General features: G+C 36.5%; 2 protein-coding genes and 1 long non-coding RNA gene across 3 annotated transcripts; 2 read left to right on the plus strand and 1 right to left on the minus strand.

Moving 5' to 3' along the window:
- Positions 1–17,457: 17,457 nt before the first annotated feature.
- On the plus strand, positions 17,458–21,716 carry LOC130934641 (glycerol-3-phosphate dehydrogenase [NAD(+)]-like). The gene is made up of 12 exons (XM_057864191.1): positions 17,458–17,554; positions 17,996–18,072; positions 18,166–18,238; positions 19,553–19,770; positions 19,854–19,961; positions 20,566–20,629; positions 20,706–20,743; positions 20,821–20,941; positions 21,064–21,118; positions 21,222–21,270; positions 21,401–21,540; positions 21,680–21,716. Exons 1-12 carry the CDS (start codon positions 17,458–17,460, stop codon positions 21,714–21,716), a joined length of 1,077 nt encoding a protein of 358 aa, XP_057720174.1.
- Positions 21,717–22,122: 406 nt separating this feature from the next.
- On the minus strand, positions 22,123–26,027 carry LOC130933107 (uncharacterized). The gene is made up of 5 exons (XM_057862616.1): positions 25,506–26,027; positions 24,366–24,402; positions 24,006–24,242; positions 23,875–23,922; positions 22,123–22,833 (listed from the first exon to the last, which is right to left on the minus strand). The coding sequence occupies exons 1-5, from the start codon at positions 25,805–25,807 to the stop codon at positions 22,351–22,353; spliced, it is 1,107 nt and encodes a 368-aa protein (XP_057718599.1). The 5' UTR covers positions 25,808–26,027; the 3' UTR covers positions 22,123–22,350.
- An 11,435-nt stretch (positions 26,028–37,462) lies between these two features.
- Positions 37,463–48,390, plus strand: LOC130935523 (uncharacterized). Its single transcript, XR_009067907.1, has 2 exons — positions 37,463–37,960; positions 38,070–48,390. It is a non-coding gene; the product is annotated as an uncharacterized LOC130935523 (long non-coding RNA).
- The last annotated feature ends 14,627 nt before the right edge of the window (positions 48,391–63,017 follow it).

Raw genomic sequence — 63,017 nt, forward strand, 5'->3', positions numbered from 1 at the left:
ATAATAATAATAATAATAATAATAATAATAATAATAATAATAATAATAATAATAATAATAATAATATCATCATCATCATCATCATCATCATCATCATCATCATCAACAACAACAAAATTATTAGAGATTATTCTACAAAAAATTCAAGGTTAAAACTATTTGATATTTTTGTATTTAATACAATCAAAAGATGTCCTACTTTAAAAAATACGTTTGTATTAAAAGAAAATGTTTTAATTTGGATTTCAAAGCATCATTATTCACCTTACTTGTTTCTAACGAAAAAAGTGTATTAATATGCTAGTATCGTCGTCCACATGTACAAAGCTAAGTTTATAACGATGCTTTGAAATCCAAATTAAAACATTTTCTTTTAATACAAATATGTTTTTTAAAATAGGACATCTTTTGATTATATTAAATACAAAAATATCAAATAGTTTCAACTTTAAATTTTTTGTAGAATAATCTCTAAATTTTATTATTATTATTATTATTATTATTATTATTATTATTATTATTATTATTATTATTATTATTATTATTATTGAGTGACTATGTATGTGTGGATGTATATTATATATATTTTTTATATTAAAAATATATACATAAGAATTTAATAAATAAATTTATCATTATTTTTATCCAAAAAATATAAAAAATCATGATATAGTATTATTGTGTAATTAATAATAATAATAATAATAATAATAATAATAATAATAATAATAATAATAATAATTTTATTTTTTGGATGGAAGACTATTACGTCTAATGGAGAAAAATGTTGGGAATTGATCTGTATATTAATTTTCTTTAGCGACTAAAATGTCTATTTTTAAAATTTTTGGGAAGTGATCTAGGTAATTACTCTGACGGAAAATGAACTGGAGACTAATTCGTCTGCCAGAGTAAAACTTTGAGGATTGATATGTGTATTAATTTTTCTTGAAAACTAAAATATTTGCTTTTAAAATCCTTAAAAATTGATATGAGTAATTATTCAAAAAATATTATCTTAATTTTAATAATATTTTTTAAATATTCTTAAGATTGTATAACCATCATAATCATCATATTGGCAGCTATCCTAACACACACAAAATTTATTAACTATGATAATTTGTTATCAAATATACTATTTACATATCAAAATTAGCTATTAAATTTAGTTATTTTATATATATATATATATAATTTATATTTTTATATGTATTTTATATTAACAACTAATTTTAATGATTAATTTTAATATACACTTGTTCCGAGGGTTGCCTGAAACTGTAGGTCGATCTCGGTCGAGATCTTCTGTGTTGTTCGGAGTCGACGTGTCCGGCAGGTGTATAGCGGCCGGAGCTGGTGTGTCCGACTTGTGGAACTAAGAGTGCTGCTGATCCTTTATCACCGAAGGGTGGGGGGTATCTGCAAGGGACTCTGATGCTTAAGTTAGCAAGGGTATTAAGTAGGTATTGAGTAGAATCAGAATATGAGTTATACCTGGGTACTCCAGTGTATTTATAATGGTGAGATGTGGCCTTCTGTGGATAAGATGAATTAGTTATCTTATCTTATCTTTATCTTATCTTTGAGTGAGGTCATCTTTATCTTTAAGGGAACCGCCCTTCTTTCTGTAGGCTTGGGCCGCCTTAGGATTTGGGACGTGTTCCTCTATTTGGGCCCTTCTTTGGCCTTTCTGGGGACTTGACCGAGCTCTTTGGGAAGAGGTCGGGTTGCCCTGACCTGAACAGGTCGGTCGCTTTGTCTGTCGAACATCCGGGTCGGACAGCTCGACCAAGGGTATGAACAATGCCCCTGCTTGAGCTCGGTCTTCTTTTTGAGGTCGAGTCCTTAACTTCAGTCCTTCTTTAGTGAAGTCGAACTCAAGTATTTTGTCGATTCCTTTGTAGAAGCTTTTGAATGTAGAACGTTTTTCTTCTTAAAACTGCGCGCTTTTATATCGGCGCTTTGGAAACGTGCGAGGGTTTAATGCCTATATTAATTTTAATATTAATTGTCCCGTTTCCCTTTGGCTCTTTTATCTTGATTTTGATAAACCCAGAAACGGTTTCTCTCCTTCGCCCTTTTCGTAACTTCTTCGCATTTCTCTCGCTTTCACCTTTTCTTTGTGTTGCGGCGTTGTTTGATTTTTCTGAAGCCTCTGCCTGGAGTTTTGCAGTTCCGCGTTTCAGCCCAGCGACGTTGCTTTTGCTCGTGTCTTCTCTTTTACTTTTGAGAGAGCAATTCCAGATTTTCGTCTTCCCTCTTCAACTTTCCTCGAAGCCTGCTGCTTTTTTCAGGTTGGTACTAACTTTCTTGCTTCTTTCGCGGCTTCACTTTTAGTTTTTTGGTGAAGCTTTGATTTTGCATGTTTGAAAGTTTGAACCTTTTTCGTAATCTTGCGTTTGTTTGTCGCTGTAAATGTGTTTTCCTTGGCTTTCTTTCGTGCGCTCTTTTGGCATTTCCGTCGAGGCTTTCTAGGGTTTTGTTGTTGCTTTTGATAGAGAATCTGCATCTGTTCCTCGCTTTGCTTGACTGCTTTTGTTTCTGATTTTGAGAAAGTTCGTACCTTTAGCGACTTCTACTTGGCACGTTTTGACGTTTTGGGGATGCTTTTTTGCTAGGTAAACTGTGATGACTTATGCTTCTGAAAATGTTTGCTTTGTTTGAAGTCTTTTTCTTGTTTGAAAAATGCTGGGGTGGGAGCTGTAGATTTTCCTAGAAACCTTGCTTGATTACTGCCTCCAAAGGATGCCCCAGGGATTTTGGTTTGAGTCTTGGGGTTTTTCTTTTCTGTTTGTTTCACCTGTATTGTATTGAGTTGTTTTCTCCCTTGTCCGAGATGTTTTTAGTAACCCCATCTTCTTTTTTTACTTGTAGGATTAGTTGGCCTCATGTCTTCTCGCAATAACATTGTAGAGATGTCTTCCAGAGTTCCCGAGGGGATGTCCGATTGGCTGGACTCCCTTGTTTTGTTGTGTGTTTCTGTTGTGGATGCTGAGTTTTGCACAGAGCCGAGGAAGCGCCATAGGATTTGTGGTAACAGTGCCCGTGAGGAGGATTACGAGCTTGTTGCTCCTGATTCTGATGATAGAGTTTGTTTTCCGACTTCTGTTGAGAGGGAGCGTCCCTTCTTCTATGCCTATGAATACTTCTTCAGCCAGTTGAATATTACCTTTCCTTTTACTGCTTTTGAGACCGACCTGTTGTGGTCGTGTAATATTGCTCCATCCCAGCTTCACCCCAATTCCTGGGGTTTTATTAAAATTTTTCAACTTCTCTGCCGTGAACTAGATGTAACACCTTCCCAAACTCTTTTTCTTTACTTGTTTGTTTCTGCCAAGCCTGGCGATTCTTCAAAAAAGAAAGCTTCTTGGGTTTCTTTCTGATCCACCCAGGGCCATAAAGTGTTTGCGATGTATGATGAGTCCTTTAAGGACTTCAAGAACTACTTCTTTAAAGTTTGAGCTGTTAAGGGGGCCCGCCCCTTTTTTCTTGATGAAAATGATGAGCCCTCCTTCCCTCTAGAGTGGCAGAAGGATGTAAGAGTGTCTCGCTACACTTGGGAGATGCTTGATGATGTCGAACGCGCTTTTGTAGTTGTTCTTGAGGATCTCTGGGGAAACCACCCCATCTTGATACAAAAAGATTTTTGAATGATCCGTCCTTGGTTCGGGCTGCTTTGGGTATTTGTTTGTCTATTTGTCTGACTTGTTTCTATACTTGTTTGTTTTTTTCTTCCTCTTTTGTAACTCTTTGTTGTGGCTGATTTCGTATTTGCAGAGATGTCAAAGAACAACGACTCCATGAAGGCCTTCAAAAGGGCAAAGAAAGCAACTGCTGCTCTGAACATCTCGGCCACCTTGGCCGGCGAGGGATCTTCACAGGTCCCCGTAAAGCCTCCTATGCCGAGTTCCCTTGGGCCAAGGAAAGTAATTCCTACTCCTCGGTTTCATCAGGTCGATCCTCCTCAGACTTCTGCCACTGCTTCTGGTGTCCCTCCCTTAAAGAAGCAAAAAACATCCGAGCCTTTTAATCTGGACACCCCGGACTTTGATGCTATCGAGTTTGTTGACCAGCAAATTGCCCCCTATGGTGGGCTTTCCATGGACGACGTGTCTCTTCTTCAACATTTGGATTTTATCACAAAAAATAGTGTGAAGATGGCTCATATGGGTGTAGCTATTTTCCGAACAGTTCAAGGGATTCCGATTCATGCTACAAAATCCTTTATGGAGGAGGCCAAGTCCGAATTTGATCGAATCAAGGGTCTGAAGGAGGAGTTGGAGGTGAAGTTGGCGAAGGTGGAGAAGGAGCTGGAGGGTGAGAAGGCCAGCTCTATTACCCTGGCTGCTTCTTTGAAGCTGGCTGAGGACATGGCTCTGAAGCATAAGGATAGCTATGTCTCAGCCTATAGGGAATTAATGCGCCTCCGGGATGAGTTGGAAACTGCTCGGGCTAATTATGGCGAGCTTCAGGGTCACCTTGTGGGCAGCGTAACTGCTGCCTCCGAGAACCTAATGGAGCAGTTCCGAATTGTTGCCCCTGATGCCGACTTGACTCTTGTCAGCCTGGACAATGTTGTGAGGGATGGTAAAATTGTCCCTGATGACCAGGATGATGATGATGCTAACCCTCCCCCAGTGCCTTCTCTTAAGGTGTCGACCTCCTCGGTTCCTCCCGTTACGTCTGATCCGGATTGCCAGATTCTGAACCGGGATGATGGAACTGTAGATGCTGTGCCCCTTCAGACTCGCCCTCCTTCTCCCCGTACTGATGCTGCCGGGAAGGCTCCCGATCCTAGCTGATCTTTTTTCTGAATATTTATGTAAATGGCCCGGTTTGTGGGCTTTTGAACTTGTTTTTGTGAATGATGTTTTATTGACTATCGATACTCTAGTTGCTATTTTTAGCAACTTTATTTTGAAAACAAAATGGTTTCTCTGAGGTTGATTTCAGTGGCCTCTTTGAAGCTTTATCATACTATGCTTTCATCGTGCTTTAGCAGGGTGTTTGTTGGAATCTTGCTGCTTGGCCTATTTAGATTGCTTTCGTACTTTTGTTTGTTGCTTGGCTCCTTTTGAGGTCGTGACTTGTGGGGGGTCCAACTTGTTTTTCGATTTCCTCGCTTTTATTTTGTATTTGTAGCGCCTTATAACCGATTTCTTTATGTTGGTCCCTTTCTAAGTTATTTTTGTAATCCTCTTTTCTGGGCCTTTGCCAGGTCTCTTTAAGGGATTACTTTTATAACTTATCTTTGTAGGAGACAGACTTCGTTAGATCGATCTTTTCCTAGTTGTTTTTGTAATCCTCTTTCTTGGACCTTTGTTAGGTCTCTTTCAGGGATTACTTTTACAACTTGTTTTGTAGAAAACTGACTTCGTTAGGTCGATCTCTTCTAAGTTGTTTTTGTAATCCTCTTTCTTGGACCTTTGTTAGGTCTCTTTCAGGGATTACTTTTACAACTTGTTTTGTAGGAAACCGACTTCGTTAGGTCGATCTCTTCTAAGTTGTTTTTGTAATCCTCTTTCTTGGACCTTTGTTAGGTCTCTTTCAGGGATTACTTTTACAACTTGTTTTGTAGGAAACCGACTTCGTTAGGTCGATCTCTTCTAAGTTGTTTTTGTAATCCTCTTTCTTGGACCTTTGTTAGGTCTCTTTCAGGGATCACTTTTACAACTTGTTTTATAGGAAACTGACTTTGTTAGGTCGATCTCTTCTAAGTTGTTTTTGTAATCCTCTTTCTTGGACCTCTGTTAGGTATCTTTCAGGGATTACTTTTACAAGTTGTTTTGTAGGAAACCGACTTCGTTAGGTCGATCTCTTCTAAGTTATAGCAATTCCTCTTTAATAGGGTTGGCCAGACCTCTTTCCAGGGAGTTGCTGATAACTTGGACTGGCTTGGTCCGACTTTTTAATGTCGGCCAGTCTTTTTTAAGTTATTATATAGCAATCCATAAGACCTCATCAGGTTCTTTTTTGGGATCACTTTCGATAACTTCTTGCATTATTCTGTGTTCATCTTTTGTCGATTTGTAGATTGTGGTTTCTGTCCTGGTTTAATCGACCTTTAGATGAATCGCGTTTTCACCTTTGTCGGCCGATTATTCCTATCCAGATCGTATAGTGAATCTGTTCTTCACTTTCTGTTCGATCCGTTGCTTTATAATCGGACGATGAATGCTTCACATTAATGCGTCTTGAGAACTTTGTAGAATATCTTAAATGTATTTTATTTAAAGAAAGTGCAAATATATACAGGCGGGAGTTTTTCATACCCTTAAGTCAGATTAAATCTCAATCTTGACGCCTCATTAAAAAACTTTTTCAGGAAAAAGAGTGCATCTTGTGATGAGACCTTTATCTAACTATAGTACCTTCTTAGGTTACAGGCGTGCCATGATCTGGGGAGTTCTCGTCCCTCGAGTTCGGACAGTCTGTAGTAGCCCTTCCCAAGTACCTCTGTGACTCGGTAGGGTCCTTTCCAGTTGGCTGCCAGCTTTCCTTTCCCAGGTCGAGTTGTTCCAATATCATTTCGGATTAAGATGATATCATTCTCAGCGAAACCTCTTAGCACTACCCGTTGATTATATCTGGAAGCCATTCGCCGCTTTAGTGCTTCTTCTCTGATCCGAGCTCTTTCTTGGATTTTCGGGAGTAGGTCGAGCTCTTCTCTTTGAAGTTAAGAGTTGGTTTGTTCATTGTAGTGGACTACTCGGGGAGATCCTTCTTCAACTTCTATTGGAATCATTGCCTCCACTCCGTATGCTAGTCAGAATGGGAATTCGTTTGTAGTGGAACGTGGAGTTGTTCGATACGTCCATAGGACTTGTGGGAGTTCCTCGGCCCAAGCTCCCTTTGCTTCTTGTAATCTTCGTTTCATCCCGGCCAATATGACTTTGTTGGCTGCCTCGGCCTGTCCATTGGCTTGGGGGTGTTCGACGGAAGTGAACTGGTGTTTTATATTCAAGTTGGCCACTAACTTTCTAAAGCCTGCATCTGTGAATTGGGTGCCATTGTCTGTGGTGATGGAGTATGGGACCCCAAATCTTGTAACGATGTTCCTATATAGGAATTTCTGGCTTCTTTGAGCAGTGGCATTGGCTAGGGATTCTACTTCGATCCATTTCGTGAAATAGTCTACTCCTACTATGAGGAATTTTACTTGTCCCGATCCCTGTGGGAAGGGTCCGAGAAGATCGAGTCCCCATTTTGTAAATGGCCAGGGTGAGGTTACACTAATGAGTTTTTCTGGCGGGGCGATGTGAAAGTTGGCATGCTTCTGACACGGTGGACATGTCTTTACAAATTCTGTAGCTTCCTTTCGTAGAGTTGGCCAATAGAATCCTACTCGGAATACCTTTTTGGTGAGAGCTTGCGCTCCGAGATGATTACCACAAATGCCGCCGTGCACTTCCTCCAAGACTTCTTTTGTGTTGGAGGTCGGTACGCATTTTAACAATGGTGTTGAGATCCCTCTTTTGCATAGGATGTTATTTATGATAGTGTAGTACTGTGCCTCCCTTTTTAACCTCTTTGCCTCCTTTTCATCTGTGGGGAGCGCTTCTGTTTTGAGGTAGTTAATTATGGGGGTCATCCATCCTTGATCCCGACCTGTTATGGCTAGGATTTTTTCTTCTTCTGATATTGATGGGTTCTGCAGTATTTCTTGGATGAGGCTTCTATTGTTACCCCTTGGTTTGGTGCTGACTAGCTTTGAGAGTGCGTCAGCTCGGACATTTTGCTCGCGGGGTATGTGGTAAATCCTATATTCTCCGAGTTGTCCGAGCTGTTCCCTGGTTTTATCCAAATATTTTTTCATGGTAGGATCTTTGGCTTGGTAGCTTCCCGCTATTTGCGAGGTGATGACTTGTGAGTCACTGTAGATGTTGAGTTTCTGAGCTCCAACTTTCCTAGCCAGCTTCAAACTAGCTAATAATGCTTCATATTCCGCCTGGTTGTTTGAGGCCGGGAATCCGAATTTCAGGGAAAGTTCAAGTTGGGTTCCTTGGTTGCTTTCGATTATCACACCTGCACCGTTTCCAGCTTTATTTAAGGAACCGTCCACGTATATGTTCCACTCTATGGGGATTTCCGTGGTATCTGTGAATTCTGCAATGAAGTCGGCTAGGTATTGTGATTTGATGGCTGTTCGTGCCTCGTACTAGAGGTCGAACTCGGACAACTCGATTGCCCACTGTAGGATTCTTCCTGCTAGATCTGTTTTCTGTAATATTCCTTTTATGGGCTGGTTGGTCCGAACTTTAATGGTGTGCGCTTGAAAGTACGGGCAAAGTCGTCGAGATGCCAGTATCAGAGCGTAGGCGAACTTCTCTATTTTCTGGTAGTTCAACTCTGACCCCTGTAGTGCTTTACTAATGAAGTAGACGGGTTGTTGTCCCCCTTCGTCTTCTCTAATTAATGCTGAGGCTATTGCCCGACTTCCTACTGCGAGGTACAATATGAGTGGTTCTCCCTCTCGTGGTTGAGATAGGATGGGGGGCTGTCCCAAGAATTCTTTAAAGTCTCGAAAGGCTTTCTCACATTCTGTTGTCCACTCGAAGTTCTTTCCCTTCCTTAAGGTAGCGTAGAAGGGGAGGGACTTTATTGCTGACCCTGCTAGGAATCTGGACAAGGCTGCCAATCTCCCATTGAGTTGTTGTACCTTTTTGACGCAGGTTGGGCTTTTCATGTTGAGTATGGCCTGGCATTTATCTGGATTTGCCTCGATTCCTCTTTGTGTGAGCATAAAGCCCAAAAATTTACCTGCTTCTACTGCGAAGGTGCATTTAGCCGGGTTGAGTCGCATGTTGTGCTTCCGTATGGTGTCGAACACTTGAACCAAGTCGGTTAGTAATGTTTCCTCGCTTGGTGTCTTTATCAACATGTCGTCCACATAGACCTCAATGATTTTTCCGATGTGGTTTGAGAAGACTTTATTCATTAGCCTTTGATAAGTGGCTCTCGCGTTTTTAAGGCCGAAAGGCATTACGATGTAGCAATAATTCGCTTTTGGTGTGAGAAACGAGGTTTTTTCTTGATCCGGTGGATACATTGGGATTTGGTTGTACCCGGAGTATGCGTCCATGAATGAGAGATACTTATATCCTAATGAGGCATCTACTAGAGTGTCGATGCTTGGGAGTGGATAAGGGTCTTTTGGGCAGGCTTTGTTAAGGTCGGTGTAGTCAGTGCACATTCGCCACTTCCCATTTGACTTTTTCACCAAGACGACATTTGCTAGCCATAGTGGGTATTTAACTTCTCTTATGAATCCTGCCTCTAGTAGTGCTTGTACTTGTTCTTCTACAGCCTGAGACCATTCTGGCCCGAGTTTTCTTCGTCTTTGTTGTACCGGCCGGGATCCCGGGTAGACTGCCAGCTTGTGGCTCATTAGTTCGGGATCTATGCCTGGCATGTCGGCAGCTTTCCATGCGAAGAGATCAACATTATCTCGTAGAAACCGTATTAGTGATTCTTTTGCGTCTCCTTTCAGGATCGTGCCAATATTAGTTGTTTTGTCCGAGGTATATTCGATCTGAACTCTTTCTATTTCTCCTTCGGGTCGTGGGCGGAGTTCTTCTCGTCTCTAATCTCCGCCGAGTTCGATTGTGTGGAACTCTCCTCCGCCTCGGAGATTTAGACTTTCGTTATAACAGTGACGCGCCATTTTTTGATCTGCTTTTATTGTAGCTATCCCTTCTGTAGTTGGAAATTTCATACATAGATGTAGAGTTGAAACTATTGCTCCGAGTTGATTTAACGTCGTCCGACCTATTAAGGCATTGTAGGCTGAGCTTACGTTGACCACGATATAGTCTATCTTAAGTGTTCTGGATTGGTTCCCCTTTCCAAAGGTTGTGTGTAACGATACGTATCCTACTGGCTGTACTGGGGTGTCCCCAAGTCCGAACAGGCTGTTCGGGTATGCTTTTAGCTCTTTTTCTTCTAGGTCGAGCTTGTCGAAGGCAGTTTTGAATAGAATGTTGGCGGAGCTTCCTTGATCAATTAATGTACGGTGGAGGTTGGCGTTTTCCAATATAATTATGATGACCATGGGGTCGTCGTGTCCTGAGATGATTTCGGATGCATCTTCTTTGGTAAACGTGATTGCTGGGATGTCTGGCACTTCTTTCTTGCCTTCGACGTGGTATACTTCTTTGAGGTGTCGTTTGCGGGATGACTTGGAGATTCCTCCTCCAGCAAATCCACTGTGTATCACGTGGACATGTCTTTCCGGTGTGCGGGGTGATCGTTCAGCTCGTCCGACATCTTCATCCCTTCTTCTTTTTCTTGGTTCTTCGTCCCGATTGGCCAGGAACCGATCTAGTTTTCCTTCCCTAACTAATTTTTCTATGACATTTTTCAAGTCAAAGCATTCGTTGGTGGAATGTCCTCGGACTCGATGATACTCGCAGTATTCGTTCCGATTTCCTCCTCCCCTTTTGCCTTTAAGTGGCCGAGCTGGGGGTATTTTTTCCGTATGGCAGACTTCTTTATAAATATCTACCAAGGATACCCTAAGAGGGGTGTAGTTATGATATTTTTTATTTTCTCTCTGGAGCGATCTTTTTTCTTGGTTTCTTTATCTCGGTAGGCAGAACCGAACCTCGAGGCTTCGCCAAGTCAAGAATTTTCCTCCATGTTGATGTACTTCTGCGCCCTTTCTTGTACTTCGTCTAGGGATGTCGGGTACCTCTTTGATATAGATTGGCTAAATGGTCCTTCTCGTAGGCCATTTATGAGGCCCATGATGGCAGCTTCTGTTGGTAGGCTTTGTATGTCCATGCATGTTTTGTTGAATCTTTCCATGTAGTTGCGAAAACTCTCCCGATCTCCTTGCTTGATCCCTAGTAGGCTGGGTGCGTGTTTGGCTTTGTCCTTTTGTATGGAAAATCGGGCCAAGAACTTTTTGGCCAGGTCGTTGAAACTCGAGATGGATTTTGGAGGTAGGTTGTCAAACCATCTAATGGCTGTTTTGGTAAGAGTTGTTGGAAAGGCTTTGCAGCGAACTGCATCTGAGGCATCAGTGAGGTACATTCTACTTCTGAAGTTGCTGAGATGGTGGTTGGGTTCCGAGGTGCCGTCATATAGAGTCATATCTGGAAGTTTGAAACTTTTTGGGATTTTGGTCTTCATAATTTCCCTGGTGAATGGATCTCGATCTTTCTGAGAGCTATCCTCTGGGGAGGGTCGAGTAGCTTTAGTTTTGAGATCAGCTTCGAGTTTCATAAGCTTATCTTCTAATTCTCGGCGCCGCCTTATCTCCCGACGTAGATCCTCTTCGTTTTCGCGTTGATGTTGGGCTTCTTCCTCAAGTTGCTTCAATCGATTTTGAAGTGCTTCTATCGCCCCTGGATTTGTTGAAATTTTGTCCCCGTTGGATTCCGGAGTATTTTTAAGTATAGCATCCGTGTTCTTGTGTGGCGTTCTATCTTCCAAACCTGAGTCGTGGTCGTTGTCATGGTTGTCCGCCATGGTGTTGGGATGACTTCCAGGTTCCCCGGCAACGGCGCCAATGTTCCGAGGGTTGCCTGAAACTGTAGGTCGATCTCGGTCGAGATCTTCTGTGTTGGTCAGAGCCGACGTGTCCGGCAGGTGTATAGCGGCCGGAGCTGGTGTGTCCGACTTGTGGAACTGAGAATGCTGCTGATCCTTTATCACCGAAGGGTGGAGGGTACCTGCAAGGGACTCCGATGCTTAAGTTAGCAAGGGTATTAAGCAGATATTGAGTAGAATCAGAATATGAGTTATACCTGGGTGCTCCAGTGTATTTATAATGGTGAGATGTGGCCTTCTGTGGATAAGATAAGTTAGTTATCTTATCTTATCTTTATCTTATCTTTGAGTGAGGTCATCTTTATCTTTAAGGGAACCGCCCTTCTTTCTGTAGGCTTGGGCCGCCTTAGGATTTGGGGCGTGTTCCTCTATTTGGGCCCTTCTTTGGGCTTTCTGGGGACTTGACCGAGCTCTTTGGGAAGAGGTCGAGTTGCCCTGACCTGAAGAGGTCGGTCGCTTTGTCTGTCGAACATCTCGGGTCGGACAGCTCGACCCAGGGTATAAACAACACTTAACATGATAGTTTATTATTTTATTGCTAATAATTTTTGTAAAAATAAGTATATAAGATACTCGTTATGTATCTTATTTTCAAGAATTAAGAATATGAATGATGAAATAATCTAGTTTAAGACCTTAGATTTGAAATGGGTCACAATTAACGAAATATTAATTGCCGTTACTTTTTTAAAAAAACTTGCCTCGTACCTCTATTTATTTCTATAATTAATTAAGTATTATCACAACAAGAATTTTGATAGATAGCGGCAGCTTTTTACCGTTGTCAAACGGATAATGTCAGTTCGATCACTGTTTTCAAATAAAACGCTATTAAATTTTTAGCGGCAGATTTTTAAAATTGTTGGAATAACTACTGCAAATTAAAATTTTACTACGAATTAATTTTGCAGTGAAAATGAAACTGATTATTCTTTAGCAATGGTTTACAAACCGCCACTATTATTTGGACAAACAAATTTAGTGTTTATTTTGAGATGGGTTGAAAACTGCTGCCAAATCTTTTTTTAATTATTTTTTTAGTTCACTTGCTTTTTATTGTATGTTAGAATCAATATTTTGTGTAATTTTTTATGTTAGTTAAATTTATTGAAAGTTAATTAAAATAAGTGACATTCAATCAAATGTTAAAATAATATAAATATATAATAACAATTTGTCAAAATTGCATAATTGCTTATTAACTAGAAACAATTAATGTTAGATAAATAAATAGTAAACACTAAAACAAATAAAATTCTATAGTATCTATTTCAATTATTCAAACTCTTGATTTTTTTTGTAGGTCATAATTGCTAAAAAAGATGGCCTTGCACGCGATAAAGTCAGTGTACTTTCCAAAGAAACCATTTCTGCAGCAACGTCAGGTGGCAAAGTATCTCTTTAACTTTTGATTAGATATCTCAAAAGATTTTCCATTATTGTCTATCTCTTCGCCTTCTCTTTTGTTGTGTCTGCCTTTAATTCTGTAATCATCTTCTAATACTCCTCAATTTACACACCAGAGTCTAACTATTGTGTAGTATTATCAAAAAGGTAGGTGAGACATGGTCTAATACCTACACCACAAACTCGTCCTGGATGCTCCTTTCCAAGAACTTGTGCAAGTGAATTATTTTGTGAAAAATCTTGGAGGATTCACCCACCACAAGAAAAATGCTGAGTATCATCAGATTTACTGTCGTCCTAGAGATGAAGATATAAACTGCGCCAGAAATTATTTACTGACAGATTTTTTCATTCGACGCTAATTACCGGCGAATTTTCTGTTGGTATTTTCAATGAATTTATCGAGACAGAGTTGATGATTACCGTCGGATTAATCCGATGGTAACTTTGGCGGCATTTCACGTGTTTAGGTATCAAGTTACCATCGAATTAATCGGACGGTAAATTTGACGGTATTATTTTTATATTTTTTATTTTTTTGGCATAGTTAAGCCACAAGTAGTAGACGAATTAGAACTCTTGTTAACAAAATTTTTAGCAAAAATTAATAAATTATTTTATTAAAAAGAAATAGCTTGAAAACAATAAAATATTACAGAAGTAGAATACAATGAAGTAGACAAAAAAAAATAAAACCCTAACCCCTACAGATCCTGATAATCGTCGTTGTTGTGGTCCCCTGCTGAGGCGACGGTGTAGGTGCTAACGTCGGAGCTCCACTAGCATCGTTGCCATTGCCTCCAATGCCACTGGCTCCAGCACGCATCTACTGGTTGTACTGCTCCATCTGCTCTCGCAACCGATCGGGCTGCTCTAGCTTCTCTGTCAAGTCCAAGCTGATGATAACAGCTCCTCCCACACGTGCAAGAAGCTCATTGTACTTTTACTCAGACTGCTCTGCTTGCTGGTGAAGCTCCTGCGTCAGCTTCTGCACTTTCTCCCTCAAGTCGACAACTTCCTAGGGATCGTTGGGGCTGGTGGCAGAGGCAGAGAAAGGCGCCAATGCGGAGGCTCGGAGGCCATTAGCGAAGAACGACCCCAACCCGAAGTGGCGATTCTTGTGGGGTTTAGAAGCAGTCTCGCATCAAACCTATTATGATCTACCACTGAGGTCTCAAAGCCGACTTCGTCGTCCCCACTAGGCGGCTGAGATTGCTAGGTCATGGCTTCCAACGTCTGTGTGTACTCCTCCTGTGTCCCACACGTCATGCTTAGGATAACAGTTAAATAAATGACTTAAAACCAAATAAATTTGAAATAATGGATTAATTTAAACTCACATAATGGATCGCTGACCGCTCATCATCAAATCTTTTTTTATTGGCCTTCAAAATATGGGTATACTTAAAGGTCTCAAGTCACAATTGTTTCGTACAGATATACCAAAATTATTTTTTAATAATTCTAAATTTAGCACCATAAATACAAAAAGAGAAGTAGAAAAGTTTTAAACAATACTTACAGCAACAACACGCACATCGTCGTATATATATGAGCCATCCTTCTTATTATTAACCACGTTCCATATCTCTCTTCTACTAAAACGTTTCTCTATAATTGATCTTATAACACATTGATATTGACACAAATATATAACTAGCAAATAAATATTAAAAAATGAAACAAAATATATGAAACAAAATATAAATCGATTACGTCTTCATCTCTTCGTCTTGCCAATGTTTTGGAACCCTCAGTATATGTGTAAGCTTGCTTCGAACGATTTAAAGTATTTTGTCTACACTTCTCCTATAACAAAAAGAGACAAATACAAATTATCGTAGTTTGAATCAAGAAAACTTTAGGAGCTTTTTATGTAGGCATATTTGATTTAGGGAAAAGAAATATAAAGTAAATATATTTTGGAATTTTGCTACTGTTAGAGTCAATTAAGAATCTTAAGAAGTAATTCAAAGGATATAAAAATGGATAAAATGAAATATCAATTCATTATTTGTTATTTTTATGTCGTCCTTCAACCAATATTAAAAAAATTATTTTCAGTAATTTGTATCTATTTCTGATGGGTGACGCTTAGCATTTTTCTTAAAAGTTTTTGTCTAATCATAAAATTTATAAAACAACTTGGATCTTGTAACCTTCTCGTTTTTTTCTATCTTCTACATAATTCTGTATTTTAATGTGATTTTAAAAATAAGAAAAATAAAAAATTAATCACAATAAAATGTTAATCAAACTTAAATATGTGAAATAGAAAATACAAAAATTCAAGAAGCTAATCAAATTGCCTTAAACTAAAAAAAAATTAAAAACTTATACCTTAACCATGTTATATGCATCATCTTTGATAGCCATATTCATTATCCTCCAACTCTCTTTACAAATGAAAATTTATTGAAAGTCAACATTTAAACTCTCCAAAAACCCAGTTAATAAGCTAACCGCCTGATTAATTGGTTGAAACTCTGTTAAATCGAAGTATGATCTTTTTACCAAACAAAAGTGTTACTCGTTGAAGACTCATCTCTCTTGTCACGCCATCCTCTAAGGAAGAAAAAATAAAATTTTGTGTGATTATAATTATACAAAAGGAAAATAGAATACACGGACATAACAATTTAAAGTATCTAAGATAGGAGGAAAAAATTATACAAATGATATTAACAGTAAGATAGGAGGAAAAAATTATACATCTGATAATTAGTATCTTTGCGATGTTGGCATTATTACGACCGTCGGATTCTTGGGCGGCAAATAAGTTGTGACATGATCATCGAACCATTCAACCTCATTCGTCTCTGGGTTATAATTAATCTTCATCTTCCGAATATATATCGTCAACTTTATCGCCATGCTGAAGTTCTATATGTGTTGTGGGAGCTTGAGAGTCACCACTGTGATTTGATGGAGCCAATGTTTCATTGCGCGGTGGACGAAATGATCCGGTTAATACGAGATGTTTGAGCATTATTAATACGAAAATGAATGAGTTTTAACACGTGATTGCTCACTTGATATATTAGTTTCCTTAGACATTGTTTCATCCTGCAGGTAAAATAAAATCATTTAAAAAAAATATTAAAATTAGAATTGAGTACAGAAATTAATAATTTATACGTAGTTTTAATACAGATTTATGTAATTAATGTGAATGAAAATCATTCACCAAACTAGCTTGAATTTGGAGATTATTAGTTCTGGCTACACTTATGTTGTACCCAAGTCTTTTAGGAATTTTTGTTAAACTTTGACATGAAATAAAGTTATTAAACAAATATTAGTAACTCGAAATTGTCAAGGAATAATGCAATAAAATCAGTCAGTATTCATAAAACTATAAGGATAAAATTCATCTCAAGTACAAAAAGAATGGCATTAAAATAAACATGTAAGAAAACATGAAAAATATGAAACAATGTGATTTAGAGCTCCGACTTGAAACTCCGAGAGTTCCTTCCAATCAGCACATACATATCCAACTTATATGTTAGAAAACTAAATAAAAGTGGTACATATATATCACAAGAAATTAATTACCATAGCCACCAGGAAGTTTTTAATTCCTAATGGATGCATTATCCACATTGGGACCAACTTAAAGGTGCTTCCAATAGTAATCTAAATTAAATATCATGAACAACTAATAAGGATAAAAAAAATTCAGAGTTTAACAAGCTCTATTACATTGTGTGAAATATTTTACAAAGATCATCAGATTATTACACAAACATCTATGAATACACAAATCTAATAAAAATTGTGAGGAGCACTTCTTGTAAGTTATATGTGATAAAATACAAAGATTACAACTACAAAACCGGTTAAGCATACCTGTTATATATTGATTAATAATTTTATAAATATTAATATAATAAATTAAACCCACCGTTCAAATAAAGTTATATGGGTAAGTATAAATTGATTGAGTAGTTATAATTTTTTAAAAACTAAACTAAATAAAATTTGACTAGTTTTGTTATCCAAAATTAACGTATATAAAGTTTTTAATAAAAAATATCCTGAATTGCTGCATTTAAATATAGAATTAATGAATGTGTAAAAATACAAAGGATCTTTCTTAAAAGCAATTTACTAAATGTTTTTTAAATTTTTAATACAAGAAAAATTGGACTATTTTTTGCCACTCTATTAACAACAAGCTATCAATGGAATAAAAGCACAATATTATTATTTTTATTATGAAGGTAATAATTAAATTATAAGCAGGTAATAATTATAAACGACGTAGTACTAATCTTGTCCAAGGTGTACCGTAGGAAAGTTTTATGGAATCCCCGCATTTAACTGCATGAACTTAGTTTCTTTGGAAACGTGTATGGCCTCTTAATCACTTCACTTATATTCACTATTTTCTTCTTCTTCCCTCTGCTTAAATTCTTCCCTTTCATTATCTCTCATTTTTTTATCCTTTTTGTTTAGTTCTCTTCTTCTCTCATAACCCAAATAGATCCAATGAAGAACAAAGTGACAGTTGTTGGAAGTGGCAATTGGGGCAGTGTTGCGGCAAAGCTCATTGCTTCTAACACCGTTCGACTCAGCTCCTTCGATGGTACACATTTCTTCTTCTACTTTATATTCCTGCATGCATGTATACATAGCAATAGTACCATGCATACATTCTCATGTTTGTTATCTTTCAAACACAAACCAATTTTAATGGTTAATAATGTTGTGTTAGGATAGCTAGCTAAAATTAATTCTTTTAGGAGTGTATATATATATTTGACATTATTAATTAAATGTCAATATTTTTTTATGGTAAATTATTGTACCATAGAACCTTTTCTTGGATACTTCTTATATATATAAAGAATTTAAGTATTTTCTGTGCAATCATTGACTATTATATTTATTCAACAATCATTTAACTATCAAAATGTAAACTTCTTTACCATTAATAACGTGACCAATTTTCATATAATTAGAGAAAACAAGTCTCACTGTTTGTTCATAACTTCATGTAACACACTTCATCCATTGAAATGTTTAGATGAGGTAAGAATGTGGGTGTTCGAAGAGAAATTGCCAAGTGGGGAGAAGCTTACCGATGTAATCAATAGAACCAATGTGAGTACTAAGCACACATCCATTCTCCAATGAGCATATAATAATAATAATAATAATATTTTCTCGTTGAATGACTAAGTATTGTTTTTCCAGGAAAATGTCAAATATCTCCCTGGAATCAAGCTTGGAAAAAATGTAGTTGCAGACCCTGACGTTGAAAGTGCAGGTTTAATATTTTTTCCATTATTTTTTTTCCTCCCTAAATTTCAGTGTCCTATACATACATTGTGACTCTTTTTGGCATGCATACACATCTTTGTAACTTAGATACATAAAAGCAAAGATATACTATAATCCTATTTTAACTTATTGTTTCTGAAAGCTAGAGGTTAGATTTGAAAATAAAAGATACAATAAAGTACACTTAGTCCCTTTGATGAGGTATATTGAATAATGACTATCTAACTCATTAATTTTACAAAAATACTACTTGTATATTAAAATTAGTCATTAAAATCAGCCACCAATATATTTATGTATAAATAATACATGTTTGATTAAATTTTTTTAATATGTATTTATATTTCAACATACATTTTATACTGATAACTGACTTCGATAACTGATTTTGGTATGCATATAACATTACTCTTAGTTTTATTTAAAAACCTAAACTCTACCAGTCTACCGGTCGGGTTACTTGTGTATGTATTCCATAGTGTGATAAAATATTATGAAACGACTAATAATTTTATTCTCTCTCCTTTTTTTTTCCCTTTTTTTTTTACAAATCATAGTATAAAATAGAATATATTGATAAACTTTCCACCTTATATTACAATATTTTGAATTTCAGTTGATATATAATGTAAAACTAAAATACTAGTTGCTTGTACCCAAACGAATTAATGATAAGTATTTTGAATTACTATCGAATAATATCAAAATGTACAAGTAAATACGAATTCTTTGTTAGTAATACATGAAAATGATAAAATAAGTTTGCATTTAAAAATAATATATATTTTATTTTTAATTTAAGATGAATTAAGTCATAAAAGATGCCAATTTAGGTATAGATATGCCAAAGGAGTAGGTCTGAATCGGTTCTTCTTGAGCAACAAGCTAGAATTGAAAAAAACATGTTGATATGCTATTTTGGTGAACCATAAAAATACTAGTTCAACATAACTCGTCTGAGCTGATGAGTTAAATAGATTGCTTATTTGAATCATTTTTAGTTTGTTTTGAAATAACACAATAAAAAAATAATTTTTTTAAACTAATATACAAATAAAAAAAATTATATATTTATATATTTTTATATTAAACTAACTAAAATTTAAAAATCTAATTAATATTACAAATTTACAATAATAAGAGAGTCTATATATATATATATATAGAAACAAATTTAGAATTTTGCAAACATAAACTAAAAAAAAAATGGGGAATGGAAAATCTACCGATTTATATTAACATGGGTTGTTTTTGTAAATCAAGTTTTGTTCCATTAATTATTGTTTTGCGAAATTTGCAGTAAAGGGTGCGAATATGTTGGTATTCGTAAGTCCACATCAATTCATGGAAGGAATATGCAAAAAACTTGTTGGGAAAATAGGGAAAGACACAGAAGGTATTTCCCTTGTGAAAGGAATGGAGGTGAAGAAGGAAGGGCCATGCATGATTTCCACCCTCATTTCCAAAACATTAGGAATCAATTGTTCTGTTTTGATGGGGGCTAACATAGCAAACGAGGTAGTCTAATTAACCATGCTTAATTAAGCTTATATATTATTATATATGGTATAATTTTCTAATAATGTGTGATGTTTTACTAGATAGCCTTGGAGAAATTTAGTGAAGCAACGGTTGGATACAGCAAAAATAAAGAAGCTGCTGAGAAATGGGTTCAGTTGTTTGGAACTCCCTATTTCATTGTGTCAGCCGTGAGTTCTTTTCTTCCATTTGTAGAATTCAACTAAAAAAATTACTAACATTCAAAAATTGAAAAAAAAAAAACAATGTTTGGTACATCTTTAATATAAAGTTGATATAGGAATACTTACTTAGTTTAGCACATCTTTGCTTGATAAGCAACAACTTAAAATAAATAAATAAATAAATAACTGATATAGAATTATAGATACCTAAAAAAAAATCAATCATCTGGAAATAATAAATATATTAAAATTGTATGAAATAACACATATATTTGAACACAAATAACTTATTACAAACATATTCTAAACAATTTAAACATGAAGACCGAGAAAATTGTAAGTTATTCATTAAAAGATTTTATTACAAGTGTTTTTCAAAAGAGTAATGAAAATTGAATTTTTAAAAGGTGTCAAACAAACAACATATTCAATAATTAATCACCAAGCTTCCATTCATTGAATTTTAATAAAGAAATAAGTGCACAAAATGAAGAGAGATCTTTGGTTAATTGATGATGTAGTTTGAAATCTTGAAAAATTGTTTATACATCATTTTTCTCAACCTAAAATATTTTATGTTTTGTTGGCTTGTTACATTATAATTTATTAGGTCCAAGATGTGGAAGGTGTCGAAATGTGTGGAACTCTGAAAAACATTGTGGCCATAGCCGCAGGTTTGTTGCACAATATTCACAATTTAATTTGTGGTTTCCTCCTTCACATTTTATAAAATAACACAAATTTTGGTAGGTTTTGTTGATGGCATGGAGATGGGAAACAACACTAAAGTAAGACAACATTTTTTATTTCATATTATTTTTCTTTGTTCATTTTGTTTCTTAATTTGGGTTCTCCATATGTGTAGGCTGCAATCATGCGAATTGGTCTGAAAGAGATGATAAAGTTTTCAAAGATGTTGTTTCCATCGGTTAAGGATAGCACATTTTTTGAAAGTTGTGGTGTAGCTGACCTTATAACCACATGCTGTAAGAAAATGGATTTAATTATTATTTGTTTCGTTTCAAATCATTATTTCATACTTTAAAAATTCATATAATATTGATAGTTCAATTTTAAAGGAGGATTTTGTTTTTCTTTATTATGGCAGTGGGTGGAAGAAACAGGAAAGTTGCTGATGCTTATGCAAAAAATCAAGGGAAGCGGTTTGTTTTTCACCTCTGAACCTGAGTATCTTTACGAGTAAATTAAGAAAAATAATAAAAATTTAGTTCTATCTGACATATTTGTTTAATTTCTACTTTGTAGGTCTTTTGATCAGCTTGAGGCAGAGTTGCTTAATGGCCAGAAATTGCAGGTACAATCCTTGGTCCCAATTAGTTAATGTAAGGCAAAAACAAAGAAAAATATTGGTCAGCTAATATTTTTCTAATTATATATGCATGATTTTTTAAAACCGGTAATGTTAATATATTTGTGATAATTAGGGTGTATTAACTGCAAAAGAGGTTTATGAGGTTCTAAGTGATCGAGGATGGGTAGAGCAGTTTCCACTCTTCTCAACAGTTCATGCAATCAGCATCGGTCGCCTTCCACCTTCTGCCATAGTCGAACTTGGCGATTCCAGGTACTCTTAACGACCATGTTAGATGTACATTAAAATCAGCGGCTAGGATAAAATACATGTTAAAATACAAAATACATGTTGTAAATGAGTTAAACAACACGTGTATTTATATATAACTAGTTCATCTTGGTGATTGTAGGTCGGCAAATAAACAGGTTGGTAACAGTACTCTTTGAAGGAAAAGAAGGAAAGCCAAACTACTCTTACCTGACGTTATGACCATTAGTTAAATTTTTTGCAGTGCAAGTAATTAATGCAATAGATTTACATACAATAAACAGATTTAAAAGCCCATCAAAATGATATTATCCAAATTTCAAACTTGGAGTCCACTGAAGATGATGAAGCCGATGATGTGATGAAGATGTCATCAACGGGAGCGATTAGAGTTCCAAAACCTTCATCTATTTATACAGCTTATTTATATTTTAGGTTCATATTTTGTATGATTTTCCTTTTTTTCCATGTTTTCTTTTTGTCATCATCTTTGTGTATATATAAGCCTATATGCAATGAATGAAAGGATCAAGTTATTTCAAAATCTTAATTAGACAAAAATGAAGCTTTATTTCAAATATGGACAAGAAATGCGAAACAAAAGGGGGTATTACCATCTGAACAAAAAGTGATTCCCACTGTAAAACCAGAAACTTTCTTGAGTAGCAATATTTACCAATCTCTGTCAATAAGTCCGTACACAACAAGAATAACAATTTTGCTTCTTTTTTTTCAAAGGAAAAAAAAAAAAAAGAACCCCATGAAACCAATCCGTGCATCAATATAATTTGATTATAACAATGAATTATCCTTCTATCCCGTCCTTATTCTGTCTAGCCGATCAACACTTTTTCTTGCCTTTTCCAATGGATGCTCGATGCTTTTTCGAGACTTCTCATGGCAATCTACACTCCTCCGGGACCTATCCTTCCGATCGAAAGACATTCTCAATTTCTCCAACATGTCAGCATTACTGGACAAATTTTTCAGTTTCTCAGGCCTGTCTGTGCTCTTCCTTGGCTTTTCTCTGCAATCAGTGCTCTTTCTAGTTACTTCGAAAATATCTGTACTCTTTCGAGGCTGCTCGAACTTATCTGTTGTGCCTCGGAAAGAGAATCGTTGGGATGTGGACTTCTCCACTGTTGTTATGAACTTCTTCAGATGTTTAATATACTCAGGAAATAGCTCCAAATCGCAGTGGTTACCTCCATTGAGCCACAGTGGTTCATACTTCTCTTTACACAGTTCCCAGAGTTGCTTACCATGGGAGCAATCAACAACTTCGTCTGCAGTACCCTGCACACAATGAAAAACAAAACCATGGGTAGCTGCAATCAGAAGATATTAATCAAATTCATCATTAAATAAATATTTGTAAGGAACAAACATTGAAATGGACAAGTTTTTTACATCCTCAAGTGTCTGATTAAGGAAAAGGAAAGGGAAACTGTTGATTTCCTTGAATGTGTCAATGAGTTATCTGTTATTCAACGTTCAAATGCTACCTAAGTGTAGGACAACACATTTCAAAATCTAATACTGGAATAGTGGAATTTATGTATTGATCTCAGCTTATCCATTTTTGGTAAACAATGCAGTAGCAAGTGTTGCAAAAAAAAACTGAAAGATGAGATTTACTAGTTAATAGAGAAGACTAAGGTCTTTCATTTATAGTAGAAACACTGAAATCTGTACAATGTTGCATATGTTTCAATCATGAGAGATAATGTAAACGGAGATTCTCTAAATGAATATCTCATCGCCTGTTGCAGCATAGACACAATCACACTAAAGTATGCATGGAGCCCCTTTCCACAGACAAGAAATATACATACATAGTATGCGAGATTTCAAGAAGCTGAGGTTTAGAGTGTTAGATGGACACAGCTTTTTGCCTGTGAGTCGAGATGCTGATTCTGTATCAACAACTAGAACCTGTGAGTCTGTGACCCTGTGATCAGTAGATCATTAGGTAGCCACATTTCTTCGAAAAGGCTATGCCTACAATTATACTTTTCCCCAGTATTATACACTTCTCCCTTCTTTTCCTTGTGTTTTTCCATTACGCTTCATCTAGTTTCCCTTCTATAGAACATTCTTTTCTTTATCATTTATTGTTCTAGACTTAAAATATAGAAACCATTTAATTTCTAGATTGAATATCTGGCACTAACAGAAATCTGTGCATAAGGAAACATATGTACCAAAAGCATATTAGACAGTAAGCTAAGAAAACAAAAATGTCGAAAGACTGAAAATAGTCACGAAGCTAAGCGCATAAAACTAAATAACAGATGCAGTTATATAGCACAAAGAATTTGTATGAAGCATACTTACATGGATTATGAGAACAGGACAATTAACTAGTGGAATTTTGTCGATATTCTGCAGAACACAACTCAAAGAGCGTCAAATTAGATCAAGGAGTATGAATGAGGAAATAATTAGAAATAGAAAATATATACTACCTTATATATGTCGAACCAGTATGTGTGCTTAACCGGATACATGACCCTTAAGCCAGAAAGTATGGGACTATGCAGAACAACAGCTCTTAATTGAGGCAACCTAGCTGCAAGATCCAAACTAGGGCCACTGCCAACAGATTGTCCATAAAGGATTATATCTTCCTGCTTGGTGCCATAGCTTTCTTGTAGACACTTGTATGCAGCCTCGATATCGGAATATGTATTCTGCTCACTTGGCTGCAGTTCAGGAAAAATAATGCTCCTAAGTAGATGAGTTTAGTTCTATCATCATGTCACGCCCACAGTTACGCAGAACACAAATTAGACAAGCATTTCGTATTCTTGAAAAATAATACCAACCTTCCCAGACGACTGTCCATATCCAGAATAGTCGTACCTACATAAAATTATAGATAATAATTATAAGAATCACCACCATCTTAAAACTTTTTTCTTTCAAATTGAGCTCCAATTCTAAGCAATGCATTAGAGACAAAGTAGTCCATATTTCTGTGATTTTAATCCAAAGTGGATATTTAACAAGTCAGATAGATTTCAGCCAGCAAGAATAAGTTATTGCTGATTTTGCTCCAAGTTCATGAGCTGCAAACACAATTGTAGAGGCACAGCTTAACAGCGCTGCAGTACTAAAGGTTACTGCAATTCTGAACACACCAACCACACTGAAGCTAGATTCCCATATATTCAAAGATAACATGCACTTGAAAGATTATGCAAAAAAGGTTCACAAATTAGTATCATTACACCTACAAACCCTGGTAACATGAAAATCAAACAACACAATTCATTCAGGAATATCCCCAACTGATCACAACTTTCACGTCTCCCAATTTAGTCCTTCAGTTTATAAATGAAACTCAAATATGCATCACTCGTACCAGAACACTACACAAGGACTTTTTAGCTGAAAAACAGACAACAATCATCCCCAAGGAGTCCGAATTACCATTCATTGATTCCACTCAACAGACGTAGAACCCACAAAAACCTCCAAAAAACACCACTCTGATCATTCTCCCAAGCTCTATTTACTAAATAGGGAAAGTATTAAGGAATTCATACATTCACGAGATATTAAATGCAACTACATTTTTAGTATTTACAGACTTGGTTCATGATATCTGTCATTCTGGTCATTTGCACGCCCAGACTTATGAATTTATTGTAGAATTGTTTGTTAGAATACTTAAATAACAAACCTATAGTATCAATGTTTCATTGTAAAATGTGCTTATGAATATGTGAAAGCTAAAAGTAAAAATTACTCCATGAATATTACTGAACCAAGAAAATTCTTCAAAATAACAGATATGATCATCAATTTCTTCCTCTTTCAAAGCCAACTTGACAGAAACTCAACCACCAGAAAACATGAGAGCAAAGCACCAAAAAGCAGTGAATTAAACACAAAGAAAGAGAGAGAGAGAGAGAGAGAGAGAGAGAGAGAGAGAGAGAGAGAGAGAGAGAGAGAGAGAGGACCCCATGAGGTTGACACGGAGGTGGATGCTGAGCTCGATGAAGAGCTCGTACATCTGGCCGAGATCGGCGGCGTTTCCATGGGAGTACAGGACTGTGGACGTGGCCATTGGATGCCGAATGTAAACCGCCACTATCTCCGTTCCCCGGCGCGTCGGCAGCTTCAGCACCTCGACGTTCTCACGGTGTGGGAACGGCGTGAGCAGCAGCAGCCCCGTCATCTCGTCCCGTACCAGCTTGTACGACGGCGGACTTGGCGGGAAGAACGCGAACTTCGCCGCCATTGATGACGTCACTCCCCCCATAACAAAAACAATGACACCCTCCTCTCTCTGGGTTTTTCTAATTAGGAGTGAATTGGTTCAGAGCTTCAGATCTTTCTTCTTCTACTACTACTTTTTCTTTTTCTTTTCTTCTTTCTTTTTAATTATTTATTTATTTATTTTTCTTTTGGGAAGGAAAGGTGGTGGTGATAGTGAAAGTGAGCTCTTTGTGTTGCCTGCGTGTTTTTCTTTTCTGCAACCCCTTCTTTTAGCTTCTAAGCTGGTTTCATTGATCATTCATTTTTTTATTTCTTATTTTTTTGGTACATTCATGATTAATTTGCATGATTGGGACATCCCCCCTTTCGAAATGTGCTATCAATAATAATAACTACTCTTACGGGGCTACGTCCAGTTATTATTGTTATCAAACGGAATTATAACTTGATTACGTGTGTGTATTAGACAAAGGAAATGCTACGGGTTAATGCTTTGTTTGGTAAGCTTTTAAAAAATTTTTTGTTATTTTTTTAAATTTTATAAAAAAATAAAAATAATTTTATGTTTAGATATTTTATATAACAAATTTTTTATTTATTAATTATGTTTGTATATAATAATATAAAAATATTTTTTATTTATTTATTATGTGAAATAAAATTTAAGAAATTTTTTTAAAAAAAATGTAAATGATAATTTTTTAAAAAATATATTTTTTATTTTGTTAGTGATTTTATTTTTATTACTAAAAATTTACTAAACACGTTAAAAAATAAAAAAAATTTATCAAAATCTTTTTTTATCAATTTAATGACACCTAAATAAGTACTAATTATAAAACTTTTTAATAAATTTTTAGAGTAGTAACTCAAATAAACCTCAAACGATTTTTCGGCAAGATAGTTTAATTTCTGTAAAAATTTAATTATTAAACAATGAGATTTATTTTGATTAGATAATACAATTTTTATGTTAGTTTTATTCGTTAAAAGATAATGGAGTTTGTTCATGTTGAAATAAATATGATGGGAGAAAATTAATTTGACTTAATTGAATAATTAAGTAAGTACCAAAGGTTAAATCCTATTTTATATGTATAACAATCAATTGGTTGACTAAAACCCCAATTTGGTCCTTAAGATTCACGCGATTACTCATTTTGGTCCTCGAAATTTAAAATTACCTATACTTGTCTTCCAGATTTAGATCCGAGCACCAATGTCGTCCCTCAACCCTTTCCGGTGATGACTCAGAAAACGGAGTGCCTTGGTGGCACCCTCCCTGCCACGCTGGACCCTGCAACGGCTAGCTAACATGGCGAAGGTTGTATTTGTACCCAATTTAGTCCCTAAAACCTAATTTTCTCTCATTTATTTGAGTTAGGTTCTTCTTCAACTTCCGTCTTCCTTCCTCTTGTCTTCTTATTCTTCTTTATCTTCTTCTTCTTCTTGTTGCTCTTCTTCTTATTAAATATTTGTCATTTGTCGTTATTAATTGCAGCACCATGATGGGTGGTGGAAGCATTGCAGCTGGAAACTCAATTCGCTCTCCTTAAAGCAGTAACTGGGCCACGTCACAAAGCCGAAACAGAAGTGCGAGAGTGTCGGAATGGTGTGGGTATGGTTATCGTCCAGTTCTACGATGGTCTGGAACATAATCAAATCCAAACAAACTATTTTTTAGATGTCCCAATTATAATGTAAGTTAAATATATGATATTTTGTTTATTTGTTTTTGCCTGCTTTATTTCATCATCTTTTGTTAGTTTATTTCAAACAAGAGAAAAGACTTGGTGTGGTATGTTTGTTTGGACTGACATTGAACAAGAGAAAAGTGCTGGAATAACAGATTCTGATAGAGTCAATGGTGGAATGAAGATGAACCTAGCATGGAGCGTTAGGAGGTTGGAAGATGCTGTAAGAAGTCAAAAATTTATGACCCATTTGTTGATGGTAGCTGTGTTTATGATGGTAGTGTTTTTGTTAGTGATGTGTTACAAATTTTGAAGAAAAATGATGGAAGATTCATGTGTAATGTAATGTAATGGAATATGTATTGTGCAAAAATATTTGAATGGAATGAATAATTTAATTAGTGGTATTTCTGTGACTTACACATGATTTAACAAAACTAAAAACAACAAGAAGAAGAATATATAACAAATAACGACAAGAAGAAGAAGATAAAGAAGAATAAGAAGACAAGAGGAAGGAAGACGGAAGTTGAAGAAGAACCTAACTCAAATAAATGAGAGAAAATTAGGTTTTAAGGACTAAATTGGGTACAAATACAACCCTCGCCACGTCAGCTAGCCGTTGCAAGGTCCAGCGTGACAGGGAGGGTGCCACCAAGGCACTCCGTTTGCTGAGTCATCACCGGAAAGGGTTGAGGGACCACATTGGTGCCCATATCTAAATCTGGAGGACAAGTATAGGTAATTTTAAATCTCGAGGACCAAAATGAGTAATCGCGTGAATCTCATGGACTAAAATGGGGTTTTAGTCCAATTGGTTAGATAATTTTTTAATAGAATTTAGATTCATAATAGAATAGCTTTTGATTTATTAGATTAAAAGATATATATATATATATATATATATATATGATGGGAGAGCTCAAGTTTATTTTAAGACTTCATATCATATCATACTCTGAAAAAGAACATCTACATTCATCAATAAAAGTACTTTAAAGAGCTTCTAAAGATGAAAAATGTCAAGCTTACGACAATTCTCATGCACCTTTCTCAAGTCCTTGATGCTGAGAAGGATGGAGAAGGTGCAACATTATATTATATTTATATTTACATTAATTAATTATTAATTATGTATATTATATAAATCAACAATATTTTTTAACTTGATATGTCAACAAAGGCACATTTGCGCTTAGCGTAAAGACAATATTTTCTTCATCGCCTTTAACGAAGAAGACTCTTATTGGTTAAACGTCTTCATTCAGAAAGACAGAGAACGTAAAAGCATTTCTCCAACGGGCGCATCCCGCTTTAGCCAGTGTGACATGGCAAAACGGTGATACTTAAATAAATAGTTTGAAAAATAATGACATTTTGGTAACAAATTCTAGTTGGTACCCTGGTTAAAAAAAATGATATACCAAAACTAATATTAATGCAACGTAACACACAGACAATCAAAGAATCATATCGTCATTTTTTAAATAGACTAAAACTCAAATCCTTCGATATCTTCATTTTTTATGTCACCAATTTTTCAATTTAACTCATTCGTCATGTTAAGACTATATTAACCCTTGAAAATACATCATTGAAATGAACTATTTGTGAAACCATCCTATCCTAGATTACAAAAAGGATTCTGAAAAAAAATATGTACATATCTTTTCCAACGATGGAATTACAAATCCAAGTGTCTATTTGGTCAAAGGTTGGTAAGATCATAATCATAATTGGACAAAGGAATGCAACAAAACCAGTTTAGATTTTGTGATCCTTAGGCAGCGCCCTCATTTCGAGCTCATCAAACACGTCAGCTTCATCAACATGCAAAAGCAAAACCCAGAAAGAAAAAACACAAGAAGATGATACCAATGCTCATCATTGTTCCCTAAAAACACAACTCGGCTTCACTATTGATGATCTTAGAGAGAACATAACTCTTCCAGAATCAGTTACTCCAATCCAATGATTGAAAAGAATATTTTACCACTTTAACCAATCATGTATCGGCATATCATATGGTATGTGGGATTTCCAGCCAGGGCCATTTGATAAAAATTTCCCAAAAGTAAAGATATGATCCATAATCATGTCAATCACTCTGTGGACCCTGATTGCCGGAACTAAGCCAGGAATCAAGCTAAGACGACAAATGCTAAGTCGCTAACCATCATATTGTGGTAAGAAATAACCACCGATATAACATATTAAAATCTTTAATTAGACACCAAAAAAATATTAATATATTAAAATCAGAGAATAATAAGGATAGAGCTTAAGGGCAATGTTTGGTTTATTCTTTGGATTGTATGAATAGAGCACTGAAAGAGAAAGGTGGGGGCTTGGAAGCACTCAGCTTAGCTATATCTTCTAGCTGTCTTTGTTTAAGAAAATGCTTTCCATGACTTCTACAGCTTATATCTAAGCTGAAGCTATATTTTTAATGCTAAGGGTATGTTCAGTTGAGGGTAAACATAAAATGAGGTAAATTTTCTACCTTGTTTTTTCTCCCCAATCAAGCATACAGTAAATGCAATAAATCACAGCAGAAAGAGCCCACCCATTTACGTAATTACAATAACATTGGGTGATGCACCATTAAATTGATGGTTAGAAGCAATTGAAAAGAACAGGTGGCAGTGTTAACGTGGGTAATGCCTCCCATCATGTCTAATCTTCCCTCTTTAAAAGAAAAAAAAAGATACATAAAAGGCAAAAGCAAAGATTCAATGCACTAACATAAGGGGAAAACATTTAAGCAGATGATACAAATCCCTGGACCAAAATATTCAAAATGGAGGTGCCCCCCCCCCCCCCCCCCCCCCCCCCCAAATAATTCAGGGAAGCGGTAAGTAGCAAGGTGTTGATAAGCTCCAAACAAAATTTTATTTGAATTGGCCAATCAAAATGGGAGTTATAGAACTAGGGTGGCCCAGCTGCGAAAATGGTGTTACCTGCACATAATAATTCCACAATGAATAGGGTCAAATTAAGGTGAAGCATATGGACTACATCATATCCTCAACATAATCACATTCATGATAAGAAATCTTTCACATGTAGTAAGAATGATATATATTTTACACTATACAGGAAAAGACTAGCTCAACAAATTGGAACAATGAAACACTTGAGAATATAGGACAAAAGAAAAAATGGCTGAACCATAAAATCAATGCTTGAAGCAATGCTCCTCATATAGATACGGCCAATGGCAGAGATGCCAGCATTATAGGGCCATGTTTATTCTGAATTTAAGGATCCGAATATTTTATAAAATAAGTAATCATCCAACAATCTTCCCGTCAAATGGGAAAGAAACAGAAAAAAACAGACGCCTGTTTTTCAAATAGTATGATATACAAGAGATACTTGAAAATGTGAGATATATAAATAAAGCAAAGAGAAACTATTGATTAATTGGAATAGACTCAATTAATACCCAGTTAAATAAAAAGCATTAACCAATCTATTTTAAAGCAAGAGACTTGATTATACTAGTACTACTATTGAGGTTTGCTTCTGCAAGAATACCCAACAAGAATCAGCTTTTATAGCCGTTTTTCTTCACTTCACTTTAGTATTAAAATTATTCACCGTAGCAGTTTATCAATGAAGACCCATTTTTCCACCTTCCTTTTTGTATCTCCATCTTAATGTATATTTGGCCGCGAGTTGGCAGAGACACCAAAACAGATTATACTAACTTAAAACCAACAGAATTTATATATCTATTTCAAAGTTTCTTTAATTCATAAACATATGCAATTGCAACGTCCAAGGTTGTTGGTCTACTCTAGGGTATAAGACAACTGTAAATTTTGTAGGAGAGAAAGCAGAAAAATTATTGAGCTACAAAACAGCTTGAATTTTGTATACGAAAAATAATTTCTAATTTTTTTCTTGTATATATATGATATTTACCTCACTGACTATTTAATCATAAGAAGAAAAGAAAAATCACAAATATCAACCTGTACTCTATACAACCATATCCTAGGAGGGAAAATAGCAATATTTTATTTTTGTGATTACAAAAATGATAAACAATCATAAAACATCAATCTTTCCCAGCTAGATTATTAAAAAAAAATGGTAAAATATATTTTTTGTACCTAACGTGTGCAAGAAGTTTTAAAAATACCCTAACATTTAATTTTATATAAATTTTACACTTGACGTTTGATATACGTTTCAATTCTATTTCTATGTGTTAACGCTATCTACTAATCATAGTTCAATCAAGTTAATTTTGAAACATAAACCATACAATTATGGACAAAAATGATTATAAATTTTAAAATTGAGGTCAATTTTAAACCATATTAACAGACATAGTTAACAGATACAAATATAATTAAACTTATTCCAACCATTGGGGTTGAAATTGGTAAAAATGTTAGGAGTAACTTTGAAACTTCTTGCAAATATTAGGGATAAAAACATACCTTAAAAAAATGAAAAAGAAACTGTATTAGTCATTTTCTGAAATTGAAAATAGTTAACCGAGATAGGTAAACGGAAACATCTTTGAGAATACTGTATCTTCACCATCATAGGTTGGCAACAACTGAACCGCAGAGACAACCAGCATAAAGAAGCTGGTAGAGAGAATTTGAATACCCTCTGTAGGATGCTACTCAAAACTCTTCAGGACTAGGATTTTTGGTATGGAAAGTCATGGGTTTTCCCTATAAACTTATGTATTCACTAAATTCAGAGTCTTTGGCTCGTATAAAGAAGCTAAGATAATGTGGCAGTCCATAGTCTTTTTAGAACTTTAGTATATATGATTGGAAAGGAATTCTGGGGTTATAGTGATTTCTTTTCAACTAATGATTAATTGGTTAAACTTGGGATAAGATTGTCTATGTGATATTCAAAGGGACTGGTATTCTACGTTATAGTGTTTACCCATTTAGGAAACAGCCATTTCTTTTGTATCTATGCTATTTGAATGTGATTATGTCTTTTCTATCAAAAAATAAATAAATAGAATAAAGAGATAAATAAAATCATCCACCAAGCATTAAAGCCAGATACTAATTGTTTACTTGAGCAATCATAACTAAATATCTGTTGCAGAAAAGGACAGTTAATGCACCAGAAAGCTTGTTATGATGAGGCAAAGAATCTGGTAATGTAGAGTTTTCTTTCTACTTGTAAGAAAAACTAGGATCGAAAATCACAAAAACCTCCAAAAATTTGCTTCACTTTTTTCAAGCCTACAGCTGGTATGTGTGGGGGAGCCTTAGTGCAACACTGCAAGAGGAAGGTTAATATCATATACCTACCCGGTCATGATGCAAATCCTTAGAACAGTCTCTCTCCTAATGGGAAAATGGGTAGACTCCAACAAGTGAAACCATATGAAATAGGCTGCGATAGCTATGATATTTTATGCATCTATGCAACAACAATCTTTGCATTATGCGCTGGTCACAGGTTCAAATCCCATAAACAAATTCTATGCTGCCATGAGTAAGAGTGTGAGTATCTTCCCTCTCCAAACCCTACCAAGTGAAAGTTCTGTGCACTAGCATCCCTCTATTTTATGCAGCATTGTTTGGTAAGCTGACACTGTTTGTCTGTTTTACTATTTATGTTGGATTTTTTACCTTGTCAAATTAAATATAGTGAACATCCTTGCATATGCTGACAATTTTACTTAGCAACAGTCAGCAAACTTCAGCAACTAACCTCTTAGCTGCATCAGTGATCATGCTAGGAATCCATGTTACAATTGGTCAAAATATTAAAGAATTTCTTTTAAAGCATCTCTTGGCTTCTGTCTATGTAATTGTATTCTAGGTGTTAACCCTAGAGACAAAATCCCTAACCCGATTTCTACTTTTTCTCCTTCCAAAGATACTTATTTCATCTGTCTGCAAAATTCTTCAAACACAGATAGACGTATTTTAATTAAATAGTTAAACTAATAAGTATTGTCTGATTTTGAAATCCTATTTTATGCTTGAATTTGTTCAAAAGAAACCAACCTCATAAATTAGAGTTCACAATAATTGTTCAAGAGCAGTATTTAACATGCTTATTTGCTTTCTCTTGATTTCAAAGATATAGTTAAATATTCCTAATCCAGATTGTCAATAGTATACATTTCATGAGGAAACAGAGCTGAGACTTCAATAAGAGTTTAAGCTAAATTTTTAGGCTGATATTATTAGCACATAGCATGTACTTAGTGGAGATAAGGAAAAGAAAACAAACAAAATTATTAGGCATAAAATTCCTAAAGATTCTAATATAAGGGAATAGTGCTAATTTGAAGAGTATAAAGCAACTGTTTACATATAACATAAAAGGCAGGATCATTGGATTTAATTTGTTGCACTTAATTATTTTTCTTGTGTATCAACTTATTTGAAACAACTCATTACAAGAAAAAAGGAAAATAAAGGAGAGAGAATCATTGTTCATACATGATAACTTCCGGTAGGAAACACTTTCTGAACAGAACTAAAGAGTAAAACTTCACAAATCATGGAACAATATGTAATTAAAAGAACCTCGTACACTTTCCTAGACTACCATCCTATGAACCAAATCTTTTATCCTCTTTAAAGAGCTTCGTTCAAGTGTGGTAACAACCCAGTATGATCAATGCCACGTGCAAAAGCTGGCCAGCATTACTAGGTAAAAGAATCACCATCATAAAGTACTATTTTCCACTTATTAATAATACAAGTTTCTCAAATGCAAGTCAAAAAGTGAAGAACAGATATATGAGACCTCACATGAAGAAATTGACAGAAACTTGTTGGTTCTCATAATGTGTTTGCCCTTATAATTCGATGTTGAAACTCCATGGGTAATAATACATCACACAAATAAATTTTCGCGCACACACCCCTGTCCTCTTACCTTATCCAATGCAACAATAAAAATAATAATTACCCTATATCCCATTCCCTTCCCATTCCCTAGGAGGGTTTGCTAGATCAAACAGTGACATTACATCCTATCATAAACCATGTCTAAATTCTAGGGCAAATTGCTAAACATTTCTTTCAACTTCGAACATACTTTATTCCCCAACAACCAGGTTAGAAAGGAAGAGACTCGTCTCAAAAACTATGAAACAAAAATCAAACTTCAACGAAAAACATTTTGAGTTGTGACAGATTTCTAACAAGCGAAAAAACGATTCATCAAGTTCAAATATTCAATGCATTTTCTAATCTCATTACCCAAAATTAATAAAATAAAATAAAATCAGACTCACCTCCCCTAAGTCTGTCTCCTCATCCGTTTCCTGAGCTTCTTGTATTTGTGCTTGTTCATCTTCCGCTTCCTCTTCTTCTTCACACTATCGGCCCATAGCTTGCCTGAATCATCGTCACCACAGCCACCATGCGAATCCGCAGGCGAGGGAGTCCCAATTGAGGGGATGGGATTTAAGAAAAACCCAAACGGGAAGCTAGGGAAAATCACGGGGGAACAAGAAGCGGTAAAGTACTCCGTTTCTGGAATCGGATGAATTGGTGGGAAAGGGAGTTGAATAGAAGGGGTTTGCGGTTCTGAGGGTTTCAATGGGGGAACTTGCGAAACGCGTTGGAGGGAAGTGGCGAGGAATCTCGTGTTGGCTGTTGATCTTGTGAGAATCTTTTGAAGCCCCGAAGCCATTGAAGGAATCGCGAAGAAGAAGAAGAATAGTTTCTTCGCTATTCCAGTGTTAATCGCGGCGTAATGTGTAGCGGTTGTTTTGTTTTGGTACTACTGGTACTGGAGCATTTTAATTTTTAACCCTGCCAAGGCAATATTTTATTGGTGAAGCTTTCTTTGTTGTAATATCTAAATCGTCTAATTTATCTTTTAAAATAAAAAATAAAATATTTAAAATAAAAAATAAATTATTTAAAATTTATTAAATATTATTTATTTATTTTTTTAGTAACTTAAGTATAGTATGATAGACATTATAGTATTCACCTATTTTATTTGGTAAATTCTATGGTGTCTATAATTTTAGTGTCGAATTTGTTGAACTTACCTTTTGTGATAAGATTTAAATATTAAAAAATTTATCTACTTTTATATTTTTTAATTTAAATATTAACTTTTATCTCTTTTTAGTAAGTTAAGCAAATATATATAGGCACCATAACATGCATATTTTATTTTGGTTGTCTACATTAATAATAGTCCATAGATTACTGTTAACAGCTAGGGGTGGCAATGGGTAGGGTAGGGTAGGGTTTGAACCCAACCCTAACCCTACCCGCGGGTTGAGTTTTTGACTAACACTCAACCCTACCCTATCCGCGGGTTGAGAAATACCCAACCCTAACCCTACCCGCGCTCAACCCGCGGGTATCCGACCCTACCCGCGGGTTGACAAAAAAAATATTATAATGACACAAATATCTTATAAATAACACAAGTATCCTTGGTTCAGTGGCTAGGAACTTTTTGCACATGCTTATGGTCCTTGGATCGGGTTGGGTACCCGCGGATAGGGTCCATGCTGCCAGGCCTATTAACAGCCATAGTCATAAGAATTGGACTGGACCGACCGGTCTAATTTTTAAATCACTTATAGAATTGGTCAAAGTTGGTGAAAACCGTTCAAAATTGGTTCAACTGAATCATTTGAAAAAAAAAAATTCTAAAATTGATGAAGATGTAGTTTAAATTTGGGTCTTTTTTGTGTTGTATGCTCTCCTTGTCACTAAACTATGTTATTTTTTATTGTTTTAAATGTTAATTATTAATTATATATTAAAAAGGTACAATAATTTTTTAGATATTATTTTAATTTTATACTCATTTATATTTAAATTAATTATATTTTTTATTATTCATAATTATTAATGAAAATGTAATTAAATATGTATAAATAAAAAATATTAAATATTTTATTAATTACAATATAATTATTTTTTTATGATTATATGATATTTATTAATATTATTTTTTAATAAATACATATAATATATAATAATATAATAAATATAAATTAATTAATTAGTTATTAAAATAAAAAATATTTATTTTAATATAAAAATAAAATTAAAAAAATCTTTATTATGAAGAAATACTAGAATCTTATATACTTATTGATAATAACTATATTATAATTTGTTGAAACTTGATTGTTTTTAAAATATTAGTGAAAATATATATTTTTTAAATTTTAATTTTAGGTTTTAGACTATTTTATATTTTTTATTTACGTAGGACCGATTTTACCAATTCAACCAGTAACTCTTCAGTTAAATTAATAAATCAGTAAATTAATATTCTGATCGATTTAATTATCGGTTCGATTCTAACAACTCTGCTAACACCCTAAGAGTTTGCCAGTAAATTTATGCATTTAAATTTAAAAAAAATAATAAATGGTTAATTCAACAAATCTCAATTTTTTATTATTATATTTTATATAAATGATTTATATTTGAAAAGGTAATTTGTTAGTCAGGATCACCATTTTTTAATACTAATTTTTTTTTTATTTTAGACGAAGAGTGCATACAGTCCAATTCTATTGGTTTTGTATATAATTTTTTTATTTTTTTTATGAGAATGTGTAATTGATAGATCGGATTACTTGCAAGAAAATTTTTGAAAATTTTTTAATATCAAATCAGTGAATTTGTTTTGTTTGTTGTTATTTTTTGTTTAAACTTTATAAATTAGAGAGTCATAATTTTGCTCCAAAAAAATGAGAAGATTCGATTTCTATATTTTAAATCAAACAATGTCACATTTAATATTAACACTTTTACGATCTATTATCATAAAAAATACTATTTTCACCCAATAAAAAATTAATTTGCACTTATTTTAATAAGCTTTGAATTTTTCTTATAGGTATTAAATATTGGATTTATACAAAAGTTTTTATTTTAATTTATTACGAGTTAAACATTTTTATCTTTTTTTTTTTTGTATTATACAAGGCTAAAGTCCAATAAAAGAGAACCTACATATAAACTAAACAGGGTAGTGACCTCTCTTTCATCATCTCTGAGAATACTGAGAAGTTCAGGAAGAGGTAAATTCCAAAAAATATAGTCAATTTCTGAGTTCATAGTCAATCTAACTAGGTAATCAACACTCATGTTTCCTTCTCTATAAATCTATACAAAAACTATATTCCACTTTCTTTTCCTCAGTTCATTCACTTTCTTGATTATGGGGTCAGGGTGTCTCCCCAAATTCTTCCCCCCATTTAAGAGACTCACCACTATCGCAGAATCAATCTCTGCAATAATTCTACGAAAACCCATAGTCCAAGCTAAACTCAAACCCTTGTATACACTCCAAAACTCTGCATCAAATGCTGATCCTCTCCCAATTTTGCAAGTAAAATCCGCAATCCATCTTCCTTCTTTCGTTCGCAAGAGGCCACCGTATCCACTTGCTAGAGGAGTTCTCACCGCCGACTCGTCCATGTTCAACTTGACCCACCCATTGGGGGGTGGGTTCCAACAGATGTTCCTCTTCATTTTTGCTCCTTGCTTCTCCACTTGGTAAGCTCTTCTCAAAGCCTCATGTATTTTCTTAACCTGTTTGATTATCTCATTGTGTGGTTGAGGTGGTCTTTGATATTGATTATTATTTAATTGCTTATTCCTCCAGTGCCATAATCTCCAACATGTAGTAGTAAAAATGTCTTTCCAGTTCAACTCAATGTCTGCACTCTATTGTTTCTTGAGGTTAGTTTCTATCCGTTGCTCCCAATTAAGTTGAAAGAATTGAGGAATGAACTTGGTATTAATAAGTTTACACCAAATAGTTGAGGTTTTAGGGCAATTTCTAAGCACATGTAGTACATCTTCAGTGTCCCTATTACAAAATTGACAAATTTCATTACCCCCGAAAATTCTAGCTTTTCTCTGGTTGGTCATGATTCTTCTGTGCATGGCTGTCCATAGAGAAATTTTTGCTCTTTGTGGTCCCTTCCAACTCCAAATGTTTGTCCAGGTCAATTTTTTCCATTTAGGCCAGTTTGATAGAGCTTTGTATGTTGCATTAATAGAGAAGTCTCCATCTTGGGAGTGTCTCCACCCTCTTCTATCGTCCTTGTTCTTAGCTCTGGGAGGGTTAATTTTAGGAATCTTATCCACTTTATCTTGGGGTAAATTGTTAGTAAGTTTCTCTGTGTCACATTCTTTTTCTATTGGTCCATTCCCACACCAAACTTTCAGTGTCTATATTAGCTAGGTCACAAGCTGATTCCATGAGAGGAGCTTCCCCTTCAATCCATTTGATGTTTTCAGAATAGAGTAGACAATCCATTTCTCACATATTGGATGGTGCCATTATTGAACTTTGGCCAAAGCTTTGTGATTTCTTTCTAGAATTGATAATCTGTAGTGTTTGAAGAGCTATTACTATTCAAATTCCTCCCATTATAATACTTGTAGGATAGAACCCGAATCCACAATGTATTAGGGTTTTCCAAGGCCTGCCACATATTCTTCAAAAGAAACGCATCATTCATGGTGGTTGGATTTCTAAACCCCATTCCTCCTGCATGTTTTGGTTGACATAGAGTTTTTCAGCCGACTAAGTGCATTTTCTTTTGATTCTAGTCATCTCCGCAAATAAAATTCCTTTGGAGCTTTTCCACATCTTGACAAAATCCCTCTTGGGACTCTACCATGTTGCATATTATAATTTAGGATAGGATTCAACACATAGTGGGCCAGAGTAAGCCTCCCAACGAAGGAGATGCATTTAGTTTCCAGCCTTTTAGCTTGTTTTGAACCTTTTCCAAGATATCTTTGAAATTCTCTTTTCCAGCCCTTTTGTTAGTTACCATTGCTCCTAGATATTTTTCCAGTTCTTTTTGCTCTCTAAAACCAGCCTTGCAAAAAATTTCTCTTTTGACTGCTACATCCATTCCTTTAGAGAAGATTATAGAGGTTTTGTCATTGTTGATTTTGAGCCCCGATGCCTTACAGAACCTCTCCATAACTTCTATGACATTTGTAATCTGTTCCATCGTCGCTTCTGCACAAAGTAGTAAGTCAACCGCGAACACTAGGTGTGAGATCTCAGGTACACCCTTTCCAACTCTAATCGGCTTCCAACGTTCCTTTTGAACTTGGTCTTCAATCAACATGCAAAACGAGCAAAAAAAATACGCACGCGTGTGAAACCAGCGATAAACACACACACGTGCGAAATGAGCGAAAAACACACACGACCGAAATGAGCGAAAAATACACACACGTGCGAAATGAGCAAAAAATACGCACCTGTGCGAAACGAGCAAAAAATACACACGTGCGAAATGAGCGAAAAACACACTCACGTGCGAAAAACACAACAAAAATTAAAAAACACGTGCGAAACGAGCGAAAAACACACACACGTGCGAAATGCTAGAAAAACACATACGTCTGAAACGAGCGAAATACACAAAAAACACACACGTGCAAAACGAGCAAAAAACACAAAAAAAAATATTCACTTGCAAAACGAGCAAAAAACACACACACATACGAAACGAGCGATAAACACACACACGTGCGAAACGAGCGAAAAAAACGTAAATATGCGAAATGAGCGAAAAACACAAAAAAATAAATAAAATAAAAAAACACACACACGTGCGAAATGCTAGAAAAACACATACGCCTGAAACGAGCAAAATACACAAAAAAACACATACACGTGCACAACGAGCAAAAAACACAAAAAAAAATTCACTTGCAAAACGAGCGAAAAATACACACATGCGAAACGAGCGATAAACACACACACGTGCAAAACGAGCGAAAAATACGTAAATATGCGAAATGAGCGAAAAACACAAAAAAAATTAAAAATTAAAAAACACACACACGTGCGAAACGAGCGACAAACACACACACACGTGAGAAACGAGCGAAAAACACACAGACGTGTGAAACGGGCGTAAAACATGCACATATGCGAAAAGAGCAAATAACAAAAAAAACACGTGCGAAACAAGCAAAAAATACGCACCTATGCTAAACGAGCGAAAAACACAAAACACACACGTTCGAAATAAGCGTAAAACACACACGTGCGAAACGAGCGAAAAACAAACACATACGAAACGAGCGAAAAACACAAAAAAAACATAAACATGTGCGAAACTAGCAAAAAACGCACACACGTGCGAAACGAGCGATAAACACACACACGTGAAAAACGAGCGAAAGACACAAAAAAAAAAACACACACACACATGAGCAAAACGGGTGAAAATCACAAACACATGGGAAACGAGCGAAAAATGCGCACGCGTGTGAAACCAGCAAAAAAGACACGTGCGAAACGAGCAAAAAATAGGAAAAAATTAAAAATAAAAAATACACATGTGCCAAACGAGAAAAAAATAGGAAAAAATAAAAAGAACATACACACACGTGCGAAATGAGCGGAAAACACACACAAGTAAGAAACGAGCAAAAAACACACACACATGCGAAACGAACGAAAAACACACACACACACATTTGAAACGAGCGAAAAATACACACACACACCCCTGCAAAACGAGCGAAAAACACGCACACGTGCGGAAAGAACAAAAAACACAAAAATAACACACGTGCGAAACAAGCGAAAAAAACAAACACGTGCGAAACGAGCGAAAAATACGCACATATGCGAAACGAACGAAAAATATGCACCTGTGCAAAACGAGCGACTAACACACACACGTGTGAAACGGGTAAAAAACACACTCATGTTCGAAACCAGCAAAAAACAAAAAAAAGACATACCCACATGCGAAATGAGCGAAAAATACAAAAAAACACACACGTGCGAAACAAGCGAAAAACACGCATATGTGCGAAACAAGCGAAAAACACAAAAAAAATAACACATACACATGTGAAACGAGTGAAGAACACCAAAAAAAACACACACACACACACATGTGGAATGAGTGAAAAACACAAAAAAAAACACACATGCGAAACGACCGAAAAACAAAAAAACACACACGTGCGAAACGATCGAAAACACACACACACACATGCGAAACGAGCGATAAACACACACGTGCAAAATGAGCGAAAAATACGCAAATGTGCGAAATGAGCGAAAAACACAAAAAAAATCAAAAAATAAAAAAACACACACGTGCGAAACGAACAACAAACACACACACACATGTGAAAAACAAGCGAAAAACACACAGACGTGCGAAACGAGCGAAAAAGACGCACACGTGCGAAAAGAGCAAATAACATAGAAAAAACGCACACGTACGAAACGAGCAAAAAACAGATACACGTGCGAAACAAGCAAAAAATACGCACCTGTGTGAAACGAGCGAAAAACACACACACGAGCAAAATGAACGAAAAAGACATGTGCGAAACGAGCAAAAAACACAAAACACATATATAGACACATGCGAAACGAGCGAAAAAGATACAAGTGCAAAACGAGCGAAAAATACACACACGTGCGAAACAAGCGAAAAACAAACACGTGTGAAACGAGCGAAAAACACAAAAAATACACATGTGCAAAACGAGCGAAAAACACAAAAAAAACACACACCCCGTGCGAAACGAGCAAAAACACATACACGTGCGAAACGAACGAAAAACATGCACACATGCGAAACGAGCGAGAAACACGCATACGTGCGAAACGAGCAAAAACCGCAAAATAAATACACACACGTGTGAAACAAGCGAAAAACACAAAAAAATACACATACGTGCGATACGAGCGAAAAACACAAAAAAATCACACACACAGATGCAAAATAGGCGAAAAACACACATACGTGCGAAACGAGGGAAAAATACAAAAGAAAAACATAACAAAAAAAATAAAAAACACACACGTGCGAAAAGAACGAAAAACACAAAGAAAAACACGCACATGCGAAACGAGTGAAAAACACAAAAAAATACACACATTCGTGCGAAATGAGCGAAAAACATACACACGTTCGAAACGAGCAAAAAACACACAAAAAAACACACACACACATGTGCAAAACGAGCAAAAAAACAAGAAAAAACAAAAAAAACACAGACCCTCGTGCGAAACGAGTGAAAAACCCAAAAGTAAAAACACATACACATACGTGCAAAACGAGCGAAAAACAAACACACGTGCGAAATGAGCAAAAAAAACAAAAAAACACACACGTGCGACACGAGCGAAAAACATACACACCTGCAAAATGAGCAATAAACACACATACGTGCGAAACAAACGGAAAACACGCATATATGCGAAACAAGCGACAAACACACACACATGTGAAACCAGCAAAAAAATAAAAAAATAAAAAAAACAATCACACACGTGCGGAACGATCGAAAAACACACACATGCACGAAAACTGGCGAAAAACACGCATACGTGCAAAATGAGCAAAAAACACGAAAAAAACACACACACACACGTGCGAAACGAGCGAAAAACACACAAAAAAGAACAACACACACACGTGCGAAAATGGTGAAAAACACAAAAAAACACACACACACATGCGAAACGAGTGAAAAACAAAAAATAAATAAAAAACACACATGCGAAACGACCGAAAAATAAAAAAACACACGTGCGAAACGATCGAAAAACACACACACACATGCGAAACGAGCGATAAATGCACACACGTGCGAAACGAGCGAAAAACACGCAAAGGTGCGAAATTAGCGAAAAACACAAAAAAATAAAAAAACACACACGTGCGAAACGAGCGACAAACACACACACACACACGTGTGAGAAACAAGCGAAAAACACACAGACGTGCGAAACGAGCAAAAAACACGCACACGTATGAAAAGAGCAAATAACATAAAAAAAACACACACGTGCGAAACGAGCAAAAAATAGATACACAAGCGAAACGAGCAAAAAATACGCATTTGTGCGAAACGAGCGAAAAACACAAAACACATATACACACATATGCAAAACGAGCGAAAAACACAAAAGTGCGAAACAAGCGAAAAACACACACACGTGCAAAACGAGAAAAAAATAAACAGATGCGAAACGAGCGAAAAACACAAAAAAAAAACACACATGTGCAGAACAAACAAAAAACACAAAAAAACCAGACACCCCGTGCAAAACGAGCAAAAACACAGACACGTGCGAAACAAGGGAGAAACAAAACATGCACACGTGCGAAACGAGCGAGAAACACGCACACGTGCAAAACGAGCAAAAAACACAAAAAAATACACACACGTGTGAAATGAGCAAAAAACACAAAAAACACACGTATGTGCGAAACGAGCGAAAAACACAAAAAAATTAAAAAAAACACACACACACATGCAAAACGAGCGAAAAACTCACACGTGCGAAACGAGCAAAAAATACACACGTGCGAAACGAGTGAAAAAACACGCACACGTGCGAAAAGAACAAAAAACACACACACGCATGCGAAACGAGTGAAAAACACAGAAAAAATGCACACACTCGTGTGAAACGGGCGGAAAATACAAATACGTACGAAACGAGCGAATAACACGTACACGTTTGAAACGAGCAAAAAATACAAAAAAAAATACACACATACATATGCGAAACGAGCAAAAAACGCAGCCGTGCGAAAAACAAAGAAAAATACACACGCGTGCGAAACTAGCGAAAAATACAAGAAAAATATGCACACGTGCGAAACGAGCAGAAAACACAAATACATACAAAACAAACGAAAAACACGGACACACATTCGAAACAAGCGAAAAACATAAAAACACACAGAAACACATGCAAAACACGTGAGAAACACACAATGTGAAACGAGCGAAAAACACACAAGTGCGAAACGAGCAAAAAACACACACGTGCGAAACGAGCGAAAAACACAAAAAAACACACACACACATGTGCAGAACAAACGAAAAACATAAAAAAACCATACACCTCGTGCGAAATGAGCAAAAACACGCACACTTGCGAAACGAGTGAGAAAAACGGACACGTGCAAAACGAACAAACACACAAAAAGTAGACACATGTGTGAAACGAGCGAAAAATACAAAAAAACACACATACGTGTGAAACGAGCAAAAAACACAAACAAAATAAAAAAACACACACACATACATGCAAAATGAGCGAAAAACACACACACGTGCGAAACGAGGGAAAATACACAAAAAAACACACACGTGCAAATTGAGCAAAAAACACACACGTGCAAAACGAGCGAAAAATACGCACACGTGCGAAAAGAACGAAAAACACAAAGAAAAATACACACACGTGTTCGAAACGAGTGAAAAACACGCACACGTTCAAAATGAGGGAATAACACGCACACGTTCAAAATGAGCAAAAAACACAAAAAAACACACATACTCGTGTGAAACGAGCAAAAAATACACTGCCGTGCGTAAAGAGCGAAAAACAAAGAAAAACACACACGCGTGCGAAATAAGCAAAAAATACACACACTTGCGAAACGAGCGAAAAATATAAACAAACACACACAAACACATGCGAAATAAGCGAGAAACACTCAATGTGAAACTAGCAAAAAAAAACAAAAGAAACACACAGACACACACATACACGTGCGAAACGAGCGAAAAACACAAAAAAAAAACACATACACGTGCGAAATGAGCGAAAAACACACATACGTGCGAAACGAGCAAAAAAATCAAAATAACCACACACCCCGTGTGAAATGAGCAAAAACACGCACACATGCGAAACGAACGAAAAATACGTTCACGTGCAAAACGAGCGAAAAACATGCACACGTGCAAAACGAGCAAAAAACACAAAAAAGAAAAAACACACACGCGTGCGAAAGGAGCAAAAAACACAAACACATGTGCGAAACGAGTGAAAAAGACGCACACGTGCGAAACAAGCAAAAAACACACAAAAAAACACACACGTGTAAAAATGATCGAAAAACAAAAAAAATTAAAAAACACACCCATGTGCGAAACGAGCGAAAAACACACACGTGCGAAATGACGAAAAACAAAAAAAGTAAATAAAAAACAAACACACAAGTGTGAAACGAGCGAAAAATGCACATGGGCGAAATGAGCGAAAAACACAAAAAAACACACACGTACGAAACAAGTAAAAAACACACACGTGCGAAACGAACAAAAAACACACACGTGCAAATAGAGCAAAAATCACAATAAAAACATACACGTGTGAAACGAGCGAAAAATACACACACGTGCAAAACGAGCGAAAAAAACACAGATCCCGTGCGAAACGAGTGACAAACTCAAAAGAAAAAACACAAACACATTCGTGTAAAACGAGCGAAAAACAAACAGACGTGTGAAATGAGTGAAAAACACAAAAAAAACACACGTGCGAAACGAGCGAAAAACATACACACATGCGAAACAAGCAATAAACACGCATATGTACGAAACAAGCGAAAAACACACACACATGAGAAACCAGCAAAAAACACAAAAAAATAAAAAAACAATCACACATGTGCGAAATGATTGAAAAACACACACATGCGCGAAAACTGGCGAAAAACACGCATACGTGCAAAATGAGCAAAAAACACGAAAAAAAACACACACACGTGCGAAACGGGCGAAAAACACAAAAAAACAACGCACACGTGCGAAACGAGTAAAAAACACAAAAAAAAACACACATGCAGAACGAGTGAAAAACAAAAAAAATAAATAAATAACACACATGCGAAACGACCGAAAAAAACACACACACACACACACGTGCGAAACGATCGAAAAACACACACACGCACGTGCGTAACGAGCGACAAACACACACACACACATGTGAGAAACAAGCGAAAAACACACAGACGTGCGAAACGAGTAAAAAACATGCACACGTGTGAAAAGAGCAAATAACATAAAAAAAACACACACGTTCGAAACGAGCAAAAAACATATACACGTGCGAAACGAGCGAAAAAAACAAAACAAACATACACACACATACAAAACGAGCGAAAAACAAACACGTGCGAAACGATCGAAAAACACAAAAAAAACACACACATGTGCAGAACAAACGAAAAACACAAAAAAACCACAACCTCGTACGAAACGAGCGAAAAACACGCACACGTGCGAAACTAGCGAAAAACACACACGCGTGCGAAAGGAGCAAAAAACACACACACATGTGCGAAACGAGTGAAAAACACGTACATGTGCGAAATAAGCGAATAATACGCACAAAAAAAACACGTGCAAAACGAGCGAAAAATATAAAAAAATGCGCACACATGTGTGAAACGAGCGAAAAATACAAAAAAATAAATAAATAACAGACACACACGTGTGAAACGAGCGAAAAACTCACATTGGTGAAATGAGCGAAAAACACAAAAAAAACACACACGTGCGAAACGAACGAAAAACACACACGTGCGAAAAGAGCAAAAATCACAAAAAAAACATACACATTCGAAACGAGCAAAAAAAATTCACACACGTGTGAAACGAGCGAAAAACAAGAAAAAACACACATACGTGCGGAACGAGCGAAAAACACAAACAAAATAAAAAAACACACACACATGCAAAACGAGAGAAAAACACACACACATATGAAACGAGGGAAAATACACAAAAAAACATAAAAAAAAATAAAAAAATATGCACACGTGCGAAACGAGCGAAAAATACACACGTGCAAAATGAGCGAAAAACATGCACACGTGCAAACATAACGAAAAACACAGAAAAACACACACGCATGCGAAACGAGTGAAAAATACAGAAAAAATAAACACACTCGTGTGAAACGAGCAAAAAAATACAAATATGTATGAAACGAGCGAATAACACGCACACATTCGAAATGAGCAAAAAACACAAAAAAACACACACATACGCGTGCGAAACGAGCGAAAAACACAGCCGTACGAAAAGAGCAAAAAACAAAGAAAAACACACACGCGTGCAAAACAAGCGAAAAATACAAAAAATACACACGTGCGAAACGAGCGAAAAACATAAATAAACACATGCGAAACAAGCGAAAAATACATAATGTGAAACTAGCGAAAAACAACAAAAGAAACACACATACACACACATACACGTGCGAAACGAGCGAAAAACACAAAAAAATTCACATACACGTGTGAAATGAGCGAAAAATACACATACGTGCGAAACGAGCGAAAAAACCAAAAAAACCACACACCCCGTGTGAAATGAGCAAAAACACGCACACGTGCGAAATAAACGAAAAACACGTTCACGTACGAAACGAGCGAAAAACACGCATAGGTGCGAAACGGGCAAAAAACACAACTGAAAAAACACACACGCGTGCGAAAGGAGCAAAACACACACACACATGTGCTAAATGAGTAAAAAACACGCCCACGTGCGAAACAAGCGAAAAACACACAAAAAAATATACACGTGTGAAACGATCGAAAAACACAAAAAAATTAAAAAATACACACGTGCGAAACAAGCAAAAAACATAAAAAAATACGTACACATGTGTGAAACGAGCAAAAAACACAAAAAAATAAATAAATAACAAACACACAAGTGCGAAACGAGCGAAAAACGTACATGGGCGAAATGAGCGAAAAACACAAAAAAACAGACACGTACGAAACAAGCAAGAAATACACACGTGCGAAACGAACAAAAAACAGAAACACGTGCGAAAAGAGCAAAAATCGCAAAAAATATACATGTGCGAAACGAGCAAAAAATACACACACGTGTAATACGAGTAAAAAAAAAACACAGACCCCGTGCGAAACGAGTGAAAAACAAACACACGTGCGAAATGAAGGAAAAACAAAAAAACACACGTATGAAACGAGCGAAAAACATACACACCTGCGAAACGAGCAATAAACACACATACGTGCGAAACAAGCGAAAAACAGGCATATGTGCGAAACAAGCGAAAAAAACACACACATGTGAAACCAGCAAAAACTAAAAAAAAATAAAAAAACAACCACACACGTGCAAAACGATCGAAAAATACACACATGCGCGAAAACTGGCGAAAAACACGCATTCGGGCAAAAGGAGCAAAAAAACACGAAAAAAAACACACACAAACACACGTGTGAAACGAGCGAAAAAACAAAATAAACAATACACACGTGCGAAACGAGTGAAAACCACAAAAATAACACACACACATGCAGAACGAGTGAAAAACAAAAAAAATAAATAAAAAAACACACATCCGAAACTACCGAAAAACAAAAAAAAACACACACACACGTGCAAAACGATCGAAAAACACACACACATGCGAAACGAGCGATAAACACACATAAGTGCGAAACGAGCGAAAAAACATGCAAATGTTCTAAATGAGTGAAAAACAAAAAAAAATAAAAAAAGCGCACACATGTGTGAAACGAGCGACAAACACATACATGCGCGTGAGAAACAAGCGAAAAACATACAAACGTGCGAAACGAGCAAAAAACACGCACAAGTGTGAAAAGAGCAAATAACGAAAAAAACAAACGTGCGAAATGAGCGAAAGATACAAATACGTACGATACGAGCGAATAACACGCACACGTTCGAAATGAGCGAAAAACACAAAACAACACACGCATACGCGTGCGAAACAAGCGAAAAACATAAACAAACACATGCGAAACAAGCGAAAAATAACAAAAGAAACAGACAGACACACACACACATGCGAAACGAGCGAAAAACACAAAAAAACCACATGCACGTGTGAAATGAGCGAAAAACACACATACGTGCGAAACGAGCGAAAAAACCAAAAAAACCACACACCCCATGTGAAATGAGCAAAAACACGCACACATGCGAAACGAACGAAAAATACGCTCACGTGCGAAACGAGCGAAACACATGCACACGTGCGAAATGAGCAAAAAACACAAAAATGAAAATACACACACGCGTGCGAAAGGTGAGTGAAAAACACGCACACATGCGAAAGCGAAAAACACACAAAGAACACATACATGTAAAAACGATAGAAAAACACAAAAAAATTAAAAAAACACACACGTGCGAAACGAGAAAAAAACACAAATGTGCGAAATGAGCGAAAAACAAAAAAATACGCACACATGTGTGAAACGAGCGAAAACACAAAAAAGTAAATAAAAAACAACCACACAAGTGCGAAATGAGCGAAAAACGCACATGGGCGAAATGAGCGAAAAACACAAAAAAAACACACACGTATGAAACAAGCAAAAAACACACACGTGCAAAACGAACGAAAAACACGCACACGTGCGAAAAGAGCAAAAATGACAAAAAAAACATACACGTGCGAAAAGAGAGAAAAATAGACACGTGTAAAATGAGCGAAAAAAAAAACACAGACCCCCTGCGAAACGAGTGAAAATCCCAAAGGAAAAAACACATACACATACGTGCAAAACGACCGAAAAACAAACAGACGTGCGAAATCAGCGAAAAACACAAAAAAATACACGTGCGAAATGAGCGAAAAACATACACACCTGCGAAACGAGCAATAAACACACATACGTGCGAAACAAGCAAAAAACACACATATGTGCGAAACAAGCGAAAAACACACACACATGTGAAACCAGCAAAAAACAAACGCGCATGTGAAACGAATGAAAAACACAAAAAAATACACACACTCGTGCGAAACGGGCGAAAAATACAAATACGTACGAAACGAGCGAATAACACGCACACGTTCGAAACGAGCAAAAAACACAAAAATACACACATACACGTGCGAAACGAGCGAAAAACATGCACCTGTATGAAAAACAAAGAAAAACATACACGCGTACAAAACGAGCGAAAAATACAAGAAAAATACGCACACGTGCGAAACGAGCAAAAAACACAAACACATATGAAACGAGCGAAAAGCACACAATTTAAAAGGAGCGAAAAACACACAAGTGCGAAACGAGCGAAAAACACACACACGTGCAAAAAGAGCGAAAAACACAAAAAAATCACACACATTGCAGAACAAACAAAAAACACAAAAAAACCACACACCACGTGCGAAACGAGCAAAAACACGCACATGTGCGAAATGAGCGAGAAACAAATCATGCGCACCTGCGAAATGAGCGAGAAACACGCACACGTGCAAAACGAACAAAAAACACAAAAAAATAGACACACGTGCGAAACAAGCGAAAAACAAAAAAAAACACACATATGTGCGAAACGAGCAAAAAACACAAACAAAATAAAAAAACACACACATGCAAAATGAGCGAAAAACTCACACACGTGCAAACGAGGGAAAAATACACAAAAAACATAACAAAAAATAAAAAAACACACACGTGCGAAACGAGCGAAAAATACACACACGTGCAAAAAGAACGAAAAAGACAAAGAAAAACACAGACGCGCGTGCGAAACGAGTGAAAAACACAGAAAAAATACACTACACTCGTGCGAAACGGGCGAAAAATACAAATACGTTCGAAACGAGGGAATAACACGCACACGTTCAAAATGAGCGAAAAACACAAAAAACACACACATACGTGTGCGAAACGAGCGAAAAACACACAGCCGTGCGAAAAGAGCGAAAAACAAAGAAAAATACACACGCGTGCGAAACAAGTGAAAAATATACACACTTGCGAAACGAGTGAAAAACATAAACAAACACACACAAACACATGCGAAACAAGCGAAAAACACAAAACGTGAAACTAGCAAAAAACAACAAAAGAAACACACAGACACACACATACACGTGCGAAACGAGCGAAAAATACAAAAAAAACACATACACATGCGAAATGAGCGAAAAACACACATACGTGCGAAACGAGCGAAAAAACAGAAAAAAACTACACACCCCGTGTGAAATGAGGAAAAACACGCACACATGCGAAACGAACGAAAATTACGCTCACGTGCGAAACGAGCAAAAAACACAAAAATGAAAAAACACACACGTGTGCGAAAGGAGCAAAAAATACAAACACACTTGCGAAACGAGTGAAAAACACGCACACGTGCGAAACAAGCAAAAAACACACACGTGTAAAAACGATCGAAAAACACAAAAAAGAAAAAACACACACGTGCGAAACGAGCAAAAACACACGTGCGAAATGAGCGAAAAACAAAAAAAATACGCACACATGTGTGAAACGAGCGAAAAACACAATAAAGTAAATAAAAAACAAACACACAAGTGCGAAACTAGTGAAAAACACACATGCGCGAAATGAGCGAAAAAACACAAAAAAAACACACATATACGAAACAAGCAAAAAAACACACACATGCGAAACGAACGAAAAACACGAACATGTGCGAAAAGAGCAAAAATCACAAAAACATACACGTGTGAAACGAGCGAAAAATACAAAAAAAAGTGCAAAACGAGCAGAAAAACAAAAAAAACAAGGACCCCGTGCGAAACGAGTGAAAAACCCAAAAGAAAAAAACACATACACATACATGCAAAACAAGCGAAAAACAAACACACGTGCAAAATGAGCGAATAACACAAAAAAACACACACGTGCGAAACGAGTGAAAAACATACATAGCTGCAAAACGAGCAATAACCACACATACGGGCGAAACAAACGAAAAACACGCATATGTGCGAAACAAGCAAAGAACACACACACATGTGAAACCAGCAAAAAAACAAAAAAAAACAATCACACACGTGCGAAACGATCGAAAAACACACACATGCGCGAAAACTGGCGAAAAACACGCATACGTGCAAAATGAGCGAAAACACGAAAAAACACACACACACGCACACACACAGACACACACACACACACGTGTGCGAAATGAGTGAAAAACAAAAAAAAACAACACACGTGCGAAACGAGTGAAAAACACAAAAAAAAAACAAACACACATGCGGAACTAGTGAAAAACAAAAAAAATAAATAAAAAAACACACATGCGAAACGACCGAAAAATAAAAAAACACACACGTGCGAAACGATCGTAAAACACACACACATGCGAAACGAGTGATAAACACACACGTGCGGAACGAGCGAAAAACACGCAAATGTGCGAAATAAGCGAAAAATAGGAAAAAATAAAAAATAAAAAAAACACACACGTGAGAAACAAGCGAAAAACACACAGACATGCGAAACGAGTAAAAAATACGCACACGTGTGAAAAGAGCAAATAACATAAAAAAACACACACGTGCGAAACGAGCGAAAAACAGTTACACGTGTGAAACGAGCAAAAAATACGCACCTGTGCGAAACGAGCGAAAAACACATACGAGTAAAATGAACGAAAAAGACACTGTGAAACGAGCGAAAAACACAAAACACACATACACACATGCATAACGAGCGAAAAACAAACACGTGCGAAACGAGCGAAAAACATAAAAAAACACACACATGTGCAGAACAAACGAAAAACACAAAAAAAACCACGCACACGCGTGAAAAGAACGAAAAATACACACACGTGCGAAAAGAACGAAAAACACGCTCACATGCGAAATGAGCGAAAAACACGCACACGTGCGAAACTAGCGAAAAACACCAAAATGAAAAAAACATACACGCGTGCGAAAGGAGCAAAAAACACATACACACATGTGCGAAACGAGTAAAAAACACGTACACGTGCGAAATAAGCGAAAAGTACACAAAAAAACACACGTGCGACATGAGCGAAAAACATAAAAAAAATACGCACATATGTGTGAAACGAGCGAAAAACACAAAAAATAAATGAAAAACAAACACACAAGTGCGAAACGAGCGAAAAACGCACATCGGTGAAATGAGCGAAAACACAAAAAAAACACACGTACGAAACGAACGAAAAACACGCACACGTGCGAAAAGAGCAAAAATCACAAAAAACATACACGTACGAAACGAGCAAAAACAAATTCACACACGTGTGAAACGAACAAAAAAACAAAAAAACACACATACATGCAAAACGTGCGAAAAACACAAACAAAATAAAAAAACACACACACATGCAAAACGAGCGAAAAACAAACACACGTGCGAACGAGCGAAAAAACACACGAGCGAAACGAGCAAAAAACACGCACACGTGCGAAAAGAACGAGAAACACAAAGAAAAACACACACGCGCGTGCGAAACGAGTGAAAAACACAGAAAAATTACACACACTCGTGTGAAACGAGCAAAAAATACAAATACGTATGAAATGAACGAATAACACGCACACGTTCGAAATGAGCGAAAAACACAAAAACACACACACATACGCATGCGAAACGAGCGAAAAACACACAGTAGTGCGAAAAGAGCGAAAAACACGCATATGTGCGAAACAAGCGAAAAAATACACACATGTGAAACCAACAAAAACACAAACAAATTAAAAAAACAATCACACACGTGCGAAACGATCAAAAAACACACATACGTGCGACACGAGCGAAAAACACAAAAAACCACATACCCCGTGTGAAATGAGCAAAACACACACACGTGTGAAATGAACGAAAAACACGCACACGTGCGAAACGAGCGAAAAATACACACACGTGTGCGAAATGAGCGAAAACACACACATGAATACGAAACGAGCGGAAAATACAAGAAAAATACGCACACGTGCGAAACGAGCGAAAAACACAAATACATACGAAACGAGCGAAAAATACGGACCCACATGCGAAACGACTGAAAAACATAAAAAAACACTCACAAACACATGCGACACGAGCGAAAAACACGCAATGTGAAACTAGCGAAAAACAACAAAAAAAACACAGACACACACACGTGCGAAACGAGCGAAAAACACAAAATCAAACGACACACAAGTACAAAATGAACGAAAAACACACATACGTACAAAACGAGCGAAAAACACAAAAAAAACCACAACCTCCATGTGAAATAAGTAAAAACACGCACACGTGCGAAACGAGCGAAAAATGAGCACACGTGCGAAGTGAGCAAAAAACACAAAAATGAAAAAACATGCGTGCGAGAGGTGCAAAAAACACACACACATGTGCGAAACGAGTGAAAAACACGCACGCGTGCGAAACCAGTGAAAAACACAGAGAAAAACACGTGAAAAACGATCGAAAAACAAAAAAATTAAAAAACATAAACGTGTGAAACGAACGAAAAACACACGTGCGAAACGAGCGAAAAACACAAAAATGAAAAAACACATACCCGCTCGCGAAATAAGGGAAAAACCCACACACGTACGAAAGGAGCGAAAAACACACACATGTGCAAAACCAGCGAAAAACAGACGCACGTGAGAAATGAGCGAAAAACACAGATACGTGCGAAACAAGCGAAAAACACAAATAAAATAAAATAACACATACACATGCAAAACGAGCGAAAAACATACACGTGCGAAACGAGCAAAAAATACACAAGTGCGACACGAGCGAAAAATACAAATACGTGCGAAACGAGTGAAAAACATGCACACGATCGAAACGAGCGAAAAACAAAAAAACACACATACACGGACAAAACGAGCGAAAAACACGCATACGTGCGAAAAGAGTGAAAAATAAAGAAAAACACACGCGTGCCAAACGAGCGAAAAATACAAGAAAAATACACATACGTGCGAAACAAGTAAAAAACACGCACACGTGCGAAACGAACGAAAAACACGCACATGTGCGAAATGGGCAAAAAACACACACACATGTGCGAAACGAGTAAAAAACACGCCCACGTGCGAAACAAGCGAAAAACACACAAAAAAACACACGTGTGAAATGATCGAAAAAAGTAAAAAAATAAAAAAAACACACGTGCGAAACGAGCAAAAAACATAAAAAAAATACGTACACATGTGTGAAATGAGCAAAAAACACAAAAAAATAAATAAAAAACAAACACACAAGTGCGAAACAAGCGAAAAACGCACATGGACGAAATGAGCGAAAAACACAAAAAAACAGAGACATACGAAATAAGCAAAAAACACACACGTGCGAAACGAACGAAAACAATGACACGTGCGAAAAGAGCAAAAATCACAGAAAAACATACACGTGCGAAAGAGAAAAAAAATACACACACGTGCAATACGAGCAAAAAAAAACAAAAAAAACCACAGACCCCGTGCGAAACGGGTGAAAAACAAACACACGTGCGAAATGAATGAAAAACACAAAAAAACACACACGTACGAAACGAGCAATAAACACACATACGTGCGAAACAAGTGAAAAACACGCATATGTGCGAAACAAGAGAAAAAAACACACATGTGAAACCAGCAAAAACACAAAAAAAACATCACACACATGCGAAACGATCAAAAAACTCAACATGCGCGAAAACTGGCGAAAAACACGCATACGTGCAAAAGGAGCAAACAAAAAACAACGGAAAAAACACACACACACGTGCGAAACGAGCGAAAAAACAAAAAAATAACACACACGTGCAAAACGAGTGAAAACACAAAAATAACACTCACACATGCGGAACGAGTGAAAATAAATAAATAAACACACATGCGAAACGACCGAAAAACAAAAATACACACGTGCGAAACGATTGAAAAACACACACACATGCGAAACGAGAGATAAACAACATACGCGCGAAACGAGCAAAAAACATGCAAATGTGCTAAATGAGCGAAAAACAAAAAATTAAAAAATTAAACACACACATGTGTGAAAGCGCGACAAACACACACACGTGCGAGAAACAAGCGAAAAACACACAAACGTGCGAAACGAGCAAAAAACACGCACAAGTGAAAAGAGCAAATAACATAAAAAAAAACACACACGTTCGAAACGAGCGAAAGATTCAAATACGTATGATACGAGCGAATAACATGCACACGTTCGAAATGAGCGAAAAAACACAAAAAACACACACATACGCGTGCGAAACGAGCGAGAAACAAAGAAAAAACACACACACGCGTGCGAAACAAGCGAAAAATACAAGAAAATACACACGTGCGAAACGAGCGAAAAACATAAACAAACACTAATGTAAAACTAGCGAAAAACAACAAAAGAAACACACAGACACACACATACACGTGCGAAACGAGCGAAAAACCCAAAAAAAACCACATGCACGTGTACAATGAGCGAAAAACACACATACATGCAAGATGAACGAAAAAACCAAAAAAACCACACACCCCGTGTGATGAGCAAAAATACGCACACATTCGAAACGAACGAAAAATACGCTCACGTGCGAAACGAGCGAAACACATGCACACGTGTGAAACGAGCAAAAAACACAAAAATGAAAAAACATACACGCGTGCGAAAGGTGCAAAAAACACAATCACATGTGCAAAATCAGTGAAAAATACGCACACGTGCGAAATAAGCGAAAAACACATACACGTGCAAAACGAGCGAAAAACACACACACTTGTAAAAACGATCGAAAAACACAAAAAAATTAAAAAACACACACGTGCGAAACGAGCGAAAAACACAAACGTGCAAAATGAGCAAAAAACAAAAATACGCACACATGTGTGAAACGAGCGAAAAAACCCAAAAAAGCAAAAAAAAAAAACCACACAAGTGTGAAACGAGCAAAAAACATGGGCGAAATGAGCGAAAAAACACAAAAAAAAAAACACATACGTGCAAAACTAGCGAAAAAACAAACACACGTGCGAAATGAGCGAAAAACACAAAAAAACACACGTGCGAAACGAGCGAAAAACATACACACCTGCGAAATGAGCAATAAAACACATACGTGCGAAACAAGCAAAAAACACGCATATGTGCGAAACAAGCGAAAACACACACATGTGAAACCAGCAAAAAACACAAAAATATAGAAAAAACAATCACATACGTGCGAAATAATCGAAAACACACACATGCGCGAAAACTGGCGAAAAAACACGCATACGTGCAAAATGAGCGAAAAACACGGAAAAAAAAACACACACACTTGCGAAACGAATGAAAACACAAAAAAAAACAAACACGCATGCGAAACGAGTGAAAAACAAAATAAATAAACAAAAAACACACACGTGCGGAACGATTGAAAACACACATACACACATGCGAAACGAGCGATAAACACACACACGTGCAAAACGAGCGAAAAACACGCAAATGTGCGGAGCGAAGAACAGAAAAAATAAAATAAAAAAACACACACGTGCGAAACGAGGACAAACACACACACATGAGAAAAAAGCGAAAAACACACAGACGTGCGAACGAGTAAAAAACACTTACACGTGTGAAAAAAGCAAATAACATAAAAAATACACACGTGCGAAACGAGCGAAAAACAGATACACGTGCGAAACGAGCGAAAAATACGCACCTGTGCGAAATGAGCGAAAAACACAAAACACATACACATGCAAAGCGAGCGAAAAATACACACACGTGCAAAACAAGCGAAAAAACACGTGCAAAACGAGCGAAAAACACAAAAAAAACACACATATGTGCAGAACAAACGAAAAACACAAAAAAACCACACACCGTGTAAAACGAGCAAAAAACACACACACGTGCGAAAAGAACGAAAAACACGCACGTGCAAAACGAACGAAAACACGCTCACATGCGAAACGAGTGAAAAACACGCACACGTGCGAAAACTAGCGAAAAAAACATAAAAAAAAACAACACACACCTGCGAAAATGGTGAAAAACACAAAAAACACACATATGCGGAACGAGAAAAACAAAAATAAATAAAAAAACACGCATGCGAAACGACCGAAAAATAAAAAAACACACACGTGCGAAACGATCGAAAAACACACACGTGAGAAACAAGCAAAAAACCCACAGACGTGCGAAACGAGCAAAGAACACGCACACGTGTGAAAAGAGCAAATAACATAAAAAAAAAACACATGCGGAACGAGCGAAAAATACGCATCTGTGCAAATGAGCGAAAAACACAAAACACAGATATACACACATGCAAACGGCGAAAAACACGTGTGAAACGAGCAAAAAAACATACACGTGCAAAACAAGCTAAAAACAAACATATGCGAAACGAGCGAAAACAAAAACCACACACATGTGCAAAACAAACGAAAAACACAAAAATACCACACACCCCGTGCAAACGAGCAAAAACACGTACGTGCGAAACGAGAAAAAAACACAAAAAAAATACACACTGTGAAACGAGCGAAAAATAAAAAAAAAACACACATACGTGTGAAACGAGCGAAGAACACAAACAAAATAAAAAAAGCGCAAACACACAAACATGCAAATCGAGCGAAAAACACACACGTGCGAACCGATGCGGAAATACACAAAAAATTAAAAAAAAAAACTCACACGTGCAAAACGAGAAAAATACACACGTGCGAAACGAGCGAAAAAAACACGCACACGTGCGAAAAAGAACGAAAAACACACGCGCGTGCGAAACGAATGAAAAACACAGAAAAATACGCACACGTACAAAACGAGCGAAAAAACAAACACATACGAAACGAGCGAAAAACACACAAGTGCGAAACGAGCGAAAAACACACACGTACAAAATGAGAGAAAAACACAAAAAAACACACATGTGCAAAACAAATGAAAAACAAAACCACCACACCCCGTGCGAAACGAGCGAGAAACAAAACATGCACATGCGAAACGAGCGAGAAACACGCACACGTGCGAAAGGAACAAAAAACACAAAAAAATGACACACGTGTGAAACAAGCGAAAAACAAAAAAACACACATACGTGCGAAACCAGCGAAAACACACAAAATAAAAAAACACACACACATGCAAAATACACACGTGCGAAACGAGGGAAAAATACACAAAAACATAAAAAAAAAAAAACACACGTGCGAAAACGAACAAAAAATACGCACACGTGCAAAAAGAACGAAAAAGACAAAGAAAAACACAGACGCACGTGCGAAACGAGTGAAAAACACAGAAAAAAAAACTACACTCGTGCGAAACGGGCGAAAAATACAAATACGTACGAAACGGGAGAAAAACACGCACACATTCAAAATGAGCGAAAAATACAAAAAAACACACATACGCGTGCGAAAACGAGCGAGAAACACAGCCGTGCGAAAAGACCGAAAAACAAAGAAAACACACGCGTGCGAAACAAACGAAAAATACACACACTTGCGAAACAAGCGAAAAACTAAACAAACGCACACAAACACATGCGAAACAAGCGGAAAAACACACAACGTGAAACTAGCAAAAAACAACAAAAGAACACACAGACAAATACACGTGCGAAACGAGCGAAAAACACAAAAAAACCACATACACGTCCGAAAATGAGCGAAAACACACATACGTGCTAAACAAGCAAAAAAAACCACACCCGTGTGAAATGAGCAAAACACGCACACATGCGAAACGAACGAAAATTACGCTCACGTGCGAAACGAGCGAAAAAACATGCACACGTGCGAAACGAGCAAAAAACACACACGCTAGCGAAAGGAGCAAAAAACACAAAATGTGCGAAACGAGGAAAAACAGGCACACGTGCGAAACCTGCAAAAAAAACACAAAAACACGTGTAAACGATCGAAAAAAACACAAAATAAAAAAATACACACACGTGCGAAATGAGCGAAAAACACACGTGCGAAATGAGCGAAAAACAAAAAAATACGCACATGTAAAACGAGCAAAAAACACAAAAAAGTAAATAAAAAACAAACACACAAGTGCGAAACGAGCGAAAAAACGCACATGGGCGAATGAGCGGAAAAAAAACACACACATACAAAAACAAGCAAAAAGCACACACGTGCGAAACGAACGAAAAACACGCAATGTGCGAAAAGAGCAAAAATCACAAAAAAAACACACACATGCAAAACGAGCGAAAAAAAACACAGACCCCGTGCGAAAACGAGTGAAAAACCCAAAAGAAAAAACACATACACATACGTGCAAAACAAGCAAAAAACAAATACACGTGCGAAATGAGCGAAAAACACAAAAAACACACACGTGCAAAACAAGTGAAAGATACACCTGCAAAACGAGCAATAAACACACATACGTGCGAAACAAACGAAAAACACGCATATGTGCGAAACAAGCGAAAAAACACAATCACACGTGCGAAACGATCGAAAAACACACACATGCGCGAAAACTGGCGAAAAACACGTATACGTGCAAAATGAGCGAAAAACATGAAAAACACACACGTGTGCGAAACGAGCGAAAAACACAAAAAAAAACAACACACACGGGCGGAACAAGGAAAAACAAAAAAATAAATAAATAAACACACATGCGAAACGACCGAAAAAAAACAAAAAAAACACACGTGCAAAACGATCGTTAAAACACACACGCAAAACGAGCGATAAACACACACGTGCAGAACGAGCAAAAAACACGCAAATGTGTGAAATGAGCAAAAAACAGAAAAAAAAAAACACACAACGTGCGTACGAGCGACAAACACACACACGTGAGAAACAAGCGAAAAACACACAAACGTGCGAAACGAGTAAAAAATGCCCACGTGTGAAAAGAGCAAATAACATAAAAAACAGATACACGTGCGAAACGAGCGAAAAACAGATACACGTGCGAAACGAGCGAAAATACGCCTGTGCGAAACGAGTGAAAAGTACGCACGAGCAAAATGAACGAAAAAGACACGTGCGAACGAGCGAAAAACACAAAACACACATACACACCATGCATAACGTGCGAAAAAACACGTGCGAAACGAGCGAAAAACACACCATATACACACACATGCATAACGAGCGAAAAACACAAAAAAACACATGTGCAGAACAAACAAAAACACAAAAAAAAAAACCACACACACGTTCGAAAAGAACGAAAAACACGCACGTGCGAAAAGAACGAAAACACGCTCATGTGCGAAACGAGCGAAAAACACGCACATGTGCGAAACTAGGAAAAACACAAAATGAAAAAAAAACACGCGTGCGAAAGGAGCAAAAAAAACATACACACATGTGCGAAACGAGTGAAAAACACGCACATGTGCGAAATAAGCGAAAATACACAAAAAACACGTGCGAAATGAGTGAAAAAACATAAAAAAAACGCACATACGTGGAAAACGAGCGAAAAACACAAAAAAATAAATAAAAACACACACAAGTGCGAAACAAGCGAAAAACGCACATTGGTGAAATGAGCGAAAAACACAAAAAAACACACACGTACGAAACGAACGAAAACGCACACGTGCGAAAAGAGAAAATCACAAAAAAAACATACACGTGGGAAACGAGCAAAAACAAATTCACACACGTGTGAAACGAGCAAAAAACACAAAAAAACACACATACGTGCAGAACGAGCGAAAAACAAAAAACAAAATAAAACACACACACACACACAAAAACGAAAACAAACACACGTGCGAAACGAGGGAAAAATACACAAAATAAAAAACATGCACACGTGCGAAAGAGCAAAAAAACAGCACACGTGCGAAAAGAACGAAAAACACAGAAAAAACACACGTGCGAAACGAGTGAAAAACACAGAAAAAATACACACACGTGTGAATCGAGCAAAAATACAAATACGTATCAAACGAGCGAAACACGCACACATTCGAAATGAGCAAAAAACAAAAAAACACACACATACGCGTGCGAAACGAGCGAAAAAACCACACAGTAGTGCGAAAAGAGCGAAAAAACACGCATATGTGCGAAACAAGCGAAAAACACAAACAAATAAAAAAACAATCACACCGTGCGAAACGATCGAAAAACACACATACGTGCGACACGAGCGAAAAACACAAAAAAACCACACACCCGTGTGAAATGAGCAAAACCACACGCGTGTGCGAAACGAGCGAAAAAACACGCACGTGTGCGAAAGGAGCGAAAAACACACACATGAATACGAAACGAGCGAAAAATACAAGAAAATACGCACACGTGCGAAACGAGCGAAAAACACAATACATAGAAACGAGCGAAAACACGGACACACATGCGAAAACAAACGAAAAACATAAAAAAACACACACAAACACATGCGAAACAAGCGAAAAACACACAATGAAAACTAGCGAAAAAACAACAAAAAAAAAACACAGACACACACATACACGTGCGAAACGAGTGAAAAACACAATCAAACGACACACAAGTACAAATGAGCGAAAAACACACATACGTACGAACGAGTGAAAAACACAAAAAAACCACAACCCCGTGTGAAATAAGTAAAAACATGCACACGTACGAAACGAGCGCGAAAAACACGCACACATGCGAAACGAGCGAAAAACGCAAACACGTGCAAAACGAGCGAAAAATGAGCACACATGCGAAATGAGCAAAAAAAACAAAAAAAAAAAACACGCGTGCGAAAGGTGCAAAAAACACGTGCAAAACGAGTGAAAAACCCGCACACGTGCGAAACCAGTGAAAAACACAGAGAAAAAAACACGTGAAAAACACAAAAATTAAAAACACAAACGTGCGAACGAGCGGAAAAAACACAAAAATAAAAAATACATACCCACGCGCGAAATGAAGGAAAAACCCACACACGTACGAAATGAGCGAAAAACACACGTGCAAAAACCAGCGAAAAAACGCACCCGAGAAATGAGTGAAAAAAACACATACGTGCGAAACGAGCGAAAAACACAATAAAAA

Source organism: Arachis stenosperma, chromosome 6, assembly GCF_014773155.1.
Source record: "Arachis stenosperma cultivar V10309 chromosome 6, arast.V10309.gnm1.PFL2, whole genome shotgun sequence".
Classification (NCBI taxonomy): Eukaryota; Viridiplantae; Streptophyta; class Magnoliopsida; order Fabales; family Fabaceae; genus Arachis; species Arachis stenosperma.

What these genes read in the sequence shown, in the direction of transcription:
- LOC130934641 (XM_057864191.1), top strand. Translation starts at nt 17,458, where the DNA reads ATGAAGAACAAAGTGACAGTTGTTGGAAGTGGCAATTGGGGCAGTGTT. An exon ending in TCGACTCAGCTCCTTCGATG is followed by an intron (nt 17,555 to 17,995) that starts GTACACATTTCT and finishes TGAAATGTTTAG; the next exon opens with ATGAGGTAAGAATGTGGGTG. An exon ending in ATGTAATCAATAGAACCAAT is followed by an intron (nt 18,073 to 18,165) that starts GTGAGTACTAAG and finishes TTGTTTTTCCAG; the next exon opens with GAAAATGTCAAATATCTCCC.
- LOC130933107 (XM_057862616.1), bottom strand. Translation starts at nt 25,807, where the DNA reads ATGGGGGGAGTGACGTCATCAATGGCGGCGAAGTTCGCGTTCTTCCCG. An exon ending in ATGGACAGTCGTCTGGGAAG is followed by an intron (nt 24,243 to 24,365) that starts GTTGGTATTATT and finishes CCTGAACTGCAG; the next exon opens with CCAAGTGAGCAGAATACATA. An exon ending in GTCCTGTTCTCATAATCCAT is followed by an intron (nt 22,834 to 23,874) that starts GTAAGTATGCTT and finishes CATTGTGTGCAG; the next exon opens with GGTACTGCAGACGAAGTTGT.